We start from the raw sequence: 72,089 nt of genomic DNA, 5'->3' as shown, positions 1-72,089 counted from the left end.
CTCCGTTCTGTATTCTGTATTTTCTGTACCTCTTCGGACAAGCGATCTGTAATTGTAGAATAAGTATTTTGGTACTTTGGCTAAAACACTTACCTTCTGTACTTCCACTGACATGTGAAACAGGTATGCATGCTTTGTGTTTGAAAAATAATAAGCGTCTGGTACTCTGAATACTGTACTTATTTGTTAGTTCTATCTGTCTCAGTTACGGTTCTGTTTCTTTGTAATGCATGCCTTACATACCCAGTACATATTCCGTACTGACCCCCTGTCTTCGGGGGCTGCGTTCCATGCCGCGCAGGTACTCCCAGCTGAGTTGAAGCCAGTATAGAAGATATTCCAGTGCAGATGGCAAGCTCCTTTTGTTCCCGGAGTGCTGCCGAGTTAGAGTTTGTATGTTATGCTTTCTGGACTTATGTTAGAGACTTTGCAGACAGCGTCGTGGGTATTAGTTGTCAGTCTGTAAGCGGCTCCGTCAGCCGATATGTCGGTCTGTGTTATGTATTGAATTTTGTATGACTTTAGATTTGTTCGGCTTGGAAGTTACGAAAAAGAATATTTCTGGAAAAAAAAAAATTATTATGTGCTTTAACTTATTTGTTTTAAAACGTTTGACGTGATTTTATGTGCAGCAAGAGTCTGAGGGTTCGCTCGGCCCTAAGTAAGGGTCGGGTGCCCATCACACCCTAGCAAGATCGGGATGTGACAGGCTAGCACCGGGAGCTCGTCGCGGCCCTCTAGACGGGTCGTGACAAAAATGGTATCAGTGCAGTTCAGTCCTAGGGTGTGTCTACGAGCCGTGTCTAGTAGAGTCTTGATTATGGGTGTGTTGCGCGCCACACTTATAAACAAGAAGCTGCGGACATATAGGAATGAATGACCTTCTTTCTTTATAAGAATCGAGCAATAGAGCTATGACACAAGAAATTCTTATCCCTTAATCGTGTGTTGTGTATTTCAGAAATGCCTGTAAAGAGAAAGGCTACAGCAGCCCAAAATGGCAAGACGGTGGCAGAAAAGCGGGTTGAAAGAGCACCGCCACCGGTAGTAGAGGAGAGTGAGTCCCAGGGTGCGGCTCAATCTCAGTCCTCCCGTTCAGTACCTATATTAGAGGAGCACGAGGGAGCCTCAGCCCCGGCTCCAGCACCTCCAGCTCCTCCACTGGATGCTTCAAGCCAAGATGTAAAAGAGGCCATACATTTGCTTACACAGTTGGTTGCTGCTCAGACTCTGCGGCAAAGTACAGGGCAGGGTGACAGTGTCGTTAGTGCAAGAGCCCGTGACTTCATTACTTTGAACCCTTCGGAATTCTTTGGATCAAATCCGGAGGAGGACCCTCACGATTTCATTGATGGTATGTTGAGGACGCTTCGATTGATACATGCTTCGGACACCGAATCGGTGGAGTTAGCGTCATATCGATTGAGAGATGTCTCGATCCAATGGTATACTGTTTGGATGGCTTCACGGGGAGCCAATGCACCTCTCCCGGTATGGCAAGAGTTTGTTGATGCATTCCTCCGACATTATATGCCTCCAGAAGTTCGGCGAGCTAGAACCGATAAGTTCTTAAATTTGAGGCAAGGTAGCATGAGTGCTCTAGAGTATAGTCTCCGCTTCAATTCCTTGGCAAGGTATGCTTCGGCCATGGTAGCGGATATGGGTGATCGGGTACACCGATTTGTGAAAGGACTAGGGCCACATTTGATGGATAGATGCTTGACTGCGTCCATTCAGGACAATATGGATATTAAACGCATTCAGGCTCATGCTCAGAACTTAGAAGAAAACCTACAGCAGCAGAGAAGTGAACGCAAGCAGGATAGGGGTCATGGTAAGAGGGCCAGAGCTTCAGGTCCGATGAGTGAGTTTAGAGGTGGGCACAGATAGCAGATGTCCAGGCACTCAGGTTATTCTATGACTAGTGCACCTCCGCGGTTTTCAGGCCAGAGATTCGACAGATCTACTCGTTCCGGGCCGAGTCAGAGTTATTCGGGGTCTCAGTTCAGAGATGATTCGGGTCAGGCAAGGCCACCCGCACTACGATGTTCCCAGTGTGGAAAGTTACATTGGGATCGATGCCGATGGGGTTCAGATGTTTGCTATTTATGTGGTCGACCAGGCCATATCATGCGTGATTGCCCCTCAGTTCATGGTAGAGGTAGGACCCAGCCTTCAGGGTCGATAGCCGGATCTTCAGCATTTGTACGCCCTATGGGGCCAGGTTCACATGCGCCAGTCGTCCATGGTAGAGGCAGAGGGAGAGCTCCTAGTTCTAGCGGTCCTCAGCACCGTGTTTATGCTTTGGCTGGACGCCAAGATCTTGAGTCTTCTCCTGACGTGGTTACAGGTATATTATCGGTATTCTTTCATGATGTATATGCTTTGATTGATCCGGGCTCCACATTGTCATATGTCACTCCGTATGTTGCGGGTCGATTTAGAGTCGAACCGGAGTCGATCAAACCTTTTGAGGTGTCTACACCCGTGGGTGAATCGGTGATAGCTAGCCGAGTATATAGAAATTGTGTAATTGTGATTTGCGATCGTCGTACCATGATTGACTGGCATGAGTTAGAAATGGTGGATTTTGATGTTATTATGGGCATGGATTGGTTGGCTTCTTGCTACGCCAACGTTGATTGTAGAATGAAAATGGTTCGTTTCCAATTTCTGGGAGAACCCGTTTTAGAATGCAAAGGGAATACGGCGTCACCAAAAGGTAGGTTTATTTCCTATCTGAAGGCAAGGAAAATGATCACAAAAGGATGCATTTATCATCTAGTTCGGGTTCAAGATTTAGAAGCGGAATCGCCGACTCTTCAGTCAGTTCCCGTAGTAAATGAATTTCTGGATGTGTTCCCGGAAGAGCTTCCAGGCCTTCCTCCCGAGCGAGAGATTGATTTTACTATTGATGTATTGCCAGGCACTAAACCAATATCTATTCCTCCTTATAGAATGGCTCCCGCAGAATTGAAAGAGTTGAAGGAGCAATTGAAAGACTTGCTTGATAAAGGCTTTATTAGACCTAGTTCATCCACGTGGGGAGCAACCGTATTGTTCGTCCGCAAGAAAGATGGCTCTTTGAGAATGTGCATTGATTACCAGCAATTGAATAAGGTGACGATCAAGAATAAATATCCTCTTCCGAGGATTGATGATTTATTTGATCAATTGCAAGGTGCCAAATGGTTTTCAAAGATTGATTTGAGGTCCGGGTATCATCAAGTGAGAGTTAGGGAGAAAGATATCCCTAAGACAGCCTTTAGAACAAGATATGGTAATTTTGAATTCCGGGTAATGTCATTTGGGCAAACTAATGCGCCGACAGTGTTTATGGATTTGATGAATAATGTGTTCAGGCCTTTCCTAGATCTGTTCGTGATTGTATTCATCGATGATATCTTGGTGTATTCTAGATCCGAGGCAGAACATGCGATCATTTGCGTACTGTCCTTGGAGTTCTTCGAACTCAAGAGTTGTTCGCAAAGTTTTCCAAATGCGAGTTTTGGTTGAACTCAATGGCATTTCTGGGGCATATTGTTGCAGTCGATAGTATTCGAGTGGATAGTCAAAAGATTGAGGCCGTGAAAACTTGTCCAAGGCCCACAACTCCTACGGAGGTTCGTAGCTTTCTGGGCTTAGCAGGTTATTACAGGATATTTGTTGAAAGTTTTTTCTTCTATTTCTGCACAGCTCACAAAGTTGACCCAGAAATCGGCAAAGTTTCAATGGACTGATGCTTGTGAACGTAGCTTCCAAGAGTTGAAAAGTAGGTTGACTTCCGCCCCAGTCTTGACATTTCCAGATGGATTGGAAGGATATGTTGTCTATTGTGATGCTTCAGGTGTTGGGCTAGACTGTGTATTGATGCAACATGGTAAAGTAATTGCATATGCTTCAAGGCAATTGCGGAAACATGAGCAGAATTATCCAACCCATGATCTAGAATTGGCCGCAGTGGTTCATGCATTAAAGATATGGAGACACTATCCATATGGTGTCCATGTGGATATTTATACAGATCATAAGAGCCTTCAGTATATCTTAAAGTAGAAGGTGTTGAATTTGCGGCAACGACGCTGGTTAGAATTGCTAAACGACTATGATATTGATATCTTATATCACCTCAGAAAGGCGAATGTTGTGGCTGATGCTCTCAGTCGTAGATCTATGTGAAGTTTATGTGATGTACGACCAGAAAGAAGAGAAATGGCTCGTGAGCTCCAACAGTTAACTAGCCTAGGAGTTCGAGTAGTGGACTCAGGTAGCAAGGAAGCTACTATTCAGAATTCAGCAGTGTCGTCGCTAGTAGCAGAAGTGAAAGAGCGACAATACGAAGATTCCATGCTAATGCAGCACAGAGATACACTCCCTCAGAAGGAGGAGTCCTCATTTGATATTTCAGGAAACGGAGTTCTCCGATGCCGAGGCAGATTATGTGTTCCCGATGTGGCAGGTTTACACCACCAGATTTTGAGAGAAGCTCATTGTTCTTGTTATTCTGTTCACCCCAGTGCGACGAAAATACCATGACCTTAAGTCTATATATTGGTGGAATGGAATGAAGAAAGATATAGCGGAATTCGTAGCTCAATGTCCCAATTGTCAACAAGTGAAAATCGAGCACCAAAAGCCGGGTGGATTGTTGCAAGCCATAGAAATCCCAACTTGGAAGTGGGAAGTGATTAACATGGACTTCATTTCAGGCTTACCACGTTCTCGACGTAAGTATGATTCCATATGGGTGATTGTGGATAGAATCACAAAGTCAGCTCATTTCTTACCGGTCAGAACGACTTATGTGGCAGAAGATTATGTAAAGCTTTACCTTAAAGAGATAGTGAGACTCCATGGTGTTCCGGTATCTATTATCTCCGATAGAGGGACTCAGTTTACAGCAAATTTTTAGAAGTCTTTCCAAGAGGGTCTAGGGACCCAAGTGAGCCTTAGCACGGCGTTTCACCCGCAGACCGATGGGCAAGCTGAACGTACCAGTCAGACTCTTGAAGATATGTTGCGGGCATGCATGATAGATTTTGGAGGAAATTGGGATGACCACTTGCCACTCATTGAGTTTGCTTACAATAACAGTTATCATTCTAGCATACAAATGGCACCGTATGAAGCTTTATATGGGGGAAAGTGTAGATCCCCAATTGGGTGGTTTGAAACCGGAGAGACTAAATTGATAGGGCCAGACTTGGTCCAGCAAGCCATAGAGAAGGTTAAGCTTATACAAGATAGGTTGTTAGCAGCCCAAAGTCATCAAAAGTCCTATGCGGATAATCGCCAAAGAAACTTAGAGTTCCAAGTGAAAGATTGGGTATTCCTGAAAGTGTCTCCAATGAAGGGCGTCGTGATATTTGGTAAAAAGGGGAAGCTTGGTCCCCCATACATTGGGCCTTATGAGATTGTACGAAAAGTGGGCAAAGTAGCCTATGAATTAGATCTACCTCCGGATTTGGAGTCAGTCCATCCAGTTTTCCATGTCTCGATGCTTCGGAAATGTGTAGGAGATCCTACTAAGATTGTACCAATAAATGATGTACAAGTGACAGAGACATTGACTTACGAAGAGGTACCCATTGCCATACTAGATAGGCAAGTAAGGAGGCTTAGAAACAAAGAAGTGGCCTCGGTTAAGGTTCTATGGAGAAGCAGTAAACGAGAGGAAATGACATGGGAAGCGGAAGAGAGTATGCGATCCAGATATCCACATTTATTTCAACCCTTGGAAGAAATCCAAGATGAGACGTCAAGATTTTAAGGTATGTAAGTTTTCCTTTTATGCTTTTTGGTCGTGTGTGGCAAAATTTTTATGCTATTGTGTTATGGCCCTGTGAGGCATCGATATTATGGGTTGTTGTGACAGGATGGTAGTGCCATATTATCGGGGAAACTCTGGCGAAATTTTTGTAGAATTCCCGAAGCCTTCAACATTCGAGGATGAATATTCTTAAGGGGGGAGAATGTTACACCTCGGAAAATCTTCCGTTGGTACGCAAGTGAATGAACTAGTGAGGAGTACGGGTATACGATATTTCCACAAGTAAGAAACAACGTTTGATGACCCTAAGTGAGATTTCAAGGGCATCCGATGTCAGACGAGAAAGTTGGCTAAGATGAGGCAAGGCATACGATAGGTATCGGAAAGGAAATACGAGTAACGAGTTAGAAAGTCCTAAATGATGACTTGGAGAAGAGTGATAACATCCCTTAGATTGGTATTGAGGTGTTGAACAAGTGTTAAGAAGGTTCCATAAGGATTGGAGATCAAATGAATCGACGAAACGAACTTCGGAACCACTGGGGGTTATACGGCCAAGCATATTGGCCGTATAAATTATACATTCCGTATGTTTGGGACCGTAGAATCAGCCCAGAAAGGCAAAAATTTTCTGGACCAAATATACGGTCAGACATACGGTCCATATAAATTATACGGATCGTATGTTGGTCCGTATAAGTGGTCGAGGAAGATTTTTGGTGCATTAAATAAAGGGACCAAGGTTATTTCATTTCACTTCCACTTCACACCCCTTCTCTCTAAAACATCTCTCTACATATATTCCACAAGAATTCAAGGATATTTGGTATCAACAACATAAACTAAGTTAATCAAGTGTAAGAAAACCATCAAAGATCATTCAAAGTCAAGAAATCTCATGGAGGTAAACTAGGGTTTTTGCTCAAGTGGAGTATTATCAACCAAGGCTTGTTCCTACAACATCTAAGGTAAGATTCATTATATTTCTATGTTGTTTAAGGTATTTAAGAGTTGAAATACTTGGATTGTAGAAAGGTATGGCAAAATGCGTCATGAATATGGAATAGTGTCATTTTGAGAAATAGTTTGAATTGAGTTATGAATCTTGAAGTATTATGATGCAATGTGTTATAAATGATGTGGAGAACATGAGATGAGTAATGTACGTGAATGGACATAGTCGTGTGTTATAGCCATAGATGTAAGTGATCGAAAGCAAATTGAGAAATGTGGATAATGTGGATGAATAATGACTATTGTTATGGTATTGTGAATGTATCGTTGACGTTTGGGAGTTGATATACGTTATGGAGGAATGTCGTATAAATAGAGGAGATACTGTCCGATTTTCTCTAGCTTTAGTCATATATGCTAGCTATCGATTCTAATGATAGTATGACTTTAATGAAGGTAGAAACGCTAGCATTGGAGGAGAACGCGCAAGTGTAGAGTAGTTGAACGGAAAAGGTATGTAAGGCTAACCCTTCTTTCATAAGGCATGTTTCTTTGGCCAAACGTCTAAATCTTCTATGAGGCTATGATATCCTTCAAATGATTTGATCTTCCGAGCTTCTAAGCTCACGATTCTTGACTTGCTATGATTGTACTAATCTTTCGTATGGCGAGTAAGCCTATAGAGATAGATGTGGTGAATGACGATAATAGTGATAATGATATCGATGATAATGGTAATAATGATGACGATAACGATGACGATTATGATAATGATATTAATAGTAAAGAGGCTTATAATCCATGATGTATATGTATCTATGTACGACTATTATGGAACCCCGAGCTTATGAGGCCGGGTAAGATATGTAAATAAGTATGTATATGATTACGTAACGCGCGCACACCTCTGCAGATGGTACGGACAACCCTGACGCCTTGGTAGGGCCAGGTAGATGTGACCCTGAAGCCTTGGTAGGGCCAAGTATCAATGACCTTGAGCCTTGGTTGGCCAAGTATGTATGAAACAACAATCCTACGTGGTCGGGTATGCTATGTAAATGCTATGTATATGATATGATTATGTATATGATATGAATACGAATATGATATGACTATGTATATGAATGTCAAAAAGGGGCATGTATACGAATACGAGCACAAATATGGTACGGGTACTATTATGAATGCGGATAATGATGTATGTACACAAACACGTATTAGAAATGGAAAGTTCCTAAGAAAGGCAAGTAAGTGCATATGACGATGATATTGCCATCTCCCATTCTATGTTTTTTCTTATGTTGCTATTTATGCTTCAATATTGATATTGATCATGCTTTACATACTCAGTACATTCTTCGTACTGATGTCCTTTTGTTTGTGGACGCTGCGTCATGCCCGCAGGTGCACAGGGAGACAGGCTTGATCCATAGCTGCTTTCTCAGAGATTACATTTCATTCAGAGTCATAGCTTTTGGGTACTTATTCTTTTGTGTATATAATTATGGGCATAGCGGGGTCCTGTCCCGCCCATGTGTATGTTATACTCTTCTTAGAGGCTCGCAGTCACGTGTATATAGTTAGATATGTCCGGCCCTGTCGGCCTATATTTTGTGTGTCACTTTGATAGCCTTGTTGGCTCATGTACGTTGACGTGGCATAGGTGCCAATTATGATATAAAGGCATTGTCGTCCAATGGGACTAGCATGATGAATGAGTAGAATTATGTGTTTAATTATGTGGCTCACCTAGATGTAAGCTTAAGTGTAAGTTAAGGGGTGCCCGGGTGGGCTAGCACCGGGCGCTCGTCGCGGCCCTCTAGACGGGTCGTGACAGGGTATGGCCCCTCAGGAATAATAACATAACACTCGAAAGCTATGCAAATATATGACAAGCTCTTTGACAAATCTCTAGTCACAAGGTCCATTATGTTCTTACATATATGGAATCATGCCAAGAAAAGAAGGAACAGTCTTAACATAGCTTCTGTTAAGCGCTTGCTAACCACATCATACTCAACTCATAGCACTCCCACCTTAAAGAATGACAATCATGTGCATTACAATCAGAGGATACTTATGGACAACGTATATCGAGCAACTGACTCATTTTTATAATGATTCCGGCAGCATCACCTCTATTTTCCTTTCAACCCAAAGCTCAACAACAAGAACAATAACAAAAGCCACAATATATCTAAATTTATCTTTCATAATTTCAAGTCCAAGAACAAAAAAAACAGTCCACACCTTCAATAATATGATATACAAGCTTTACATGTTATCTTGTAACTTCTCCGTCCAAACAACTTAACCAACATAACCTTAAGCACAAGCAAGAACACAATAACATAAAATCAAGAACCACAACATCAATAACAACATACACATGCTATATTCCAATAATTCGATCCACAACCAGTCAAGATACTCCAAATCAGTCCACACAGCAACAACAACTTATACGATTTCCCACCACTAATTCCGTAGTCCTCGTCTCACAATTTAGCTATGACCTGGATGAATTTAAATATATCTGGGAGAGGGGAATTCTTACCTTATATGCCAAGAACTACTCTTCTTCCACCTTATTTCACTTTGACGAAATCCCAGATTCAATTACTCGATAAAACAGAACATCGAGATCGAAGTGGTGAGCAACACCCATATGTTAGAAGAATTATACTTGGAATTAAAATGTTGTTGTCCAGGAGATACAATTGGACGTTAATTGCTGCCAAGAAAACACAACAACATGTTATGCTACCAATAATATAGGCTACCCACTTAGTTCTTGAGAACTAGAACCGAACCAGACCTCATGAATGAAGTTGTACCTAAGCCAAGGGCTCCTTTTAAATTTTTTCAAAGATTCCTTTAAAAGAGATATAGATCCGTAAGACCCCTTTTGCTTCGCATTGTCACACCCCAACCTTGGTAGGGCATGATGGGCACCCGACTCTCTTCAGAGTTGAGCGAACCCTAAGACATTCGCTCTTATTAAAATCTGTCATTTCAAAAAAAAAATTAAAAACATGAAAAATTTTCAAAATAGAAATCACTGTTTTAATCAAATTATGAAAACTTTTCATCAATTATGTACTTCTTACCAACTGAAATTATATGAAAATGCATACTCTTTTAACACATATACATGATTTACACTCCTCGACACCCTATCCACGGGACGCTATCTGCAAAGTCTCTAACATATACAAGTACCATGACATAAATACTATGACTCGGCAACACTCCGAACTGAGATGGAGCTCGTCAATTCAGCTGGAACATCTTCTAGCAATGTCTTCTACTCATCTGGGTGTACCTGCGTGGCATGAAACGCAGCCCCCGAAGAAAGGGGGTCAGTACGGAGTATGTACTGAATATGTAAAGCGGTAACAAGTCATAATCCAGGAAAATGCGACAGTGAACAAGTTTAGAAACCAAACTGTAAGTAGCTTGAAACGAAAGAATGGAGTCACAACCATACCCAACACCTATAGCCTTCGCTGGAAGAACATAAATGTGTACACAAGTCTCAAAACAGTCTTTAAGTAAACAATGCAATCCAACCAGCCTTTCAAAATAAGTAATGTGCACTAGCACATTTCCTTTAAATAAATATTGCAAAACAACACACGTGCCGCTTCCGGCACAATATCAATAATAGCCCCTTCGGGCAGCCGCTTCCGGCATAGTAACATAATAGTCCCTTCGGACGGCCGCTTCCGGCATAATAATGAAAATGGCCCCTTCGGGCATGCCGCTTCCGGCATAATGATAATCATGGCCCCTTCGGGCATAATAATAATGATAATGGCCCCTTCGGGCATAACAATAATGATAAAGTAAACATAAGTAGTAAATGAAATGAAGTAGTAAAACCTCGCACCCCTTTCGGAGTGATTTTAAAAAAAATAGCTCACTCAGACATAAGCTGAGGCCATAGCACACTCAGGCGTAAGCTGAGGCCATAGCACACTCAGTGATCAGCTGAGGCCATAGCTCGCTCAGACATAAACGGAGGCCATAGCACACTCATGCATAGGCTGAGGCCATCGCACCCCCTTCGGAGTGGTTTTGGAAAGTCTATATATTAAAATCTCACACCCCCGTCGGAGTGGTTTTGTAAAGTTTAAATAATAAAATCTCACACCCCCGTCGGAGTGGTTTTGGAAATTGTCTTTATGTTTCCTTTAATACAAAACAAACTTTCTTGAAATCATTAATAAACCACAAACACGTTTCAAGTAAATCCGAGTTAGCATAAGAAAAAAAGGTTAACAACCGTATGCATATGCAAAGTAGTGAGAAACTAAATGCCTTTCAAGTATCATTACGGACATCATTCAATATAAAACCTCTACGACCATCTTCAGACAATTCGAGACCGTCCACAGAAGCTAGGGACGTTAACCAAAAGTTTCCCTTAACTATCGTACAGAAATAAGTCAAATGGAGCAACACAAAGGGTCTCGGGAATCGTGGGCCCACCTCGGGTCAAGTTGAGGTGGCGTACATAAGTTACGAACAGTAGGCCATGTGAAGTCACTTATGAAAGTTTCAAGGCAATCCGGTTCCGTTTGTGAAAGTTACGGATGTTTAAACTATTTTTCTATCAAAATATAAAGTACCTAATTCAATTACATTGAACGATTAGGGGTCAGAATTAGGCTCAGATTTCTAGGAATAGAGTTTCCCCCAAGGCTTGTATCATAACCTATTATGTCTAGGACATGCCAAAAGAAAGAAAGGTTAGGCTTTACATACCTTTTCCGCTTCTTACGCTTCTCCAATTTCAAGCCCCGAATGCCCCAAAATCTACAATTGGTCACAAATACCAAACATTGATTATAAGCCTTTAAGAATGAAATCTTAAATCGACACTTGTCTTATTCTTTCAAATGAATTCATTTATAATCTGCCGAAATTTCGGCAGCATCTCCCCTGTAAATACACCATCCCCGAGAATCTAACTCGGCCAAAAATACAACAACAATAATACCAACAATCATATCTCCAACTTCAACAATTACTCCAAAATACACTTCAACATTAGTAGCTCCTTTTATATAATTCAACAACAATTTTCTTTATTTCCAATTCATAATTGTTCACATATTCAAATACAATTCCGAAACCATTCAACAATATTCAAGAACACTTCAACAACCCGCACAACATTTCAAACGGCCTAACCAACACATACACTACCCGAATTCTTCCAAATTCAACAAGAACAATTACAACACATTTCCTTTCTTCCATATTCATGAGCTACACCAACATTTTTTTTCATATTAACGACACTATTCACATAAATATAAAAGCTAAGTTCAATCACATTGGCCTCCAAAAACAGTCCATAACAATTACGACTCCAACTTGAATCATTGGACTTTCATTAACATCATAGAATCCACGACGACGACAACCCAAAATACTAAATAGAATTAATTCATTCTTGCCATACAAGGTAGCCTATATTCGGCCACCACCCCCAACACACAACTTCCATAGTTTTCATCCATTTTACATCATGGAATCCATATCACAACAATCAAACTACTAAAACCATTTCATTCTTTCTACACAACACACCCTATTCGGCCACACCATACACATACATATTTCATGAATTCCATCCATTTCCACATACCACAACATGCATAAATCATTCCTAACACAAGTAAAAGAAGATTGGATACATACCTTTTTCACTCAATTTCTTCTCGGCTAGAATCCACAACTTGAACACGAATGTTTTTCTTGCTCCAACAATTTCTCCATGTTAGAGAGGACCTTCTAATTAGTAGGAAAGCTAGAAGAAAATATTTTTTTGATCAAGATTTCTCCAAGGCTTTATTTGGTATGCCATGGCCGAAATGGCCCTTGTGCTTTTTCTCCAACTTTCTTGAAAATTCCTAAGGGTGGAGAATGAAGAATGTGTTCTAATTGTCATCCTTTGGGATATTTATTAAATTTCCATGTGGGCTTTGGCCCATCCAACTTGGAAGGCCCACTTGGAAATTCAAGACTTTTCTTCCTTTTTTTTTTTTGTTTTTGAATTCATGAAAAATAATTTTTCCTAATTCCAAATTTGCCCTTAGCCTTCCTCCATATTTCTACGAATCATCTTGCGAATTTTCCTTTTTACCCTTAGCCTTTCTTAATATTTCCACTTCAAAACTTTCATGAACAACTTGTGTGCTAAACAAGGTCAAAAATATAGCCTTGCCCTTAACTTCCCGCAATTATCTCGAATTATCCGAATGTACAAAATACGGGATATAACACGCATATTAGTGGTATTACAATTCATTATAAAAGTGATTATAAGTATAACTCTTCATTGTTGGCCATGGGGTCCACTCCCCTTTTTCCATTACTTTGAAATCATAAATTGTTGTCCTATACATGTCACTATTAGATACATATGAGAATGATTAGTCACCAGGTATTATGCTACCATGGTCTTAATCTTAATAGACCTTATCCAATAATTCCTTTATATCCCATGAAATTCTTATATTTAACCAATTATACACATAATTAATTTCTTGGTCTCAATTCACTTAAACATAAACCACTTTTAACACACTTCATATACTCATTATCATAATCATGTGGTAGAACTCTAGTCCATAGCCTCTTTATACATACACCAAATATTATTCTCAATCATCATCGTCACACTTGTTAAGTCCTAAATTATTTCGGAACTTCATCCTTTTATAAACTGAGCTCTTGATCCGCATACATGAGTATGACGAACATTCCATACCTCCTTATAACTTGTTCAACATTCCGAACCTTGACAAAATTTATTTTCTCCGATTTGTTTAACCTCTAGTTCTTATGACACTTCCTTATCACTTGTTAAACAGAGCATAACTACTTATAACCTCAAAAATAATCTTGTCCTTGAACTTATGTCGATTAACTTATGACAAATCCAACATACAAAAGTACGGGATGTAAGAGTTTATTATCCAACTCTTGACTCAAACAACAAAATCAAGCAGATCTATTTCAAAAATATACAATCAAACCTGAGAAATGAGTGGCTCGGAAAAAAAGTTTGAAAATCAAATAAAAACTGAGTGGATGGAAAAATATTTTATGAAAAAAAGGAAAGAATAAGAAATGAAAAGGAATTAAAGAATTTTAAAAAATATATATATTTAATGAAAGAAATGTTGAAAAAATAATTTTTAAAATATTTTTATTTGCTTCTCACTCTATCAAATAGAGTGAACAATACTCTCTCTGCCACCTCACCATCCAAGGAGGTATATATTTCAGTTCAAAATAGTACGAGGGGGGGGGGGGGGAGCAAAGCTAGGTGCGTTACATTAAATTCGCTCATAGTTTAGGAGTCACTTTAGCCATTTTCCCTAAACTTAATAACATAAATTATTATTTGATAAATAAATGAAACATTTATTCTCGCTAGTGATGGTGGAGACGATTTGTAGTAGTGGTGATATTGGTGATGGTTGGTGTTAGTGGCTATAACGGTGGTGCTGATAGCTGTAATGGTGGATATGATTGGTGTTGTAGTGACTAACGCGATGGTGGTGGTGGTTGTGATAGTGGAGTTGGTTGATGTTAGTAGGTTACAGTGTTAGTGGTGGTGACTGAAGGATTTGTGGTGGTTTACAATGTGTTAGTGGTAGTTGGCGACGTTATGATGGTGAAGGTGGTAGTAGGGGTTGGCCACAATTATTGTAGTGGCTTATAGTGGTGGCGGAGGTGGCGGCAGCGGCAGTGGATATAACTATAATAATGGAGGTGGTAGGTGTGAAAGGGATTGACAATAGTGGCTGGCAGTGCTGATGGGTGTGATGACAGAGATGATTGTCGATGATGGTTGGTGGTTAGCGACGATAATGGTGGTTGAAAATGTTGGTTGTGGTTGTGATGACAGCGGTAGTTAATGGTGGGTTTTTATTGTGGATAGAGTGTTGGTGAAAATTATCCACACAAAAGTACTTTTTAATGACATTAAGACTTTGTTCAATATTTTAATAATTAAGACCTATCCAAACCAAATAAGTGCTTAAATCTTAATGTAAAACAAATGCACTTAAATGGTTCAGACCTTCATTAAGTGCAAACAAATGAGGAAGAAATAAATATCGATAAGAATTCTCCAAAGAAAAAAATTGAAGAGATTCGCTGGACAATGAAATTGAGATCGGGAATTTGTCGATGGAGAGAATTGGGTTTTTAGATGAAATGACGAAGAAGTGTCTAATTTTAATACTCTGACAGAAAGTATAAAATGTATTAAGTGAACCAAAAAATGGGTATATTGCTAACCTACTACCTTCATGTATATAAGAGAAATAATGGTAAAAAAACGCACCTGAACTATCACTTTTTCGTGAAAGATAATTCAACATCGACCGAATTCATGTAATGTAAGTGTATATGAATTGTCATTTCTTCATTAATGTATTTCAATGACGCCTTAAAAAAAAAAAAACGTGTAAAATTATTTAGATATTATAAGATCGCAGTACAAAATTTATTATACACTATATATATTCGATAGGAAGTATTCCTAGCATTTGTACATATATTTTGTTATCTTTATTTGAATTTAAAGAAAACCAAAAGCCTTACTGAAAGTTGGCTAATACGTATAGCATTCTTCCAATTAATTGTAATTATTTGTTGTTATTTTCATTATTAGAATGTAGCCAAAACCAAAGGTTTTAATAAAAGATGATTGATATTCGGCTAAAAGTTCATGTTTACATTATCGCCTCATAGCTTATGCATATTTATTGTGGTTTATATTGTTACTGGGGTATTTTTATGCTCATAACACACTTTACATTTGTAGGAGGTGTTTTGGATAAAAGCGGAAAATGAATAATTTGGTGCAAGTCGAGTCAAGGAAACAAAGAATTGAGGGTAGAGCTTGTCTTCCTGGCTCGCGTTGTGACCCATCCAGATGAGTTAGGAGAAGTGTAGCCTGCAAATCAATTCAGCTAGGGGCATCGTGAGCCCCACGAGCAAGCATAAAAATATAGCTGGGCGGTGATCCTCTGGGTTCCTCGCGTCGCAAGCGCCATGGACGAGTGTTCTAGTTTTCCTATCCGATTTAGAGTTTATGAGCGATCTTCTACACACCCTATGTTGTATATAAACTTTAAGAAACCTTTTTTGGAGGGATACATCTACTTTGGAGACAAGAACCACATGAGGAAGAAAGGCTAACTGAACCCTACGACGAGTTTCCCATTTTTTCCATTGTTTCTTGTTAGTTATGAATTCTAGTATTGTGTTTTTAAGTAAAATTATGAGTAGCTAAATTTCTCTTCCAAGATATTGATGGAACCAATTGTTGGATGAATTCTTAATTGTGTTTAGATATAATTGAGTTATTTTCATTGTTTACTTGTTCAACTACATTTTGCTTGTTATTAATTGAAGGGTCCTCGATTAGCGGTAACGCTGTATCTTACATTACTTGAGAAAGATTACACATTAGGTTGTCTTTTAACAAAGTTAATTCTAAGTAATTTAGAGATTAATTGCTTAGATTTAAAAATGGGATTAGAAAATGAAGTTTTGACGCGCTCTTGTGAGTAATTTGAATTGCTAGCTAGAGTTAGTTTGAGAGAATAACTCTAGAAAATTACTGCATTTTATTGAGAGATAATTGTGGTAAGTCTTTATTTTCTTTCTTCTAATTAAATTGATCAAAACTGTATACAAACGATTCTTATTTTAGTTTATAGATGATATTGTTGGGGCTACTGGTTCTATATTTTTTTTCCCTATTCTTCATTTGAGGGTGTGAATTTTGAATCCAATCTTTGCGTCTGGTTATGAAATATTAGCAAGCTTGAATGAGTGTATTGAGGAACATATATGAGATAAATGGAATTAAGCCTCCATTGATGAACTGCTAGTGAGCTTCAAGTTATATAGAAGAAGAAGAAGAAGAAGAAGAAGAAGAAGAAGAAGAAGAAGAGCAATTCTGTAACTGCAAGTGAGATGATGAAATTGGGGAAATGAAAAATTATTTCATTTCATCTGAGATACATGTATATATACAAGTATAAGAGAGAACAAAATATATAGCTGCCAACCAACCTCCTAATCGACTAAGTTCAATCATAGCACAATTACAAAACTACCCCTACTAACTAACTAACCAACTGAACTAAATATTTTCAGCTAATCTATTCCTACATAATTAATCTTAACAGCCCCCCTAAAGTTGGAAGTGAGATTATCACTGCCAACTTGGACAAGATAGAAGAATGTACAGCTCGTGAGAGAGCCTAAGTTAAAATGTCTGCCAGCTGCTCAGTAGTTGATATGTGATGGAGAACAATCAGGCCTTCTTGAAGCTTTTCTCTAACAAAATGACAATTCACTTCTATATGCTTTGTACATTCATGGAATACAAGATTCTTGTCAATATGGATTGCTTCTTGACTGTCACAAAACACTGAAATAGGCATGGCACACGTGATGGTTAATTCATTCAACAACCATTTCAACCATACCAATTCACTTACTACTTTTCTGATTGCCCTGTATTTTTCTTCTGCTGAGGAATTGAGATAGCAATTTTCTTCTTTGATTCCAGCTAATTGGACTATCACACACCATTACAATGTAAACACTAACTGATTTTCTAGAATCAGGGCAAGCAGCCCAGACTGAGTCACAAAAAGCAGTAATAGTGCAATCTGGATCCTTGGATAGAAAAATGCCCCAAGTGGGATCAACCTTGAGATACCTTAGTACATGGTAAGCTTCTTTGAGATGGGGTTCCCTTGGAGTCTGTAGGAACTGACTAAGATATTGCACACTATAAGCTATGTCCATCCTTGTGTTGGTGAGGAAATTAATTTTCCCACAAGTTTCCTGTAAAAGGTTGGATCAATCAATAACCTGCCCTTATTGGACCTCAACTTGATTGTAGAATCAATGGGTGATGTTGTAGGCTTGCAATTATGGCAATCAAACTCCTTGAGTAGGTCAGTGGTGAACTTCCTTTGAGATATCAGTACTCCATCAGTCTTGTAAAGTATTTCTAGGCCTAGGAAGTAATGGAGTTTGCCCAGATCCTTTATGTTGAATTGGTCATGTAAGAATGCTTTCAAAGACTGAATTTCAATGAGATTAGTGCCAGTTAAGATCACATCATCTACATATACTGCAACAAAAACTACAGACACACCATTTTCTTATAAAGTAGTGAGTAGTCAGTGTTTGAATGTGAATAAACTCTTGAACATAATGCATGAGCCAATTTAACATACCATTGTTTGCTTGCCTATTTTAACCCATACAAGGATTTTTTTCAGCTTGCAAACCAGTCCTTTGTTGTCCACTTTGAGTCCCTGAGGAATATCCATGTAAACCTCCTCATTCAAATCATCGTGGAGGAATGCATCCAGTTGATATAAATCCCTTCTTCACTGCTATACTGATCAATGTTCTGACAGTAGTCATCTTGACTACTGGTGAGAAAGTATCATTGTAGTCAATACCAACTTGTTAAGTGTATCCTTTCATTACAAGTCTGGCCTTGTACCTTGCTATGGTGTCATCTGCTTTATGTTTGATCTTATAGACCTATTTGCATCCTATAGCCTTTTTCTTGTAAGTAAATGCACTAGATCCCAAGTATTTTTAGCATACAAGGCCTCAAATTCTAGTGTCACGACCCAAAATGAGGGTCGAGCGGGCACCCACACACCCCCACCTAGTGGGCGAACCCTTCCCTTACCCAACATACAATCTATTAATGTGGAAGAATAATATAAATTCTAACAAGTCTCAAACATCATTTAAAAGTAATAATTGCGAAAATATATAAACTACCCAAGGAATCTGGTCTAAATAGTACAAGAGCTTCTAAGTATAAAACTTGAATAAGAGTTACAACCACAACCTGAAAACAACTTCTATTTAAAATGAGAAATTAACAGAAAAGTCTAGATGAACTACGTGAGATCCATGAAGGCTAACTGAATCTCGTATAAGTACCTGGAACAACTCTACACTCCGAAAAAGATGTAGCAAGAGTAGTATCAGTACAAACAACACGTACTGGTAGGCATCATAGGCCGACAACAATTAGCTAACATATATAAAAGAAAGAAACTGAAAAATATGTAGATAAGCAGTCCAAATGCAGACACTATGTACATCCACGTAAGTCTTGCAATAATGTGAACCACACTAGATCTCAGTAGTCTACAGTCATAGCCTAGGTGAAACTTCTACCCCTCGAATCCATCAAGTGTTTAGGTAAGTGATTAACAAGCACACAACATCTCAAATAATCCACCACTAAGGAATGAAGGCTAAAACGCACCATGCAGTACAACAGATACAACAACCAGAATCAGAGATGTGAATGGATGTAATCAAAATGTGTGTGCAATGCAATGCAATGCTAACTGTCTCATATCGTACACACATGCTACGGACGAAATACCTCCACGTCTCGATAGTCATGACCCATGGGGGACCCGCGAAGTCCATGTACCACTCGTCCCGGCAACAACCTCGGTGAAAAGCACTCTCTCGATCCCTACAAAAGACCTCGGGCATCGAGCACTCATTCTTTCCCAAAAAGAGACCTCGGGAAATGTACGCTCATTCTGCTCCGGTTAATGACCTCAGATCCCAGACTCTCATCTCTCTTTTACGCTCTCCAGCAAAGACTCGGAGGCTACACTCTCTCACTTATCATCATCAGTACCAAATCACACTTCATACCAAAGTGTCATGAGAAATGCAGGATGAAATGCATGTATGAATGCTAATTTCAACAATAATCATGAGGGTGAATAACCATAATAACATTCGTACATTAAATATCAATATGAACTTATACCCTAATCTGTACAATGCCACGTCCAGAACAATTTCCCTTACGACCATATATGTAACACCAAATATATATGCTAGAGAGGCCATACGAAATAAGAAGCCTTGGATGTTTCACTGTTCCTCTTATCATTATTAATATCAAATCACGGCTCGCGTCAATGAATCATGTAGAATGTGTATGAATGATATGCATGTATCAATCTCAAGTGTAAATCATAATCAAATCTTAATTGTGCCACACATGGACATATATCACAATATTAATATCACGTCAAGTCTTTTCCTCTATCCATGTTAATGTCAAAATAAGTGAGAGACAATCGTATCATAATCACAATATGGCAACTAAGTGCAAGTCCAATATCACACACATGGCAGCAAGCTAATAAACCACAAAGAGGCAACAAGCCCACAAATCAGTCAACAATACCAATCCTAAGAATATCCATCCCAACTTCACACCCGAACTCTTTACATGCTTTCTATGTCAATAACTAACTCCTATATATGCTTCGCTAACTGGAGTCTAACTAAAAGGTAAGTCGTAACCAACCGGGCTGCCGAGCTAGAGCCACGAACAATCAAACCTTAGCCTTGCCTTTCTGGAGAGCTTTCGAGTAATCAAAGTCTATCCATTATCGAAGTCTAAGTTAGAAATAAGGAACAACAATACCCATATTGCTATACTATCGTTCGAATTAAAAACAACTATGAAAAAGGGAAAAACGAGCCCGCAAGGGTAAAACGTATATTTCAAAGGTGAAATTGGTAACCCAACATTCTACATGTTCTATTCTACTCTTGTTCAATTGCTAAATTAACTCAAAAATAGATCAATTTCATCATTCAAGTCAAAACCCTCAATTTGGGTATAAACCCTAACTTTCAATCTTTCAATTCATCAACATAAATGGAAGATTCAAGCCTATTAGTCACTATTCATCAAATTACATGCTTAGCTTAGTCAAATCCATCAATAAATCTCATTTTGAAAGGCTAAAACTCAAATAATGAAGTAAAGACCAAAACCCATCTTCCTTCTTAAGTTCTATGGATTTTCTATCATGGATTCATGCTTAAGGAAGGTAAATGACTGAAATCTATGTTAGAGAACTTACACTCAAGAGAAACCTGCTTAGAACCTCTTCAATTCTCCTCAAAGACACTTAGGAAAAATAAATGTGGGAATGGGAAATGAAGGGTTTTAACTAGGCATTAAATAGGAATCTGGTCCACGTCATTCGCTGCAGCGGTCGAGTGTCTACTATAGCGGAGCCGCGCCAGCGGCTCTACTCCTGCTACTGTGAGTCTGTTACAGCGGATCTCTGTCCACTGGGGTGCCTCGCTACAAATCATACACACTTGCCATAGCGGACCAAGCCTTGCCTAGGAGGGTCCGCTACCGCGCAAAGGGTGTCGCTATGGCAGACACCAGAAAATATTGGTTTTCCACTATCTCAATCCCAAAACCCTGCAATCACCCGAGACCTCCCAGATACAAACCAGACATGTAACCATACATAAAAACGTGCTACAAACTCACTCGTGGTATTGAAATTCCCAACGAGGGTCTATTTGACTGGGTCAACACCCAATGGCCAATGACCAACTATCCTACCATTAACCCTAAACATTCCCGAGTGCCTCGGGAACTGAACTGAACATCCTAACAAGTCATAATCAACCATCCAGACCCCTCGGAATTAACAGATTCCCAAAAAAGGTCTGCTTATCCAAAAGTCAAATATAATGCAACCGTTTTTCACTTTAAGGTTCTAATTCTCATAAGTCACTATAAAACTCGCCCTATTACCTTAGGAACCATGCCACCTATCCTCGCGAGTCAAAATCTTACTAATAGGGCTCGGGGAAGGATCAACAGGGTAAATGGTTCAAAAGCACTCGTTACATCAGATACTAATTAAACAATTGTTCGTCCTCGAACGAAGAAAGAGAGTACGAAAGCTGACGGTAACCAAGGAATCTTCAATATAACAACACGGAAGCCTCCACGGCATGAAGTACGCCAAAATCACTACCCGTTCATCTTATTAGTCAAAACTTATCTAACTTGGCTAAAAAACACAATTTCCATATTTTCATACTCGAGTTTCTCTCAAAACTGATCCCCGAAATAAAGAACTTCTTTTGCTGGAATTCTCTTATTCGATAAAAACCCTACCTCTGAACGCAATCGATAGGCCCCAAAAACATTTGTCAAAACAACACAAACCTTTAAAAATAGATAAAATCATAGCCCACTTTGAACCGGGAAGATATTCTGATTCCACTAACCTTTCTTTCACCCTTCTAAAGTAATTCTTCGCACCACGATTTCCTAGAAACACATAACCACAAGGCCAAAACCAAAACTTACTCTTGCCAGAAAGAATTCTTGCCTTATCGGAGCAACTGTAAGTAATTCCATCAAGCTGATCTTACTCACAGCAGACTTCGCTAGTTCCAAGTCTTCTTAAAACCTCAAATCACAATACTGGAAGCATACCTACTGATTACCTCACCGAGCCAAGTCCGTAGGAAACCACCTGATCACTCTAAAGACCTTTCGCAACCATAGTACCTCCTCAAATCATTACCAAATACAGACGTAAACCATCACATCTGTCCGAGTAGCTGCTCTCGGTAAAACATCATCAAGTCCACTCGTAAACCCTGATAAAGCTCGATAAACCTGTCATGCCTCAAATCTGAACTAAAACTCATCGAATCCATGACGGTGTTTTGCTAGGAAACCCGTAAGTCCTTCTGGAAACATATACAGAGTCCATCAAGCTCTAATCAAACAATTTTGACTCGGAAAGAATGCACAGCCCCTGAATTCCACCAATAGTCACCTGAACTGACTCCCAACTATTCGAAACCAATCACAGTCCTATTACACATATGTGGCAGCCAATTCTAATCTTTTCCTCACGCATAATGAATCACGTCTGTCACCCTCGACTCCAAACGTTGAGTCTTATCCAAGGTGTCAACTTATTGCCGAAGAACTATACTTTATGATCGCAATCTTCATGCTTCTCCACCTTTGCCCGATATGCATCCTCTACAACCCCGAACTTTTTGACGCAAATCTTGTAGCCTGATATAATACCCTTTTTAACCATCGAATCTCCCATTATAACACCTTGATATGCCCATAACAATTTCGAAAGTATCAAATCTTACAACTACCGCTCTAAACCTCATGCAACTACTCCCAAGTCCTTAATATCCAAAAGTGCTCACCCAAGCTATCCGATCAGTAGTACCCACAACACACTACACTTCCACGAATACGGTCTCATCTCACAAATATATAACTCTAGCCTTCACATTATAGGGATTTCAATAATTTCTTTCTCTTAAACGTCACTAACTCATCCACTGAAGCGTGTTACGAAATTACCCAACTGCGTACCAAACACGCCACCTCCATAAGCCTTAACATGTCGGTTACCTGAAATTTGCTTCTAACTAGTCACTTATCACGAAACCTCACGGAACTCTGTCATATCATTTAACCCATTATATCACTTAGTCCTTTTCTTTAGACTCCCTTCTTTAAGCGTACTCACGATCACACCTCGTCTGAATTATGTAAGATAACATTTGCATAACCTATACCGATCCAAGTAATCCCGAAGATGTACCTTATTTTTACCGATTCTTGATCAAATATACTTTTCTTGACTCTTTAATTCCCAAATCCCAATCAAATCACAATCATCATCACCGTTTAACCATTTCTCGAACCCGCTCAATAGAATACCGCATAACCATAAGTCTTGCAAACTAGCCGAGTCAATCCTGGAGATAGTAGCAGGCCACACACTAGAGTTTCCTTAGCTCACTCGACTCTAAAACTGATTACTCTCTAAATCCAGCGTATCACATACATAGTCCTACTAATGTCCCCACGCACCTCCACCAAGGTGCCTTTGCTCAAATTCCCTTAACTCACATTCCAAAATGTTCTCCACAACTCGAATTAATTCAAACCTCATCTGATTTATCACTTCGAACATCCCGATTGTCATACCAGAACACTTGTAACCATTTGCGCGATTATCCCTTCATTCGATCAACTCAACTAAGTAGCAACACCAGAAGTAGTTAGAACTAGCTGAAACTTACACAACAGAAAAAGGCTCTCTACCCTAATCCAATATTAGGTGCAACACCTGATAGCTCCTTGAGTACTAAAACTTCGCACTTGTCCAACACTAGGGTCATTATTATTAGTCAACCACCGGCTCCCATTGCCCCATGGCATAACCAAACTTACCAACTCAAAACTGAACCCTTATGTCTATTCTACCATCTATGACCACAGCATAACTGTCAAATCAACTCGCTCTTGATTCTACAATATCCTTACCATTCCTCTAAACACGAAGACCCGACGAACATACCCCTTACTGAAGGACTAGGACCACAGCTGCCCAATATCTTAAGTATCCACTTATCACAAGTAACATTGCTTTCACGCCTAGAACGGATAACCACTGTCCTAAAAACCCCACAAACCACTACCATATAGTCACGTCGAAGCCCAACTTAACTTCTCCCGATTGAATACGAAATTCACTCTCGTACCAATTGCAACCTTATCCTAACAAGCACGTCAGATACCAATTTTTCCCTTCCTAATAGCAGAGATTAATCTATCCAAATCCTTTCACTTATGCCTCCGTCCCATAACAAAAAAATACTCTTACCAATAAGCCCTAAGAAATCTTACTTCGCTACATGTTTTCCACAAAAGTCGCCCTTCATGTCCTTATTCTCAACTTCCCTTCTTATTACACGCAGTCACTATCCTTTTGCTAAATCCGATGGTCCTTACCAAACTTACACTCATCCTAACATATCGACATCCAATACACTGCTACTGCTGAATTCTTGACCTGCCATTGGTGCACCGGTGCCACGCAAACCATCATAAAACCTTGACGATGTTGAAACGTTTTCCCAACCAATCATACCTCAAATAGAACTGTCACACCCCGACTTTACTAGGGTGTGATGGGCACCCGACCCCATATTTGGAGTCGAGCGAACCCGCTGACTCGTATTACATGCATAATATCTTTGGACTCTTAAATCGAATAAGAATGAAATACATAGTAAGCTTTCAGAATCTTTCTTTTCCCTCGTACTCAAATCAAATGGAATCTGTAATCACATGGACTTTATAACATAACATAAGATGACACATCGGCTGATGGAGCCGCTTACAGAACCGACATTTTATACCCACGACTCTGTCTGCAAAGTCTCTAACTTCGAACAAGACATCATAGCATAGTACTCTGACCCGGCAACACTCCAGAACAAATGGAGCTTGCTAGCTCTGCTGGAACATCTTCTACAATAGTTTCTACTCATCTGGGTGTACCTGCGCGACATGAAACGCAGCCCCCGAAGAAAAGGGGGTCAGTACGAGCAATATACTGAGTATGTAAGGCATAAATAGTAACATAGTAAGGGATATAAATATGAATAGTAACATAATGGAAATATAGAACATATCATGAGATAAGAGAGTAACTTGTACATCTGAGTGCCTCTTAGGGCAGATGTCATGCATGCTTATCTTTCCTTTGAAAACATTTCTTTTTCATATACATAGAAAATAGAACATGTCATAGCGCCGAACAACGTCAGCTCCCCCACATAGCGCCGAACAACGTCGTCTCCCCCACATATATCCCGCGTTCGGGCATCCCGCGTCCGGGATGATAAATTACGCCAGCTGACCAGGTGGCAACGCGTCTATAGCGCAACATATGTCCTTTTTCCCCATATTCCCCATATACATATACATATGTCCCTTGTCCCCATATTCCCCATATACATATACATATGTCATGTCCATGTGTCATATACAAATATCATATAACAACAAGCATGAGAACCCAAAGAAAGTCATGTATCTATCGGAGTGACGTAAGGTCGGTAACCTCCGATTACATTATGGAATAACCGTTGTCGCTTTGTCTCACCTTGAAGGAACAATTATTATAAGATGAGACTGGCAACGAATAACAGTGTACATAAACCGACACCTGAAGACTCAGAAACAAGTTTCGGGTCGATCCGATTTAGTATAAGAAAGTTATGAGCTTTTGAAGTACAGAACCTTCCACGAATGTTTCAGAAGCTATTTTTGGAAAATCATTCTTATCATAGTCATCATAGAAATGTGCTCATCCTTGATATCATCATTGTCATTGTGAAACATATCCATCGTTATTGTCATAAGAGCTTACAAAATCATAAACCTCTGTTTTGGTAGAATACGGACACTTTGGAAAAACATTTACGAGATATTGGGAAGAGAATCATGCCTTGGAATCATAAACATCTAACTTTTGAAAAACAAGTAAGATATGGAAACAATTATGAAATCATAACATCGGGATCATGCCTTTGAAAGAAAGGGACAAGCCTTAACATACCTGCTCCACGTCCTATTAGCTACGGTTAATTGTCCAAGCTCGCTATCGCTAGTCTACATTCAAGAAGATTGACGCAATCATTAGATTCATCACCATATACTTGTCTTAATCTTTCAAGTAAATTCACTTATGATTTGTCGAAATTTTGGCAGCATCTCCCCTGTACATACACCATCCCCGAAATCTAACTCGGCCAAATCATCAATCAACAATCCGAGAATTCAACTCGGCCAAACTATCAACAACAATGTCATCAATCATACCAACAACATCAACAATCAATTCAAGACGCATTCTAACATTAACAACCTTTGTCATACAATTTAACGACATTTAATTTATATTCAATTCAATTCACATAACATTCAAAACGACTCAATCAACACACTACTTCACCCGACACCTTCCAAATTCAACAAGAACAATAACAACCTATTTCCTTCTTTGAAATTCAATCACAACAACCCAACTTCCAATCTTCCAAACAAATGTCTCACTTCCAAATTCATAAACTACACCAACAATCTATACTTTAGCAATATCACTCATACAAATGTAAGAAACCATACTAGTGTCACTTTAACTCATTCAATAATCCCACAACAACTACAAATTCATTTCAAGTCATCAAACCTTTATTCTCTTCATGAAATCCACAACAACAACAATCAAACTACTAACTAAAATTCAATTCATCACATCCTACCATCATCACTCTCATTCGGCCATGGCACACACATACCTATTTCATGAATTTCATTTATTTCCCAATACTATAACATGCATAAATCATTCCTACAAATATAAGAAACCATACTAAGGTCACACTAACTTCTTCTATAATCCACAAACAATCACAACTTCATTTCAAGCCATTAAATCCTCATTTTACATCATAGAATCCTCAACGATAACAATCAAAATACTAAATAAAATCAATTCATTTGTTCTACACCACACAACTATATTCGGCCACAACATCAACAAACACATGTACCATGAATTCCATCCATTTCTTCATACAACAACATACATAATCATCTCTAACACATGTAAAAGAAGATTGAACCTTACCTTTCTTCACTTGTCTTCTCACTTGGCTAGGGTTTATAAATCACCCAAATGAATGCTTGGCTTGCTCCAACAACTCCTTCATATTAATGAGGACCTTCCATTTGATGGAAATACTAGAAGAAAACAATTTTTCTTGAACAATTTTTATGGACCATTTTTTGTTTTTTTTTGAACCATGGCCGAATGGCCTTATTTTTCTTTCTCCAATTTTTCTTCTTGGAGTTTTTCATGAATGATTGTCTTGCTTTAGGGGCAATTGTCCATATATATTTAGCCTCACCAAATAGCATGTGGACACATGCCCCTTCTTTATTTTTCTTGTAGTTTCTTAAAAATAGTCAAAGAAGACTAATTGTCTTCTTAAGCAAGCTTTGGTCCATATATCTTTATAATTTGCCCCATTAAATAAAATTGTGGACATATGCTTATATGTCACACGGCCAACATGGCCCCTTCAAGAACCCTCTTGAATATTTTGTGAAATTCCCATTTTGCCCCTAGCCTTCCGCAATATTACCATGAGCCATTTTGTGAATTTCCCTTTTTACCCTTAACCTTTCTCAATATTTCCATACTAATAGTATTCATAAATAATATCCATAACCAACTTGTACATTAAAATAATTTTGGACAATGGTCTTGCCCTTCACTTACCACGACTTCCTCGAAATATCCGGACGTACAAAATACGGGCTATAACAAGAACATTCTGGTTAAGCCATAAATGCAACTTCACGACTTTTGAGAAACCCAACACTGAAAACTTAGAGATCATGTGACTCTTTATACCATCTCTCCCATTCTCAAGAAACCCCAATAATAAAAGAGTCTAACCACGACCCCACACAACTGAATGCTCAAGACATAGCTAGAAACTGAACTTGGTCACGTGTCCGAATTAGGATAACACATCCCGTACCATACCACAACCCTCCAAAAACAAACAGATCGCATAAGAATTTAAGGATTAGTTCCCACTTTCCATAGGGGATTAAGATAAAGATATTAAAATACCAATTCGAATGAAGTTGTATGAAGGAATGAAAGAACTGGAAGTTTCCTAAATGTCCTATAGCCTCTCGCAGATAAGTATGGAGCTCATCGTACTGATCCGCAAGACTCTACTAGACATGCTCTTGTACTTATAAACTGGGTAACCAAGGACTTCGATACCAACTAGTCACGACCCAAAACGAGGGTTGAGCGGGCACCCACACAGTCCCACCTAGTGGGCGAACACTTCCCTTACCCAACGTACAATCTATCACTGCAGAAGAATAATATAAATGCTAATAAGTCTCAAACAGCATTTAAAAGTAATAGTTACGAAAATACATAAACTACCCAAGAAATCTGGTCAGAATAGTACAAGAGCTTCTAAGTATACAACTTGAATAAGAGTTACAACTACAACCTGAATACAACTTCTGTTTAGAATGAGAATTTAACAGAAAAGTCAAGATGAACTCCATGAGAACCTTGAAGGCCAAATGAATCCCGCTCAAGTACCTGGAACAACTCTACACCCCGAAAAGGATGTAGCAAGAGCAGTATCAATACAAACAACACGTACTGGTAGGCATCATAGGCCGACAACAATTAGCTAAAATATATAAAAGAAAAAAACTAAAAAATAGGCAGATAAGCAGTCCAAATGCAGTCAATAAGCACATCCACGTAAGTCACTAAGCACATCAACGTAAGTCACTAAGAACATCCACGCAAGTCTTGCAATAATGTGAACCACACTAGATCTCAGTAGTCTACAGTCATAGCCTAGGCGGAACCTCTAGCCCTCGAATCCATCAAGTGTGTAGGTAAGTGATTAACAAGCATGAAACATCTCAAATAATCCACAATAACGGAATCAAGGCTAAAACACACCATGCAGTACAACAGATACAACAACTAGAATCAAAGATGTGAATGGATGTAATATGAATGTGTGTGTGATGTAATTGCAATGAACTGGTCAACTGTCTCAAATTGTACACACATGCTATGGATGGAATACCTCCACGTCTTGAAGTCATATCCCATGGGGGACCCCCGAAGTCCATGTACCACTCGTCCCGGCAACGCCTTCTGCGAAGAGCACTCTCTCGATCCCGATAAGAGACCTCAAGCATCGAACACTTATTCATTCTCGACAAGAGACCTCGGGAAATGTACACTCATTTTGTTTTGGTAAATAACCTCGGATCACAGAATCTCATCTCTCTTTTATGCTCTCCAGCAAAGACCTCGGAGGCTACACTCTCTCACTTATCATCATCGGTACCAAATCACAGTTCATACCAAAGTGTCATGAGAAATGCAGGATGAAATGCATGTATGAATGCTAATTTCAACAATAATCATGAGGGTGAATAACCACAATAACATCCGTAAATTAAATATCAATATGAACTTATACCCTAATTTGTATAATGTCACACCGGAACAATTTCCCTTAGGACCACATAGGTAACACCAAATATATATACTAGAGAGGCCATACGAAATATGCACATAGCAAACACCATAACAAGAAGCCTCGGATGTTTCACTTTCCCTCTTATCATTATTAATATCAAACCACGGCTCGCGTCAATGAATCATGTAGAATGTGTATGAATGATATGCATGTATCAATCTCAAATGTAAATCATAATCAAATCTTAATTGTGCCACACATAGACACATATCACAATATCAATATCACGGCAAGTCCTTTCCTCTATCCATGTTATTGTCAAGATAAGTGAGAGACAATCGTATCATAACCACAATATGGCAACTAAGTGCAAGTCCAATATCACACTCATGGCAGCAAGCCAATAAACCACAAAGAGGCAACAAGCCCACAAATCAGTCAACAATACCAATCCTAAGAATATCCATCCCAACTTCACACCTGAATGCTTTACATGATTTCTATGTCAATAACTAACTCCTATATATGCTTCGCTAACTGGATTCTAACTAAAAGGTAAACCGTAACCTATCGGGCTGCCGAGCTGGAGCCACGAACAATCAAACCTTAGCCTTGAATTTCCGGAGAGCTTTCGAGTAATCAAAGTTTATCCATTTTTGAATTCTAAAATGATACCCATATTGCTATACTATCATTCGAATAAAAAACAACTATGAAAAAATGGAAAACGGACCCCTAAGGGTAAAATATGTATTTCAAAGGTGAAATTAATAACCCAACGTTCTAAAGGTTCAATTCTATTATTCAATTTCTAAACTGACTCAAAAATAGATCAATTTTATCATTCAAGTCAAAACCCCCAATTGGGTATAACCCTAACTTTTAATCGTTCAATTCATCAACATAAATGGAAGATTCAAGCCTTTTAGTCACTAATTCATCAAATTCCATGCTTAGGTTAGTCAAATCCATCAACAAATCTCATTTTGAATGACTAAAACTCAAATAATGAATTAAACATCAAAACCCATCTTCCTTCTTAAGTTCTATAGATTTTCTATCATGGATTCATGCTTAAGGAAGGTAAATGAATGAAATCTAGGTTAGAGAACTTACCCTCAAGAGAAAACTGCTTAGAACCTCTTCAATTTGCCTCAAAGACACTTAGGAACAATAAATGTGGGAATAGGAAATGATGGGTTTTAACTAGGCATTAAAGAGGAATCTGGTCCATGTCGTTCGCTGCAGCGGAATCGTGCCAATGGCTCTACTCCTGCTACCGTGAGTCCGTTACAGAGGATCCTTGTCCGCTATGGCGCCTCACTACGAAACATATAGCCTCGCCATAGCGGACCAGGCCTGGCCAAGGCGGATCGGTTACAGCGCAAAAGGTGCTGCTATGGCAAACACCAGAAAATACTGGTTCCACTATCTCAATCCTAGAAACCGACAATCACTTGAGACCTCCTAGATACAAACCAAACATACAACCAAACATAAAAACATGCTATAGACTCACTTGTTGTCTCGGAATTCCCAACGGGGGCCTATTTGACCAGGTCAACACCCAATGGCCAAAGACCAACTATCCAACCAATAACTCAAAATGCTCTCGAGTGCCTTGGGAACCAAACTTAACATCCTAAAAAGTTATAATCGACCATCCAGACCCCTCGAAATTGACGGATTCCCAAAAAAAAATTTGTTTCTCCAAAAGTCAAATATAGGTCAACCGTTTTTCACTTTAAAATTATAATTCTCATAAGTCACTATAAAACTCGCCCGATTATCTCTGGAACCGTGCCACCCATCCTCGGGGTAAAAATCGCACTAATAGGGATCGGGGCAGGGTCAATGGGGTAAATGGGTCAAAAGCACTATACCGACCAAATGGGTCATTAAATCTAGTGTCATAGCTTCTTGCCAAGCAGGATCCATGACTGCATTGCCATATGAAGATGGCACTATCATGATCAATGTGTCTTAGCAACTGCTGACTATTAGGATTGAAATTAATAATGAAAATGTGATGAGAGGTAGTGGGATCATGTGAGGGTTGACGTGACTGGTTCTGAGATAATTGTGAACCAGGACTAGAATAATGGTATTCCTTGAGGAGGATGGGAGTGAGTTTAGTTCTGTTGGATCTCCTAGGTGATGGTGGTTGAGATTCAATGGGCAAGGAGTTTGAAGTACTGGTAGTTTGTGTGTTACTACTAGGAGATGGAGATGAATTGTTTGAAGTAGTTCTGCTAAGAGATGTAGGGGAAGAATGTTGTGAGGTGTTAATAGGTTGTTTGGTTCTGCTAGGTTCTGGTAGTAAAGTGTTTGAGATGTTGGGTGCTTCATCATGGAAAATACCAGATGGAAGAGCAGGGGACTTGTTATTAGTGATATTATCCTTATTCAACATATAAACATTGTCAAAATTACCGAGTGTGAAGTGTAGCATATTAGAATTTGTAGTAAATTTAGTCAAAGTAGAACTGAAACTATTATCAGGAAAACAGACAACAAAAGGTAAAACATTCTCATAAAATGACACATCTCTTGAAATGTGGATCCTCTTGGTACTCAAGTCTAGCACTTTGTACCTTTTTGTGTTAAAGAGATATCTAATGAAAATGTGAGGTATAGATCTAGGTTTAAGTTTTTCCTTGTGAGTTTTGCGAGTACTGGGAAAGCAAATCCATCCAAAAGACCTTAGGTGAGAGTATGTAGGTTATTTTAGGTACAAAATTTCAAAAGGTTCTTTATTTTGGAGAGTAGTAGTGGGAAGTCTGTTTATCAAGTATGTGGCAGTTTTGATGCACTCTCCCCAGTATTTGTTGGGAAGTTTGGATTGGTATAAGAGTGCCCTGGTATTTTTAAGTAGGAATTTGTGTTTTCTTTCCACTACACCATTTTGTTGTGGTGTATAGGGACTTGTATTTTAGTGTGTGATTTCTTTTGCTTGCAGAAAAGTGATTGTTTCATTGTTTGTGAATTCTGACCCATTTTCAGTTCTGATGGATTTAATAGATGTTTTAAACTGATTTTCCACAAGTGATATAAAGGCTTTCAAGGTTTGTAAGTGTATTGCTCTTGCAAGCAAGTAGTTGTGTCAATGTTGATCTAATGAAATCATCCATAAATGGTTAAGAAATACATGTAATTATCATGAGTTTTCACATGGTATAGTACCCATAAATCCAAGTGAAATAAATTAAATGTTCTGGTGGATGAACTAGTAGTTTTTTATAGAAAGGGGAAATCTTATTTTTCTAGCCATGGGGCATATGGTGCATAAAAAGGGTTGCTTGGGTGAGAAATTTATAAGTATGGTATGGATACCCTTCATTTTTACAAAAGGGACATGTGCAAGCCTATTATGTCATAGCTGATCAACACTATTTCCATGTGATGTATAAGTCATGAGAGAATTTGCAGACAAACACTTATCAGAAAAACATGTAGGGCAAAAATTAGACCAAACTCTTTTATTAGCTGAATTAATGGAATTTACAAATGTAGGATAACCTGAACGCAGAGTTTACTTATCATCGTGAACAGACTTTACAACTGGAAAACTAGAATAAACAGACTTAACAATAGGTGGTTTATCACAGGTGAATAAAGGTACACAAGTAGACAATGAATAACAAGAGATATCAGGAAGGTTAGGACTGGTGGGGCATCATGAGCAAAGGAAATAGAGACCTGTATCGACCGTTTAGGCGTTACCGTAATTTCGAAAGATTCGTAACTTTGACATCATGTACTTGTTCAATTTGTTACATATTCTCAGTGAACATCTAGCCTAACTGGACATGTCGTGTGAGTAGGAATTAAAATATCGAATTTCAGCCCTTGGACCCAGTAAGATCGCCCCAGCACTAGGTTGACCGCCATAGCGGTCACGCCTCAGCAACCCATGCCCCGCTGAAGCGAAGGCGGGAAAGATTTCATCAGACCGTTTCTGCAGTCTTGATGTCGCTGAAGCGGTGCTGCTAAAGCGGTAGTCCGACCGCTGAAGCGTTAGATGACCAGTGTTTAACCTATTTAAAGCCTCATTTATGAATAACAAGTAGACAATGAATAACAAGAGTTATCAGGAAGGTTAGGACTGGTGGGGCATCATGAGCAAAGGAAATAGAGACCTGTATCGACCGTTTAGGCGTTACCGTAATTTCGAAAGATTCGTAACTTTGACATCCTGTACTTGTTCAATTTGTTACATATTCTCAGTGAACATCTAGCCTAACTGGACATGTCGTGTGAGTAGGAATTAAAATATCGAATTTCAGCCCTTGGACCCAGTAAGATCGCCCCAGCACTAGGTTGACCGCCATAGCGGTCACGCCTCAGCAACCCATGCCCCGCTGAAGCGAAGGCGGGAAAGATTTCGTCAGACCGTTTCTGCAGTCTTGATGTCGCTGAAACGGTGCTGCTAAAGCGGTAGTCCAACCGCTGAAGCGTTAGATGACCAGTGTTTAACCTATTTAAAGCCTCATTTATAGACTTGACCTAATATTTCATTTCCCCAAAGCTGCAGCCGCCACCTGAGGACATTCCAGCCCTAGATATTTGAACATTGGGAAGGTAACCTCCTTAAATCCCTCATTTCATCTTTCTTTAATTCTCTCCTTCTTCTTACACCATTTATTATGGCAAAGCATTAAATGAGGGTTCTTTCTCAAAATTCTTAAGGGACTATTGGGTCAAAGTGGTATTGTTGACCTAGAGTAATTAATAACTCAAAGAGGGCTTATTTATTGCAAAACCTAGATTAATAACAAGTTCGAAGCCTAAATCCTTTCTATTTCTCAAATGGGTTAACTTTTTAGGTGTTAATAATGAGGAATGTGAATTAGTGAGGTAAGTTTGACTTAGGTAAACCTTGATTTCTATAAAAATAGGTGAAATAGCAATAAATCGAGAATCTAGAATGACTATTTGAGAAATGACGATTTTACCCCTATGACCCCAAATTCCTAATTTGTTGCTTACTTGAATTTATCCATCATTCCTAGACCTCTCGAATCTACAATTTCCCTACAAATATGGAAGATGGAGTCCAAGTTGATGTTCGCGCACGTGTTCGACCTTGAGGTAGGTTACAGCTTCCCTCTCTTGGTAGACTCCAGTTAGACTTTCATAGACGCGTGTTAGATGAAACGGAGAATGCATGTATAGGATTCGGAGATTAGGATGGATACTTTAGATTGATAATGTATAAGAAATAGCAATTATTATGTATCACTAATATAGTTGTAGATTTATGATGACCTTATGGTGAGACTTCGTAGCGAGGCGTACGTTTAGATGATATTGTTGGAGAATGCATGAAAACCATTAGGATATGAAGTTTGGGATGGATATTTCCATAGGTTGGGCCTTGTGTATGATTTGGGGCTAGCTACCCCGTTGCGTTATTGACATATCTTGTTCTATTTATTATTGGTTCGTTGCCACGTTGAGACATTGGTTATTTAGTTATTAGTGATATATCATGATTATGATATTGCGGTACTTTACTTTGATTTGATATTGAGATGAGAACTGTGATTCCGTTGTGGCTTATTGTGTAGCCTGATTATTGACACTACTTGTGTGCCATGTGTGGTACTATTTGGGATTGAATTGGCTGTTGATATTACATTGCATTGTATTCATACTCATTTCCATAATACATTGATAATGCATTGTTATGGTACTGAGGATGGAAAGTGAGAAGGAAATACAGATTCATTGAAAAGCATTATATATCGAGTCATCTTTGGGCTGTGTGCGGAATGACTGATACGAGGAGTATATGTATGAAGGAGTCATATCTGGGCTTTGTGCGGAGTGACTGATACATGGACTTCACGGGTCCCCCATGGGTTGTGCTGCCGAGATGTGATGTTCTATCGGTCGGAGTGAATGTGTACGGTGCATATGCATTGTATTCATCTTTCATGCATTATAGCATTGCAATGTACCTCTTGGTTGTCTGTGATATTGTTGTGATATGATTGTGATACACTGGTTCGGCATGGTTATACTGAGACTTGGTAAAGTTGGGTTTAGATGCTATAACTTAGGTGATGACTTGTCGTGCTATGATTGTGATATATTGGTTCAGGTTGGCTATACTGAGACTTGGCACAATTAGGGCTTAGTTTCTATAATCATAGGCTGGGATCTTGGATTGGGAAAGTGTGGCGCTAGATGGCCTTAATACGGGTATGTATGATTTACTAGGTTGGGTGAGTAATGAATATTAGAATGACGAGAGAGTTTTTTCTTAAACCAGTTGCAGATACGATAAATGATAGGTTGATTGTGGTATTGGTGTAGGATTGGCCCTGTTAGTAGTCGTAATGTTAGAGTATTTGAGCGTGGCTAGCTAATTAGTATGCTAGATGCACTGGAACTTGAGGAATGATAAAAGTTAAGGAAATGGACTTCTAGAAGAGTGTTATTGGAATGAAGCTTTATAGTGGTTTAGGACGAGGGGAAGGATATATCTATGAATTGACTTAAGACCGCCTACCATGTTTATTTGTGGCCTCTATTAACGTTATGTTATTCTAACCATTGTCGGCCTATGATGCTTACCAGTACTAGTGTTGTACCGATACTACTCTTACTACATCCCTCTTGGGGTGTAGAGTTGTGCAGGTTATAGGTTGGTTTGGAGTTTCCGGGAGATGTGCGGTGCCTAACTTGAAGACCTCCATCATCTTATTCCTAGATGGAGGTTAAGTCTTTTATTTTCATTATACTTGTCTCCAATTAGTCGCCATTGTACTAGTCTAGATCAGGTCATGGGAAAGGTCGGGTTTATTAAAATTTGTTGTAAAGACTTCCCTTTATTTATATATATTGGTTTACTTCCGCATTTTGTTATTGTTATAACTTGAAGCTTAATGAGTCTTGTTCCATTATTGCAAATGAGTTTGTTTTGGGTTAAGGGTTCGCCTACCGAGGTGGGAATGGTAGGTGCCGCCGCGATCCTAAAATGGGTCGTAACAAGACCATTCCTTGCTCTACCAGTCTTTGGTGGGCTCTTCAGTGAAGGGCCCTGCACAAGACATGAACAATCATTGAAGTTGATAGAATCTTTGAGTTGTAAAGCCAAGCAATAAACTGAAATTAAGTTGAATTTAAAACTAGGTACAAACAGTACTTTATACAAAGTTATTGTTGAACTTAAAGTTATTGTTGACGTATGTGTGCATCGCCAATTTCTGTCACTCTGACTTTGTATCCATTAGGTAAGGTAACTAAAAAAAGAATAAGGCAGAATTCTAAGGTTGGTAAGTAGGGCCTTATTATATGTCATGTGGTTTGTTGCTCTAGAATCTATGACCCATGAGTCAACAGAGAGCTTAATACATTTACATGAAAGGTTACCAATATCAGTAATTGAGGAATAGCAAGAAAGGATACCTGCAAAGTTCACAGCTCCACCAATGAGATACAACAACTTCTTTAGTTGAACTTCAAGAGGTGTTTCCACCTTGAATGTGGATGTGATCCAGCAGGTTGAGAAGTTGATCATATTGTTCCTTTGTCAAGTTGAGAGCCCTTTGGTTATGAGCATAAGGAGGAATGGTGACATTGTATTTCCCTTCTGCCAGTTCTATAGGTGATCCATGCATATTAGCTGCTGATCCTGAATTTATTCCCTTTGTAAACTTGAAGTTTTAAGGAAAATCATGTATCCTGTAGCATCCGTCCCTTGTATGCCCAGGCCTCTTGCAAAAGTCACAAAACAAATTTGGTATGTTTGGAGGTCTACCCCCTCTAGAACTAGAACTGCTTCCTCCAGAGTTCCTGTGTTAAGATTAACCTAATCCCCATAGTTTGTTCTGAAATTATTAGTACTTGCAGTAGCATTGAAATTGACATTTCTAGTACTTGCAGCACTTGCACTTAGTGAAGTAGATTCTAGTGATGTGTGATTGTGAGGCTTAACTTCTCTTTGTTTCTCCTCCTGAGCTAATATAGATAATGCTCGAGCCATGGTAGGTAATGGATTCATAATTAGAATACTACCTCGAATTACTGTGTATACTTCATTTAATCCCATAAGAAATTGTATGTCTCCTGTCGTGCTCAGCTTTATGCATTTTTGTCTTTCCACTGCATGTTCACAAACATGTGCATTGAGAATTTGTGTCCAAGGTACTTATTTCTTCCCAGAGTTTCTTATTTTGATACAACTTGGCTCCATTAGTTTGATCATATCTATCTCCTAATTCATTCCAAAGTTCTCTCGCATTATTAACGTATTGTAGAGTATCACTCAGTTCCTTCGACGGTGAATTCAAAATCCACGAAGTAACCATATCATTGCATCTTTCCCACAATCCAAATGTATCAGAATCTTCATTTGGTTTTGCAATCTTTCCATTAATGAAACCTAACTTGTTTTTGACGGGGAGTTCCCTAATAATAGCTCTCCGTCATGATCTATAACATGTTCTATCGAAGGTTACCGGTATTATCGCAGATCCAGTACTTTTGGATGGATGCATGTAAAGAGGATTAGTAGAATCTACAGTTTCCTGAGTTCAATTTTGAGTTTGAATCTGTGCATCCTGATTAGTATTAGGTGCCATAACTCTAAAAATAAATCTAGGGTTTGAAGTTTTGACACACAATTGATAGGATCTGTGAACTAGATATGAACGTAGTGATGAAAACTGAAATGATGCTACTAAAATTGTTGAAATTGAGAAGAGAAAAAAAAAAAAGCCAAACCTCGAGTTCGATCGAACTTTGATGAAGACGAAAAAGAAAAAAATATGTGCGCAAATGTGAATCTTACAGCTCTGATACCATATTGAGGAACAATGAGATATAAATGTAGTTAAGACTCCATTGATGAACTGCTAGTGAGCTTGAAATTATATCGAAGAAGAAGAAGAAGAAGAAGAAGAAGAAGAAGAAGAAGAAGAAGAAGAAGAAGAAGAAGAAGAAAAAGCAAATCTGTAATTGCAAGTGAGAAGATGAAATTGGGAAAATAAAAAACGGTTTCATTTCATCTGAGATATGTGTATATATACAAGTATAAGAGAGAACAAAATATCCAGCTATCAACTAACCTCCTAAACGACTAAGTTCAATCATATCACAATTATAAAACTACCCCTTCTAACTAACTAACCAACTGAACTAAATATCTTTAGCTAATCTATTCCTGCAATAATTAATCTTAACAGAGGGCCACCTTGCAGCTATTGTTCCTAGCCTTTACAAAGAGGGTATTGTTTGTGGTGCTTGTTATCATGTTATTTCTCGATCATTAATACCATGAACATGGAGTAACTTGTAGTAATCTGGCACATATCCCATCAACATGCACAATTTTATTACTTTTTATTTTTGTAACTCAATCACATCTTTAATACTCACTCTGTTTCAATTTGTTTGTCTGATTTTGACTTGACAAAGAGTTTAAGAAAGTAAAGAAGACTTTTGAATCTTATGGTTGTTAACTAAAGATATATAAAATGTACCAAAACGCTAAAAAGGGAAAGAGGCATTCTTTTTATAACTAACTAAAAAGAAAAGTAAGATAACCAAATTGAAACGGAGGGAGTGGTCATTTTTACATGCTTTTTTAGTTTATATTCCTTGATATGGGTTTACACATAAAGTGCATACCAAGAAACTAGTATATTGTAATTATTGCATAACTGCTTTATGAACCAAACGACCACTAAGAAAATCACGAGTTGTAATTCTATATGGGAGAAGTAAAATGAGCAGCATGACGAATTTTATCCTTCATTCCTCATATTTTAGTAGTAGTTCTTTTCCTAATCATTTAGTAGGTGAACAATGTTCTTTAACAGGAATCAAATGTCTCGTTTAGTTGAAGGTGAATAGCTTTTGGCTTTTGGGTATACATATCTGCATCCCTTCATCCTTACCAAAGGATTTTGGGTTCGAACTCTGAGAACGGAGTTGTTTTTGTTTGAGAACACTTTAATCACATGTGACGAATATTTATATGGAATCATTTAAGCTCATGAAACAAAATTAGCATAAACAATTCTCGTGAGATAATTATGGTTAAAAATGTGACATATGTATCACGAATTATTGTAGATTTTAATAATAAACTTTTGTTTATTAATAAGTATTTATAGTAAGATAATAAAATTGCTGTATCCACCTTGTTTGCTTAGTGCTTAAGATAATTTACATAGCCATTTAATAGTTGCCCAAATATAATTTTAAAAAAAAATTGAGCCCACCCATGGGGGATGGCCATTTTATTTGTGTCGACATAACCTTGATGGTTTTCAAATCCTCGAATTTAATTGCTAACGCACCCATAGTGGGTGTGTTTATTACCTTATCTTCTTTAATCAAGATCAAAGCTAACACACCCATGTTGGATGTTCCTTCATGATACGACACTTTGCGATGCCAATCGAGCGTGGTGTGTTTGATTTTAAATACTGCAATTAATTTACAATAAACGGTGTGGGATATCTTAAGCAGTAGGAGTAAATTTGGGAAAGGTAAAATGAAATTGTGGTTTACATTAATCATTTTGGTAGGGGTGTATATTTTGTCACTTATTCAATTAAATTCTCCATCTCCTCAAATATTAAAAGGCATTTCATTGTCGGATGCATTGCACCATTTCTTCCATCTACACCTCATATATATATATATATATATATATATATATATATATATATATATATACTACAACAACAACAACATACCCAGTGAATCCCACAGCATGGGGTCTGGGGAGGGTAGAGTGTACACAAACCTTACCCCCACCTTAGGTAGGGAGGCTGTTTCCGGAAGACCTATATATATATATATATATATATATTGGGTTTACATAATTTATCTCTAAGAGTAGCACTTGTCATGAGGATTATATTTTCGGATTTAAGTTAATACACTTGAAAATGAAAATGATCATTCTTATATTATCAAGTCAATTTAACCGGTCGTAGTATGTTACTCTTCTATTTTTCAGATTACTATATCAGGCTTGCAATGAAAATTTGTGTATTGTTCTAACTGAACTTAACCTGATGCTTAAAAGAATCTATACTCTTAACAGTGGATAAACAGTCCCCTAATGCTTGCATTGTCTTAAGTTTGCGCTGTATCTTTCCAATATCATGGAACAATTCATTTCCTCATGAACCAAGTGAAAATCATACTTCTATATTTATAGGCAATGTATTACCAATTCACTACAACAACTATAAATGCTCTAACAATATATGTTTCTACCTTTTGTTCTCTCCAAAAGCTGATTCAGAATTTCAATATTTATGTATTATGGATTTGAGGACATGTATATGATTGGGTTCAAGATGCATAATTATACTCTTGTGAAGTAGATTTCTCAATACAAATACAGAGTATGGATCAAAATTATTAGGATCTGTCGAATCCATAATTTCTGCTATAAATCCACCCTAATTCTCTCTGGCATTATATCTAGCTCTTTCTTACTTAAAGAACACATGCCAATAGTAAAGGTTAGAGGTAAGTGGTGAAGGATATAAAGGCTTTATGCTTGATATAGATTAGGACTTTTATTCTAATTTCATTAGTCCATCTCTGGTTGATTGGTTGGGGTTACCATGTGTAACAAGTGAAACAAAATTTGAAGTTAATGAAATAAAACTTAGCCAGAAAGTATAAGATGTTTATTTTATAGGCAATATGTTCGACAACATGCCAAATGTGTTTGAAGTTTCCTTCGCTTTATTTCAAGGACTTCTCATATAGGGAAAGACATGCTAAGTATGCAAATGATGGAAGTATAGGATGTTGAAGTGTCCGAACACCCTTGACTTTGGAAGAATACAAGAACATAATTTTATCAATGAGAAGGATTTTGAAGGAACATGGACCAAGGTCAAGTGCTACGAATGAGAAGTCGAAGGACATCCTAAAATTGAGTTCTTTGCTAACTGTGCCAACTAAAGTGGAGAAGGTAGTTGAAGAATCTCCAAGTGACAAATTCAAGGTTGATGTGAAAAGCCATCCTATTCCTCAAACGAAGTTCTTGGAGCATGTCCTCCTTACTTTGCACATGACAGAGAAAAGATTGAGAGAAGTAAAGGAGTGACAGGTGGAAACTCAAGAATGGATAAATGAGAGCTTGAGTTGAGAGTAGCAAGTAAGTTGCCATAAGAAAAGAAAGTAGTGCTTGAAAATGAGAAAAATGAAAAAGGAGGAGCTCAAGAGAGCTTGAGTGAGGTTTCTAGATTTTACCTAAACTCATAAATCTTTCTCCTCCTCCTAGTTGTGATATCTCTTTGTATCTACTTGTGGAAATAAAGGTTTGAAAGATACAAAAATAGTAGAAAGGCTTCAAGAGGAAACTGAGGTTGTTCTAATTCTTCAAGTAGTCAAGTGAGCTTCAATGACAAAAATAAAGGTAAAGAAGAACTATTAGGAGTTTTACAAGGTACAATGGCTAATCCTAAAGAAGAACTATAAGGAGTTTTAGAAGGTACAATGGCTAATCCTAAAGAAGAACTATAAGGAGTTTTAGAAGGTACAATGGCTAATCCTAATACTTCATTTCCTTTAGGAAACATACTTATCACACAAATTTCATAAATAAAAAAACAAGTGTTAAAGATGGAGATACTTGGGAATGGGGATATATCAAACAGCCACACCCCCGTGAATAGAGAATAGGGTTTCTTTCTCAATAGAGGAGAATGCTATAAAAGATACTATATAGATATAGATTTGTGAAATTTTAAGTATCCATTTGCATTACAAATGCAACTATGTCAAGTAATCTCCTTCCAGTTCCTCCCTCCTAGCACCAAAAGACGGTCAACCTTAGCAAACAGAGATATGTTACAACAATATGTTGCAAGGATCATTTAAATACCTCACATTTAGCTGTCTGCATATGTAATGGAAAGAGAGGAAAATACAGTATATAATCAATCCACTGATCTAAGGATGCACGCCCGGAGTTGGAATCAATGGGTTATACAGTTAAAACACTTTTAGATCTGTACAATCAGGTATCAACTGTGGTCATTAGCTACTGTTTCTTTCATCAAGAAATTTAATGCAAGTAAAGCAGCTCCAACTGCAGGCTCCACCTGAAGAATTGTGTGACAGAAGCATTATACATAGTAGAAAACTAATCATGAAAAATTAGAGGATAACACTTCCCTGGAAGAAAAACAAAGGCCATTCAAGAAAAATTGGGTAAAGGAGAGAAAAAAGAAACTTGTATCCTGGTTTCTTTGTTATCCTTCTGTGTAAGAAACAGTTGATAGACAATGTAGCTATCACAGAGATCAAAGGAGAAAAAATGTCAAAAGGATTCACAAGATGGGACCAATTTTTAGCTTTTACCCATTGGGTTACAAGAATCCATGGAATCTCACACCTTGGGAAATCTCATATCTGGGTAGTCATATAACTGCTCTTCATGGGAGGCCAAAATCAGCTGATACAGGCCTGGGTATTGATGGAGAATGGTTTCACCCTTCTTGTTTAGGTTATATTACTAGAGGCACTGTAATATACAAAATTATCGGACAATAGACAAGAACCAAATGATAATTCGTTAGAGAGTGTTATCAACTAGAATTGGATTGATCAGAGTCAAACAGGATATGTCTAATGTACAGACAAAGAGCAAATACACACTAATAGTGCATCTCAACAGCTCATGGAAAGTTAAAACATCAAACTCGAAGCAATGTCATAACAGTTTGCCCAATATGAGAAGCATGCTCCAATGGAACCAAAGTGAATATTTTTTAGTTATAAAGAATAATCAAACAGAAATGCTTTTAAGGCTTCCCAAAAATTAAAGGATTTCACTTAAAAAAGCAAGGACTTGGAGAAAGAAAAGAACATTTTTACATTGTTGAAAACCAAAGGAGGGGGCCGCCAGAAGTTGAAATCTTGAGGTTGCTTTGATAGAAAATAAATCCAGTATTCTTAGTATGTTATGTGATGAAAGGGGTTTTAATGCACAGTATATATTCACGAAATCCTATTCAACAAATTGAATCCCTACAGCATAGGAACTATTCATAACTTATACCTATTTTCTTTAAAAGGGAAACGATCTTTATCCAATTGGTACATAAATCACTGCATGAAGCAAACAAAATAATTAAGAAATTGACAGAATTAATGGACACGAGTTTAACACTTTTGAACCTCACATTTTTCCTTATGAAAAATGCAGTATCTCATTTCTTTTAACTTCTCGCTTCCACCTTATCTCTATAATTATTCAAACCTAGGTTTCAATTGCCTCTTGTATGGCAAATGGTGATGACCCTACTCAAGGCAACAATGTAAACAAGGTTTTGTTGCACTTGCAAAAAAATTACATGTGCCACACTGTTTACTGTCGACATCTGCAGCTTGCTTGAACTAGTTGTTCTAGTTCGAAAAGGAGAAAGAACACTCAACATACATAAAAGGGAACTTTACATAAATACATATATATGGAGATGCCTCACTAGTTTTTACATGTGCGTTTGTTCTGCGTGCGTGCACATATGCCATGTTTGTGTACTACTTATTTTTTTTAAATGCCAAGGAAAAAAAGAAGAGAATTTCTCCTTAATCCACTTACCCCCAAACCCCCCCTCACAAAAGAAGAATAAAGAAAGGTGGGCTGCAGACAGGCAAGGAGAGAAACTACGAGAAGAATAAAAGAATTCGAGACAGGAAAAAAAAACATGGAAAGGAAGCACGCTCAAGTTAGCATTGGCAATGCAGCTTATATGCAACTGGAAGCAGAATTAACAAATAGAATGGCAATATCGCTACACCGACAAAATATTAGCTAACATAACAAGCCAAAAAATCGGTCCAACTTCAGTATAGCATGTCCTATCTGACTCAAAAACAACCAGCAACAATCATAAATATTATCTTGTAACCATTCACATAAGCATTGATCTTGCAGAATCCTGGCACTCATATTTCAAGGTGTAAAATTTTAATGATACATAATTTCTACAGTGCAGAGACATGCTACCCTCAAACACTTGGGTATCGAAGTAATTGCATGAATCTTATCTGAAACTTTAAGCAAACATCTCTATTCTCTAGAATGTATATCTAACATATAAAGGGTCACCTTAACCTTATATTGGCATTATTGACAACTAATGTTGTTATAAGAAAATGGACCTTGAGCCTAACTCAACCCTCAAAAGCTAGCACATGAGGTAAGGATTGCCCAAGACCATATAAGGAGTCCAAGTGTCCATCCCACAAATGATGTGAGACTCAACACCTCCCGCACACCAGGACTGGACATATAGAGAGTGGACAATATAATATGGCGGCCCAACATCGGATTAAACTTGTGATGGGTCTGACTCTGATATCATGATAAGAAAAATGGACCTTGGGCCTAACAACCCCAAAAGTTAGCTCATGATGTGAGGATTTCCCAAGATCATATAAGTAGTCCAAGGATGTGGGACTTAACATAGTGAAACAGTTGGTTTAAGAGAATTTATTTAAGTTCCCTCTATGTAAACCTTGATCACTGTGTCGAAGGAGCAACTTGGGGAGTCAAGACAACAATTTTTAGCGCCAGAGAAAGCAACCCAATATTGAGAAAGGACACTATTTCCACTATGTAAAGTTTTCTCCATAAAATATTATTCATGCAGCTCCATACTAGGAAGTAGGAAGGTTAACCTAACATCTAAGTTGCGCGGACTATTCGTTTTTTATGCCGCACCCGTCTTGACAAGGGACGAGCATGGGTACGGGTGCAGGATATGTCTCAGATACGGTCAACCAACTTTTGGATACTTTGACCGGAGGCCATGGACAAATTTGGAAAGATAAAACAGATTTAAGACATAGGAAATGGCATACCTTCAATATTATAGTCCTTTTGTGTCATATTCGTTGCTTCATGTTTTAGGCCAAACAGAGAGAAACCAAGAATTCAAGGGGTCGTGTTCTTTATAGCTCTATTGTATATTTTGAATTTTCTTAGCCGAATCCCCGCACCCGTATCCATACCTGGATCCGCACCCTCGAATCTTAAATTTTTAGATTTTGCCAAATCCAACACTCGGATCCGTACCCGTATCGGATATCCGCACCCGAGTCCGAGCAACTTAGCCTAACATTATGAAAGGATCACATGATATCATCTATCAAGAAGCCAAATAAAGGACGGCCTGAGTAAGAGGTAGAACCTTAGCTTATTTTGAAAGAATGAAGAAGCAAAGAATTAGAAGAGACTGTGATATGCTTCTTATGAACCGCTTTTTATATGTAAACCAATCTTTTTATACGACGCCATGGTAAGAAAACATCTTTTTCTTTACCAAAAAGTTTTTGGAAGTTTTCTAAATAGCTTTGTTTATAAAAGTTAAGGTTGAAAGTACTTTATGTAGTTCCTATACACGTAACCAATAACTGTTGCACTCTAAATCCTGTCATCTCTTGTTAAACAAATGAAACGAAAAAGAATAAGAATAGTACTTTTTGGTTTACAGTAATTTTATGTAGTTTTTATATATGTAGACTTTTATTTTTACAAAGTTACAGCGAAAATTTAAATTCTTTATCCTTGAATTCCAAACCCCGCCTATTTTCTTTTTCTTTTTCTTTCTTTTTCAGGATCTTGCATTTCTGAGGGCACCCCAATGTATTAGAGGAGTCTAAGATAGCTTTGAGTTAGCTGTGAACTGTAATTAACTTAAAGCTTCTCAATTGCTTTTCCTGGGGATCTAAAATGCTATTTCCAAATCTATCATATAAGCTATGTATTATTCACATGAAAGGATTTCAACACAAACTTCCCCTTGATGCATGTAGAACAAAACTTTGGACGCATAACAAAGTAACATCTTTCACTAAGCTAGAACAATCTTATATCACTAGTTCTGTGCTCCCTCATTTCGCTCGCAGCTCCAACTATAATGGAAGATAAGGAGCACAAAAAAGTGAGGACCTGATTGAGACTGCACAAACAACAGAAAGCAGGAATGTATGGCATATCAACAGAAATAATGAATTACAAGTAAGATTGCATTTTCCCTCCACCAACTTCAAGGAAAACAGTTACTGAAAGAATCTCTCTTCCTTCCCAATGATGTCTTAAAAACTGGACAAAGTCAATCATATCGAAAGAACAGTACTAACCTTTGGTCTAATTACACAAGCTCCGGAATATGTCTTTAAAATAGAAGTAGTAACTTCATTCCCTATATTCCACTTCTTGTTAGCTCCGAGTACACCTCCAACCACAACAACAGGGAAGGAGCCTTTTCCATCTGCAGTTGTCAACATGAACTAATTTGATACCAAAAGGGAGATAAGAGAAAGGCAAGGGAAGGAAATGGAACAGGGGAAAAGAGATAAAATTAAGAAAGTGAGACAGTTCGAGAGAGAGAGATTGTAAAACCCTATCAATTCATAAGCTTTTCATCCAGTGTTAATACAAAGTAGGAGTATACAAGAGTCCTATTTATCGATAGAGAGCCTTGAACAAGCTAGAATTCATAACAGAGCGGAGACTTTATATCTAACGAAAACATAAGCATACAGAAAATCAAGGAAATAGTGATAATGAGAACTCATAGATTAACACCTGTTCTAAACCATAAAAGACAAGTATGCAAGTAACTAAAATTACATAGAAAAATAATCAACAAATCTAACAAAATACTTTTTTTTGCTTCACGAGTTACATCTTTCTCCCTAGAAGGGCAAAATAAAGAACGGCTCAGATGAACGAGTGTATTAGCATAATTCCAAGGATTTCCATATTAATAGAAGAATCTCATCTTAATTGATGCAAGGCATCAAGAAAAGAATATCTTGAATGTCGAGGGTTGAGTAATTTCATGAAGGGTCAGATGATGAGTATTTAATTGTCCATCAAGCTAGGGTACAGCAATGGTTGAAGAACCAAAACTTGTGCTCTAAAATTGATGTCCTACCGGAAGGAAGACGGGAAAGAGGGGAGAGAAAAGATTAAAACAAGGGGAGAGGGCAGAGGGGGGTGGGAGAAACCGAAAGAAAGAGATAAAAAATAGATTATAGTACCCAACACTAATTCATAGTCCATCAGTTTTGAAACAAAGTAAACAGGGGTCTTTTGATATATATATATATATATATATATATATATATATATATATATATATAGAGAGAGAGAGAGAGAGAGAGAGAGAGAGAGAGAGAGAGAGAAAGAGAGAGGATAGAGATCTAGCAAATAAAAGTAAACTAATCAAAGTGGAGACGGTAGGAAAAGGTGACAACGGCAGGAGATATTAGCTGAACCTAAAAGATCTAAACATAATCTATGATTTAACATATATATATATATATATATATAAAGACTCCAATAATAATATGAAAATTATCTGCGAAGGCCCATCTTCTTCACCTGTTCTCTCTCTCTTGACTTACCTCAGTCACTAAATTAGAACCAGGTATGTATAGGAGAGTATTAACAAGATTTTCTTTGTTTTCAATAAGGTAAATAATTTATTAATGTTTTGACAACCCGTATACAAGTAGTAGTATACCAAAAAGCAGAGAACCTACACCCCAATACTGTGTAAAGGAGAGGATTAAAAAGGGAAAAGGAGCTGAGTAGACATGTATCTCTTATATTGTCATTGATCATCGAGGATTTAAGTGCATGCAACAAAGAGAATGATAAAACATATAAAAGTAGAATTTGTATAACAATTTATCAAGGTCAAACCTTCCCCGGCCAAATGTAGTCTCTGGACAACAGCTTTGACACTTAGAGCCAATTCTTGAACTGCATTATGTAAGATCTCATCTGCAATTTGATCACCATCCTCTGCACAGGATACAACTACTGGAACAAGTGCTGCAATGCGAGCCCAAGATGGATCCGCATATGTCCACCTAGATCCCAATAAGAATGAAATGAACAGCCAAAAATATTGTTCTCAAGTAATATTCTTTAATTTACATCAGTTTATATGGTGTAAATGTTGCCCAGTGTGGGCTTCATTCATCTACACTCTTGTCCATAATGGAATGGAAGAAGCTGGAGAAGGCACTTCAAATGCCCATCAACTTTGACACATCAGTTTAGAGAAGATACCCTATGAGTTCGTCTGGAGAAGAAAGACCTAGTGACTGTAGAATACAACTTGAGAGCATTGTTTGTGGACCTCGGCCATCATGAGCCCTCATCACTGCAATCAATGCCTGAGCTGCAATCCCATAGCCACTGCACTAGCAGGAACTGATAGTTATCAAGAGATTAGCAAGTTCACTTGTCGCATAACTTTTATCAAATACAGTATTTTCTGTGTTCTTTCTTCATTTATTCATTTGTTTACTTATTGTTTTTTCTTTTGCAACAAACCTGAATAAGTGTATATCCTGAACAGTGATCACTATGACAACAACAACAACAACAACAACAACATTCCCAGTGAAATCCGACAATGTGGGGTCTAGGGAGGGGAAAGTGTGCGCAGACCTTACCCCCACCTTGAGAGGTAAGGAGGCTGTTTCCGAAAGACCCTCGGCTCAAGAGAAAACAAGACAAAAGCGTCAGATACGGACAAGCATATCAGAGTAATGCGAAAATAAGAAATAACAAGAGCGAAGAAGTCATGATAAAACAATCTGGGAAGACAAGACCCAACAAATATAAGCAGAAATGAAAGGGCAATAAACGATAGAGCAAAACTACGACCACTAGTGCGAAAGAATAAGTGAGACTACCTACTAGCCTTACTATCCTTCTATCCTAATCTGAGTCCTCCACAACCTCTTATCTAAGGTCATGTCCTCGGTAAGCTGAAACTGCGCCATGTCCTGTCTAATCACCTCTCCCCAATACTTCTTTGGCCTACCTCTACCTCTCCTGAAACCGTCCATAGCCAACCTCTCACACCTCCGCACTGGGGCATCTGTGTCTCTCCTCCTCACATGCCCAAACCATCTCAGCCTCACTTCCCGCATCCTGTCCTCTACCGATGCCACTCCCACTTTGTCCCGGATGTCTCCATTCCTAATCTTATCTCTCCTAGTGTGCCCACACATCCACCGCAACATTCTCATTTCTACGACTTTCATCTTCTGCACATGAGAGTTCTTGACTAGCCAACATTCTGCCCCATACAACAAGTCGGTCTAACCACCACTTTGTAGAACTTGCCCTTAAGTTTTGGTGGCACTTTCTTGTCACACAGCACACCAGAAGCGAGCCTCCATTTCATCCACCCTGCACCAATACGATGAGTGACATCATCGTCAATATCCCCATTTCCTTGTCTAATAGACCCAAGGTACTTGAAACTTTCTTTCTTTTGGACGACCTGAGTACCAAGCCTCACTTCCACGTCAGTCTCATTTGGTACGCCACTGATCCTGCACTTCATGTACTCTGTCTTGGTCCTACTCAACTTGAATCCTTTAGACTCCAACGTCTACCGCCAACCCTCTAGCTTAGCATTAACTCCGCTACGAGTCTCGTCAATCAAGACTATGTCATCCGCGAACAACATACACCATGGCACCTCACCTTGAATTTGTCGCGTCAATCCATCGATTACCAAGGCAAATAAAAACGAGTTAAGAGCTGATCCCTGATGCAAACCCATCAGAACTGGGAAGTGCTCCGAGTCTCCTCCTACTGTCCTTACCCTGGTCTTGGCTCCATCATACATATCCTTGATCGCTCTAATGTACGCCACAGGTACACCTTAGCCTCCAAGCATCTCCATAAAACCTCTCTTGGCACTCTGTCGTAAGCCTTCTCTAGGTTGATGAATACCATCCATGTGCAAGTCCCTCTTCCGCTCCCTATACTTCTCCACTAATATCCTAACAATATGAATGGCTTCTGTAGTAGAGCACCTTGGCATGAATCCAAACTGGTTCTCTGAAATAGACACGCCTCGCCTCACCCTTATCTCTACCACCCTTTCCCACACTTTCATAGTGTGGCTTAGCAGCTTGATACCTCTATAGTTGTTGCAGCTTTGAATGTCGCCTTTGTTCTTGTACAAAGGAATCATTGTACTACACCCCCATTCTTCGGGCATCTTCGCCGTCTTGAAAATGACATTAAACAACCCAGTCAGCCACTCCAAGCCTGTCCTGCCTGCACACCTCCAAAATTCCACAAGAATCTCGTCAGGTCTGGTTGCTCTTCCCCTGCGCATCCTACGAACAGCACCCTTAACCTCATCAACCCTTATATTCCTACAATACCCAAAATCGTGACGCCTCTCAGAGTACTCCAAATCTCCTAACACAATGTCGTTGTTGCCTTCTTCGTTCAAGAGTTTACGGAAGTACGATTGCCATCTCTATCTAGAGAGCTTCCTCCACCAACACTTTGCCATCCTCATCCTTGATGCACTTCACTTGATCCAGATCGCGTGCCTTCCTTTCTCTCACCTTAGACAGCCTGAACAACTTCTTATCCCCGCCTCTATCCTCTAGTTCTGCATAAAGGCGTTTAAAAGTTATCGTTTTTGCTGCCGAAACTACCAACTTCGCTTCCTTTCTCGCTGTCTTATACTTTTCCCTATTCGTCCGCTTTTCTTCATCATCCTTGCTGTCTGCCAACTTCGCATATGCCTGCTTCTTTGCTTCCACCTTCCCTTGGACTTCTCCATTCCACCACCAATCCCCTCGATGCCCACCACGGCGACCTCTCTTGACCCCCAACACCTCTCTAGCTACTTCTCTAATGCAACTGGTCGTCCTATCCCACATACTGGTCGCATCTCCCCTACTCTCCCACGCCCCCAAAGCCGTCAACTTCTCTCCTATCTCTTGGGCTCTAGACGGAGTCAAACTCCCCCACCTAATCCTCGACCGGTCATCCACGACCCTCTTCTTCTTCTTCCTCTTATCTCCAAATCCATCACTAATAGCTTATGTTGGATCTTAAGATTCTCACTCGGAATGACCTTGCAGTCTTTACAGAGACCTTTATCATCTTTTCTAAGGTGCAAATACTCTATCTGTGTCGCAGCCAGCGAGCTACAGAAGGTTACCAAGTGCTCCTCCTTCTTTGGGAACCTCGAGTTGGCTACCACCAAACCAAAAGCCTTTGCGAAATCCAAAAGTGCGACTCCTCCTCCGTTTCTGTCTCCGAAGCCAAAACCCCCATGCACATCGTCATAACCCCTCGAAACGGACCCAATGTGTCCATTGAAATCTCCTCCTATGAATAACTTCTCAGTAGGCGGTAAACCTCTTACCACTTCGTCCAAATCCTGCCGAAAGTGCCTTTTTTCCTCCTCGTCTAAGGCCGTTTGCGGCGCGTAAGCACTAATAATGTTCAAGGTGAACCCTCCAATGACCAACTTAATCGCCATCATCCTATCATTGACACTCCTAACCTCTACCACCTGACCCCTCAACTTACTATCAACTAAGATCCCTAACCCATTCCTATACCCCAACCTACCCGAGAACCAAAGCTTATACCCGTCCATATCCTTAGCTTTAGGCCCTACCCATTTAGTCTCTTGAACGCAAGCAATATTAATCCTCCTCTTCTTAAGAATCTTAACTAGCTCTATGGACTTTCCAGTTAAAGTCCCAATGTTCCAAGACCCTACTCTCAACCTAGAAGCTCCCTTAACCCACTTAGCCCCCGTCCCCGACCGACAACATGACCCTAGTCTACCATCCCTCACTAAAGCTACTAAAGCAAATATACACTAGTCGGGTTTATCTAAGACAAATAAGGATCAACACTAAAGCGACAAAGAGCTAAAGGCAAGAAATCGAAATAAATATTCAATTAAGTAGGGCAGGCAAAAATTATAAGGCTAAAAGACGGAATGGGTACGGGCTACCGGAGGTACCAACTCCAGGTAAATGGAACTTGTTAACCGCCGGAAAATACTGTTCACCTACCGGAAGATACTGTTCACCGCTGTACTCTGCTGGGGACTTGGGTACCTGTTCAGGCCTGACCGGAAACCTACTGGAGAAGGGTTTCCGGTTGCAGGGTAGAGGAGGAAAGAAAGGAAAGGAAAAGAAAAGAGAGGAAGAGAGAGAAAATATCTGCCGCCCGGCCAGTCGGCGGCGGTCGGAGTGGCTAGCCCGGGGGGGGGGGGGTGAAGGGAGTCACTGATCTTACCGTTGGGGGGTGAGGAGTGAGAGAAGAGAGAGGAGAGAGGAGAGAGAAACCAATTAATGAAAACAATCATTACAGTGATCACTATGACATGAACAAAAAAACGAACGAACATAAATGGCAGTTTGAAAAAATTAGTGTATTAGTGAGCAATTATTAAAGTTGTATTCTGCCCCATCCTTGATCTAGGGCTGTTTCGCCTCAAAAACACAAAAATGATGTACAAATAAGGTACAGAAAATAAACAAATTAAAGATCCCAGTTGCTTTGTCCAAGGAGTATCCTAACCCAAATATAACTGATGGCCAAGTGCGAATTTGGACGTATCACTACATCCAAGAAATAAACAAAAAACACGTGACAATATAGTCCATATATGTGTTCTGAAACTTATCAACAACAACAACATACCCAGTGTAATCTCACAAGTGGGGTCTGGGGAGAGTAGAGTGTACGCAGACCTTACCCCTACCTTGGCAGGTTGAGAGGCTGTTTCCGATAGACCCTCGGCTTATCAAAATCCTAAAATCAGTATTAGATACATCTCATGTTTTCAAAGTCAGTTGGACGTTTTCTCCCTGTAACTTTTGCTTGAGATGTACCTCAAGCATGGATGACCTTTGGATTAGAATAGTGAATTTTTTTACTCCTAAAGGGCTCCAGACAAGTAATATTATTCTCTTTGAATAACCACATGAACTAGAAACAGGCAAATATTATTCTCTTTGAATAACCACATGAACTAGATGCAGGCATCAAAGCAGAACATTGCAGGTACTTACAAAAAACTTACCCCTGATATATTTAGATGAAATATGGTAACCTGAATCAATTCTACCTGTTGCAGCCCAATTAAGTGTCAAAGCAAAGCATCAAAGGATAGTTCCTAGCATTGATGACTTACCTTGACCCTGAAGCTCAATTCAACATTTAAAGTTTTATATTGCATCCAATGACACCGTATCAGGACAAGGGAGAAATGAATATTGCTCATAATCCACTTCAACGTGATATAACCAATCATGTTAAGGAAGATAGACACTATATCAATGAAAAGTTGGATGCAAAATCATAATACTAGCCCTGAAAATTGGGATCAAGTCGTCATGGGCTTAACCAAGGGTGTAGTAGGAGCTATTCCATAAAACCTCATTGAAAGCTAGGCACATGAAATATAACATTTATGACAAGCTTGGGGGAGAATCCAGAGTTACTGCCAATTTGAGATGCACGTGGAAACTGAAAGTTGCTAGGGCACAGAATAACAGCTCTCTGGGATCTCTTCCTATTCCTTTGATCATTTTTATCTCTTTTTTATGAAGTTATTTGCTCATTTTTATCAATTTCAATTGTCAAATCAAAGTATCTATAACCGAATTCATCGGTCAATCAGAATTAGGAGAACAGAATCAGAATTAGGAGAACAGAGTATCATTTCAATGTCTTCAACTAAGATAAACAACTAGTAAAAGAGTTAGTTCAAGTGCTCCAACAGGTAAGGACTAAGTTCTCTGATTCAGAACATAATCTGAATGAGTTTGGATTTAAAACGCTACCTCTGAGCAGCAATAAACTCACTAGAGAGTCCTAAATATTGAAGTAAAATAATCTATGAGGACACAAATCAGTTCTAGTATCAAGTTTAGCTCTTATGAAAACCGGATCTCTCATCTATCCAAATGTCGCTTGCTATATTCACAAAACTCTCTACTCGTGCAATGAGTTCAAGGTTTCTAGTTTAGCCATCATTTGGCAAACATGTGTAGCATGCAACATGAACATCTGCCACTGTGCAACAAATGTGAAAATTCAACTGTTAATCAGAACTTGATAACATCCTCACACAATTTACAAAGTTAGCAGTACAGAAAGCTACACCACTAAACTTTACCATGCAGATATGTCTATGGAGACCTTTTCAAGGCCAACTGATATGCTGAAATTCTAAATTAGCAGAAGTGTACTTTCTTATGACAAAAAACACAAAAAGTGAAAAACACAAAAACAATTAATTTCCTATATATATGAGCAGAATATATTTCTCCACATATTCGTCTTTTTCAGGTTATAGGGAAGAGGAAAATGTAGCAGAATACGAATCTTTATGAAAAACAATGAATACGCACCAACTTTACCTCCCCCAATCACCCAAAACAGGCCCTGCTCCCGCGGCCCGAGCTTCTCTTCCATCTTCAGTAAATCCATAAGAAATGCTTCCTGTACCAGCTATCAGAACACAGCCATGAAGTTTTCCCATCGTACCACTTGCTAGAGCAGCCACGGCATCATTCTGAATATACAACTTAACATGACTTGGGAATGTGCTCCTGTAAAATTATCATAGTTTTGACAATTATTTAGTGAAAAGTATAGACATTTGGAATTGATATTCTAGATACAACATTATCACAAGTATAAAGTATTTCGCATATCAAGGTCCGAATGTCCCATAATTTTGGAACAATTAGCTCAAGGTCCAAATGTCCCATAGTTTTGAAACAATTAGCATTCAAGGCACAATTATGTGAAATTGCTTGCTAAAATTAGCACTACTGAAGCTCCCAGGGCTTTGATTCATCCGCCGAGATAGTACAATACTGGATGTAAGGTAAGAGCACATCACGAGTTCAAGTCCTGGCTGGTGGGCCAAGTCTAATATTTGAGGAGAAGGTTATAGGGGCGGACCCGTTATTCCACCGAGTTTCGAAGCTGGAACAGCAGATTTCTCGGTTATTAAAAGCAAATGTCGGCAGCCAAATATTGAGACTAGAAGCTGGAACAGCAGATTTCTCAGTTATTGAGAGCAAATGTCGGCAGCCTAATATTGAGACTAGAAGCTGGAACAGCAGAATTCTCGGTTATTAAGAGCAAATATCGGCAGCCTAATATTGAGACTAAGTTCAAAAGTTACACCTGAAGTACAAGATTAACTCCACAAACAAACAACAAACAACAACATACCCAGTGTGATCCCACAAGTGGGGTCTGGGGAGGGTAGGATGTATGCAGACCTTACCTCTACCTTTGTGGGGCAGAAAGGTTGTTTCCAAAAGACCCTCGGCTCAAAGAAAGGAACTCCACAAACAAAAAGAACAGTAAACAAATGAGTGCAAGGAGCAAACCTCAGCCAGCCTAATATTTTCTCCTGATCCTTTGGATGGTTCACACCAGATAGACCCAAACAAACTGCTTGAACAGCTGATCGTTTGACACCAGCATCAAACAAAGCTTCTTCTATAACCTTTTCCAGTGTTTCTCTAGCTACATCTTCTGTAAACATAGACCCAAAATGAAATGGCTAAAGAAACTCATATCTATTAGGAATCAAGAACATTTAACTTTATTAAAAAAAAAAAAAAAGGAATCAGGAACATCTATGCCTTATGACATTACTTCAACTGTAAGGAAAACATTTCTAGCAGTTGATTTAACAAACTTCAACAATTGAACAACTGTTGAAATCCACAGAAATACACAACATTATTCCGCTCATAGCATTCAATGTGGATTGACTTGCAATGATGACCATTCATGCTCAACATAATTTCCAAAAAGCATGTATAACAAAATGAGATAACAATTCAGAACCTTAGCCATATGGTCAAGTACAAATATCCTACTGAACTGCATATATTAATTTTGCTTCTGATTAGTTGACCTACTTAATCTGCTATGTGAGCTTTGCATAGCACAGTCGGTCCAAAGTGCAGATAAAGAAGGATGGTTGCGGCAGGTTGACAACCAGGACCAGCAAAATATAGCCTAACTATGACGAGACACCCGAATACTTAATTTATTTGGATTTGGAACATCCACCCACGTGCAGACGACCGTAGATAGGGCAATGGAGACAAAGGAGGATTCATACAGTTGACCTCAACTAGTATGGAATTAAGAGATAGTTGATTGATTAGTATGAGCTACTTGTTTTCTTTCTACCTTGTTCCTTTCCCCCCATGAAAAGCAAAAGGAATACTTAAACTCTAGATTTTAGATACCAAAGACCAGAAAGGTCTTCCTGATTATTCTTTTCCAATAACTAACAAACACCCAAGAAAATACAACATGAGAAACCCTTATTAATGTTAAAAAGGAAGCAAATGAAGCAACCAACATAAATCAAAAAACTTTCCCCTTTTTCCTTTGAATTATACAAGACACATTCATATATTCAAAACCTTAATCAGAAATTGCAAAACAGCAATTATGTCTCAATTCAAACCACTTAGTGTTTACTATATGAATCATCAATATCCATTTTGCTGGAATTGAGCAGCTTTATTCTACTACTCACTAATTTATACTCCCTCCGTCCCAATTTAAATGTCTTAGTTTGACTGGGCACAAAGTTTAAGGAATAAATAGAGACTTTTGAATCTTCAGGTCCTAAATTAAAGATGTTTATAATATACTAAAGTGCCTGTTGAATTTTGTAGTTATAAATTGACACGTATGATGTTTGAATTGTGAACTTGAAAGACCAAAAAAGAAAGCAAGACAGTTAAATTGGGAGGGAGGGAGTAGGAACTGAAAACGATAATTCTAATTGAAATCCAATCTACAAGTAAAAGATTGTATACCTCCAACGCTATTAAAATTGGAACAGCCGGCAACAGCGCGACCCATAATTGGAAGAGGATCAGGGATGTTGTCATGCATAAGTGTCATACAAACACACACAGTTGAGGTGGTTCCTCCATCTACCCCTAATATCACCTCTGTTTCTGAACCCATTTACCAACACACACAAATACTCCTACTATTTCTTGATTTCAATATATGAATTTAAGTCAATATGGGGGAGGTACAAGAATTCAGATTTTTATTTTTTTGGATAAATATAGGATACGATGGAATTGATCTAATTCTTTAATTTATTTATACACGAGAAAAGTGGGATTGGGCTTTGTTTAACATCAGTTGACTTCGTTGCTGTCAAAGTTGATTCTTTAGGTTTGTTACCCGTACGTTTGGTTCTTGGGGTACACCAACTGTATTGTTTGATTCACTTGTGTTGAGATAACATTCATAAATTGCTTATGCCATTGCAAAGATTAGTAATGCAAGCATCAGGTATGGTGAGATTATTTCTATCCGGTGTTTGGTGTGATTTATTAAAAATAATAACATGCATTCTATAATTTTTTAAAAAATTATTTATTTACCAAAATGTCCTTCACATCAGCCACAATTTTGTCTTTAACAATGCTAATGCATGTATTAATACTTTTGTATTGCTAATACCATGACTTGCTAAGTACTCCCTCCGTCTCAAAATATTTATCGCATTTTTATTTACACGTCCATTAAGAAAGCATTTATAAGGGTGACATTTTAACTATTTTACCCTCTTAACATATTTCATCATGTTCTCTCTGCTCAATAAATATTTACTCCAGTAATAATGAAATCTCTTAAGTGTTGGTATGTAAACTCACAAAATCAACTCATTAATGTAATTAATACAAGGGTAAAATGAAAAAAGAACTACTTAATTTTGTCTTGGATAAATAAAATGACAAATATTTTGAGACAAGTATTTTTAATAAGGACGACAAATATTTTGAGATACAGGGAGTATTAGTTATACACAAGATAATACCAAATATAATGTATAACTAATAGTTATACATAAGTTAAAAAAGTGTAACAAACAAGAAATTAGTAATACATAAAGTTAATTCATGCCTTATTTTATCTAATATCTCTTACCAAACGACCTCGAAATGATTGGGTTGAAAAAAAAAATGTTACACCTCGTGGTTTTGTACACTGAGATTTTTCGTGTGTTAATGGTTCTAGTCTTGGACACCGGGTTATCAAGGTTAAATTAGATTAGACATGCTTATCTTATAGTTATAAGGGGTTAAGTTTATGTTTAGCAGGTATTGGAAGGATTAGAGGCTCAATGAATCGACGAGAATACATTTCAGCAAAAGTTGAGATTTACGGTTGAATCTACGGACCGTATATTTTGTACGGACCGTAAATTCAATGGACTCCACCGTAAAATTGAACCAGTGAGTGATGGTGTTCTGTTGGGGATTTATGGTCCAAATGTACGAACCGTAAATTTTATACGGTCCGTATATCTGAGGCAGTGGCAGATTTTTTTTTAAAAGGCTAAGCATGCATGACTTCTACCTTAAAAGGCATTTAGATGTACAGGTTATTTCTCTTATCTCATGCAACTTTCCATATCTTTTATTATGTTGTTATTCATGCCTTACATACTTAGTACATTATTCGTACTGACATCCTTTGTTTGTGGACACTGCGTTCATGCCCGCAGGTAGGCAAGGAGACGAATCGGATCCCTAGGTGCTTCATCCGCGATTGCACAGCAACACTCCATTTGCTTCGGAGCTACAGTCTATGGTATTGTTCTTTTGAGTACATATTTGGGCATGGCGAAATCCTGTCCCGTCCTTATGATGTTTTATACTCCTTGTAGAGGCTCGTAGGCAGTTGTATGTAGTTAGATATCCTGTAACCTTATCAGTTCATATTGTTGTATATCATTTTTGGTAGCCTTGTCGGCTTGTTCATATGGGCGTAGTTGGAGATGTTATACAGACGTGTTTTATCTCTGAACACATGCTCTTATAGATTATGATAGTTATGAGTTAGTCATGTGGTCCACCTAGATAGGGATATGAAAAGTAGGTAAAGAAGTGCTCGGTAGATTAGCTCCGGGTACCAGTCATGGCCCTCCGGTTGAGTCGTGACAAAAAAATACTGGCATGCAATGAGCAATAATGTAATAAGTACTTGTTAAGCAAAGAACAATAATTAAATATATGGTAAACCAAATACTAGTGCTATGTAGGTATTACTTACTTCAAAGTTATTTTTATCTTTAAAAACACTTACATATATCCTCTTAACTAATATAGCTAATGTAATTCCATAGTTTACCTCCCATAAAACAATACATACATTCTCGTATAATTAAATATACGTTAAACTAAATACTACATTAAGAAAAGAAAATATTACTTTTAAACGTTCAAATCAAACTTTAGGTTAAAAAAAATTGAAATTTACATCGAGATTATCACGTGTCTTTTAAAAATAACTCTCACTCATTAATTTTTACCCCTCCAGACCAACCCAATTAAAAAAAAAATCATTTCCTCATTTTATTCAACCCCCGTGACTGAACCTCAAGTGTTTATTATTCAGCTAGTTCTCTATTTCGATCTGTATAGTCTTCGCTAGTGAATTTGGTGATGATTTACTAACTACACAAAAGCTATGAGCAACAGTATTGCCTATTGATGAAAATATTCCTGCAAGCACATTTGTAAGCAGAAAGCTGAGCATTTAGTCAACGGTTCTATGTGGAGGAAAACAACATCAATTAAGCTCCCATTTCATCTTAAATACAGATAACATAGAATCCCATAAATAAAAGTGCATTTATGCTAGCCAAAGTACCTTCTAAAAGAACAGAAGAAAACAACATAAATAAAAGTAAAATACGAGTCGTATTATCTTTTTCTTAAGTAATAGAGTTGGTTCTTTTCGCTCTCCTTTAGGAAAAGGATCAGGAACAGATAAGTAAGCATAAAACGACAATTATCTCTCTCCAAATCCTATTGATGAATCCAACTTTAGACAAATTCAATTCAAGAAGTACCAAAAAAAAAACATTTATAAATTCAACAATATGCAGTTTCTGTCTCGTTTCAACATGATTCAATACTCCAAATTTGCGAACATCACAAAAATCTAAAAACGAAGTATAACCAAGTGGATCGATAAAAACTCATTTGTACATGAATAAAACCAAATGTATGTGTTACACCTAGTAGTTTCGTCCATTGAGATTTGTTAGACGTTAGTTGTCCTAATCGCGGAAACGGGAGTTACCTTAGGATATATGAGATTACATGTTTCCATATTATGGTTATAGGGGTTTAAGCCCATGAAATGAGCTATGGAAGGATTTAAGAACAAACAAATAAAGGAATTGAGTTTGTGGGAACTTTGGTAAAACTTGGCAAAATTTTCGGACAGAATTTTGGTCCAAAGTGGTGGGGGCATATCTTCTAGAATATGAGGAGTTTTGGTGTGTTTCTTTTTTCCAAATTGAAGTTCATCGAGTCTAGTTTCCAACTCAACAAACCGCTCATCAATGTGACGTCTGAGTAAAAATTTATGGCTATTCTACGACAGACTGTCTGAGTAGAAAATTTCTGCGGACCATTTGACGGCCCGCAGGAATTTTGACGCCCCGCAGAAAATTCTGCGGTCCGTCAAATTGACACAGCCCAGCATCAAATGGTCACAGTGACCCATATTTGACTGAGCAGTTCTACGAACCATTTTGACGGTCCGTAGGAATTTATACGGCCCGTCAAAATGGGCGCAGAATTGCCCGACGGGAGTTTAAGTTCTGCTTTATATATTTCGTTCCACTTCATTTGGACATATTATTTTACCAAACCAGATCCAAAGGCTCTCTAAAAAAACCCTCTCTTCCACTCCATAAATCAATCCAAGCCAAAATCCAAGAGAGATTAAATATCAATAAGCAAGAATCAAGATACCCATGTGCTAGAGGTGTTGCTAGGATTAATAAGCTCCAAGAATTCTTTGGATATTGAAGCTAGGTTTTCATATAAGTTGATAGCTTGCTCCAAAGCTCATTCTTATGAGATAAAAGGTTAGTTTTCATACTTTTTACATATTATCAAGAATGTTTATTTGTTGAATAACTTGGGTAGAAGGAAAAAGTGGAAGATGAGTTCTAAATGTAGTTTTTATGAGGTTTTTGAGTAGTAAGCTAACTTGAGTTATGATTCTTAGTATAATATGGGTATAATATTGCTATGGAAAGTAATAATGGTGATGAAGACGCATTATATGAAAATGTGCAAAAATGGGTATGAAGTTGCTAGCATAAGTTGAACACGAGGATGAATTTTGAAGGCTAAATCGAATGTGAATACTTGATTGTGATATTGTGGCTATTATGGTGGTTGTTTGGGAGTTGTTTTGTGATATAGTGGAAGTTGACGAAATAAGGGAAATGCTGTCCAATTTTCTCTAGCTTTAGTCATGTATGCTAAGCTATCGATTTTCTAATGATAGTATAACTCTAATGAAGGTAGAAACGTGAGCAATGAAGGAGAACGTGCAAGTGATAGAATAGTTGAACGGAAAGGTATGTAAGGCTAACCCTTCTTTCATAAGGCATGCTTCTTTGGCCAAATATCTTCTATGAGCCTATGATGTCCTCCAAATGATGCTATCTTCAAAAGCTACTAAGCTCGTGATTCTCGATATGTTACGATTGTACTAAATTCCTCATATCACGAGTAATCCTCTAAGGATAGATGTAATGAACGACGATAGTAATGATGCTAAATATGCTTATGAGTTTTTATGTATATGTGTCTATGTATGACTATTATGAAACCCCGAGATTATATGGCCGGGTAGAATATATATGTATTGCGCGCGCACCACTGTAGTTGGGTACTGATAACCCTGAGCCTTGGTAGGGCCAGGTATGTATAATCACTGAGCCTAGTCATGGTCGGGTACGCGAAACACCGACCCTTCGTGGTCGGGTATGCTATGTAAATGATATGTATATGAATATGAATATGAATATGTATATGAATATGATTACAGATACGAAATGTAAATGAGTACGGATACGGATATGGATGTATGTACACAATCACACATTAGAAATGGAAAGTCCCTATGAAAAACAAGTAAGTATCTATGATGTTGGATCTACTACCTCCCATCTTATGTTATTTCTTATGTTGCTTATTATGCTTCTATAATGATGTTGATCATGCTCTACATACTCAGTACATTCTTCGTACTGACGCCCTTTTGTTTGTGGACGTTACGTCATGCCCGTAGGTGGCCAGGGAGACAGACTTGATCCATATCTTTATTACTCAGGGACTACATAGTGGAGCTCCATTTCATTCAGAGTTATAGATTTTGATATTTATTCTTTTGTGTACATATTTATGGGCATAGCGGGGTCCTGTCCCGCCTATATGATATGTTCTAGAATTGAAGAAGCCAACCCTTGAAAGTAAAGTAATGCCTCATATTTATAGTTTTGCCTTATGGGCCTCATACAACATAAAGCCCTTTTGAATAAAGAGAAATCCTAAAAAGGATAAGGTTGGGTCGTACGGTCTGACACCCGTACGATTGGCAGTACAATATGGCAGAACGGCATTGACGCGTGGCAATTGTGTAATGGATCACCCAGACCAACGGCCACGATCAACCGGACCAACGGCCACGATCAACTCGGCTATGGAGAAACCGGACCAAACGATGTCCTTCGCTTTCTTCGGATCAAGCACTCCTCTAGTCCCGAAAGAAAGTCTTCATACTCGTGCTTGTTTCTTTCTTCCCTCGGTCTCCGGTCTCACCGGTCTAGCATATATCCGATTTTTACCTTATACAGATAGTCCCCACACTTTCCGGACCGTAGTCTAATCAGAGTAATGGGAAGTGGATGAATCAAGAAACCGGTGGTTCCATATGCTCGTTATTATCTTTTCATTTTGGCGGGAACAGTTGCGTCACGTCCCTCTGTCATCGGCCACGTGTCTCATCCCGGATGGTCAGCACTGACAACCGCCGTAACACACGTCGTTTCAAGTCACTTCTTATTAACTATGGGACACGTGGCATTGTCCGGTTGGCTGGGATCTGTAACCGCCTCGATCCTATATCTATATAATGCCTTCCACCACTTCATTTTTCCATTTCACGCCTTCATTTCATTTTTCCTCCATTTTATTTCTTCACTTCACTTTATTCTCTCTTCATTTCGTCACCTCTAATCATCCTCCATCTCAAGTTTGTTGCTGATTCAACCGTTTATCCCCTTTGATTCATCGCTTATATTACGTGAAAGGAAACAACTTTGCCAACTTCTTCACTAGCTGTTTTTGTTTAGTGTGTGTTGCTGCTGCTTCTTCTTACTCTTTACCATTTTGAATTCTTTCTTGACTGTTCCCTCACTCCTATTTTTTAACTTCCCCTTCGAATTTGCCAAATCTCTTTTTTCATAACCTCCAAATGTCTGCTAACACCGAAACCACCTCCCATGATGTTCCCTCAGTTTCTTCTCAAGGAACCGAGCCAACATCTCAACCCAAGGGGAAGATCGCCTTCGAACCCACTGCTTTGGACATTGTACCATCCAAACCTAACTATAACAAATATTTTGAGGTTGAGAAACCTTCTCTGGTTTCCGATAGAGAGTTTGATGTAAGGCGGTATCCCTCGTCCATTACTGAGGACAAACTCGATTTAGTCCGGGCTATTTGCGGATGGGATAACCGCCCGGTTCAAGTTTTTGCCCCAGGACCAGATGAATCAGTCACCGACCATCGGGAGGGCTTCTTGTATGTTTACACTTATCCTTTCACCCTCAAGATCGACCCCCCGATTGATCCGGTCATTTTAGATATGTGCCGGACTTACAATGTAACCTTGGCCTAGATTGGTCCGATTGTCTAGAGGACCGTGGCTTGTTTTCGGCTATTGGCCAATAATACGAAAAAGGAGTTCACGCTGGCTCACTTCATACGGTTATACTCCCCGAGGTTGTCTGGGGTGGTGTAATAAAACTCGCTAAGCGAAGCCGGAAACCAATTTTTTCAAAAATGGTCGAAGATAGAGACCGGGGCTGGTTGGAGAGTTACGTCCGAGTGAGGACCACGAACATTATTCCGGCCAACTACATGCCCTTTCCGGAGAGGTGGAATGATAATCGTAAGTCTCAGCTCTTTTAATAATTGCTTTTGAATGCTTTGTCAAACACTAGTTCTTTCACATTTCACTACTTGTCCTCTTCTTTATACCAGCTGTGGGTTGGATACCTCTGGCTGTCCGGAACATCAACGAATGGGTTAGTGCTCTCCTCAGCCAACATACCCACGAAGCTCGGACATGGGGACTCCTGTCGCGTGGCCGATGGATCACTCAAAACCACGGTAATACTTTTCTTCTATCGGTATTCAGTGCATTTTCTATGTCTCCTTTTTGTAACATCTTCAGCTTTTAGGTTTACCCAAGGACTCAGTGGACCCGAGACCGATCAGTAGCTGAACCCGCTACGTTGGCACCCGAGTTCGATTCAGCGGGTACATCTCGTATCATTGTTGCCACCAACAAGAGAAAAAAGCCCTCGGACAAAGAGCAGAAACCGAAGAAGAGGGCGAGGAGCGTCGTTCGGACTTTAAGAGACGAAATAGAGCCCGAGCTCCTCGTTCGGAGGATCGGTGTGGCCCCTTCCGTTGCTTCTATTCCGGAGGAGGGTACTACTATTTCATCACTTCCTTCAGCCGAGGAAGGACCTTCAGCTCCGGCATTACACACAGGTGGGGAAGAAATTCATTACCCGACTCCTCTAAGGTCGATTGAATTCATTGATATTTCAGGTGATGCTTCATCTGAAGAAACCCCCCTATAAAGGACAAGAAGATCCGGCAAGTCACCTGCTGCCGAATTCGGTCAAAGGACTTAGCCGGTCCTCGAGACCGAAGTTCCAACGGATGTTGGTACACTGCCCGGCTATGAGACTGCTGCAACTTCGGAGATCCCTACCTTTGCCGAAGCTGCTGAGGTCGCTCCGAGTTCTCCAACTCCAACTTCAAGGTCGGATGATTTTGATGACATGTTCTCGGATACTCCTCCTGCTACCGGGGAAGCTGCCGATTTTGGACATCTCCCTATTCCTCGGGTCACGAGGGCGGCTAGCCGGTCCACCGACACCGGTTCTAGGGATAGCTTGGTGTGCATCTTTCCGGCCCCGAGTGTGGAACCTAGAAGGAAAAGATCGGCTGTGATCACTGTTCCCGAGGAGTGCAACATTTTGTCTTGTCCGGTGGGTGTGGCAAGCTACCTGAGGCCACTTATCTCGGACTCGGACAAACGGAAGATGAACGGAGTCCCCTGGCAGTGTCTCATTAACGAGGGCATGCATACGGGCAATCGAGTAAGTTTATCAGCCATCCTTGCATAATTCACTGAGAATTTTAGTTTCTTGTTTATCGGAGTTTTAAGTTGCTTCTTTTACAGAGTGTGGTGCTTGTTAACGAAGCCTTCGTCCATGCTCAGCAAGAGGTTGACGATCTCAAGGGCCAGCAGGATGCCCAAGGTCAAGAAACGGAGAAGTTCCAGCAGCTTTTGTGGGTGAAGGAGGATGAATTGAACCGAGCAGTTACTCTTTCCAACCTTCAACCCGAGCTCGATGCGATGAAGGCCGGAAACCTTCGATTAACGGATGAGTTGGCCGAGATGGTGGAAAAGAACCGGCTTCTAGAAGCGGATAAAGTCGACCTTAACCAGGACAACGCTCGTTTTTCCTCAAGGCTTGGTGAGCTCGAAACCACTATCTCTCGACTCCGGAGGGAGCTGGACTCGGTCAAGTCCGATGCCATGAGCATGGCCGAAAGGCATCAGCTGCTCGAATCTGAGAGTGCTAAGTACAACGAGCGGATGAGGGTGTTTGAGCAGAAAGCAGAGGACAGGGCCTGAATATGTGATGAGCTGAAAACCGAACTCGAGGAGACGGCCGATGCTAATGACCTTGTCAAGGCCGAGCATGAGTCAGCCACTCAAGTCCAAAGGGTCTTCGAGGAAGAGCGGGATGAGCTGGTGGAAAAACTAGCCCAGGCTGAGGCCGATTTGGCAGAAGCCCTTAGGAGTGTGGAGGTTGCCGAGGCTCATACTACGATTGATGTCGAGTATGAACGGTGGAAGTCTCAGAGGATCACCCTTGAGCAAGCCGAGCATGGCTTTGCGGATCTTCCAGCCCTGATACTCGAAGCTAAAAGGGTCGAGGAAGAAGCTAAGAGAGCCCTCAATACTGACTCCGATGACTCCGAGCGGACAGTGTCCGAACACTCCGGATCCAGCCATACCGGATAGACCAGGGCCTGTACTTAGCCTTTTTTTGCCTTTGTAGGGGTTTTCGGTGTAAAAACCTTTGTATAAATGGAACATGCATTTTTCTTGATTTTTTTTATTCTTTTGTTTGAATGTTTGTTATGACTTTTGCCCGAATTGTCGGTCCGTTTTAAGGACAAGCAGACTCGGAGTCATTATTCCGGATTGTGCCTGAATATCGGCTTTTCTCTTCGTCCGGTACGTTTTTTCCGGGGATTTGATCGAGTTTTTTGCCTGTGGGACTTATCTAATGATTTGTGAATTCAGACGTCTTCGAATCACAATAGGCATTTTTTAGGGCCGGTATTTTTCGGGTATTTTTTAGGGCTGGTATTTTTTGGACACCTGAATCCCAGTCTTAGCAAAATTTGATGTAGCAGTCCCCATTCGAGGGATTTTAAAGATTTTGGCTCGGTTCACTGTGACCTTGTTGCCTTTGTTGAATTTCAACCGTAGTGCCCGGAATAGGGTATGTGAATGAAGCAGTGCCGAAATACGACAATAATCACTGGGGTAGGGTGTTTTAACAAGAATACATCCGAAATATCGTAATCCGAACTTTCGATAATTTTTGTATTGCAGGTATTTGTACATACATGATATATAAACAGGAGGCTGCAAGACATTTAGGATGGTTACCTTCTTTTCTATTCTAGATCGTGCGATAGAGCCAAGTTGTAGGATATGAGATTTCCAGTCCTAATCTTGATTGTTTTTGTAGTTGTAAGATGTCTTGCAGAGGAAAGAGGATTAATGGTTCAGGGGCCCCAATAGTGAGATATTCTTATGATACAGACCCATTGGAGGATGTGTCCTCTATGGAGACAGATCGATCGGAAGCTATGTCCTCCATAGAGACAGACCCGTCTGAGATTCAGGAGGCCTCGACTGGGCAGGTAAGGGATAGGCAAGTATTGGGAGATGATCACTCGAATAATCCCAGATTGACAGTATCAGCAGAGCAGAGGTCAAATAAGAATGAAGGTAAGTATGGGAGAATCAGTATAATTGGTACTTTTGTAGAAGGTATGGGTTTCATGGGACAACCTGTAGAAGGGAAACCAGAAGAAGAATTTCCCAAACTACCGTTGGATCGATTTGTACCAGATCAGAGTTCTAGAATAGGACCAAGGTAAGATTTCGATCATTGAAATTTCAGGATTTAAGTAATAAAATAAGAAAATGAAGCTTTTTGCTTAATTGAATGTCAAGAGTACTACAAGTAAGTATAAAATGTTTGTGTTGGCATCAGCGATGAAATGCAGAATCCATTGTTAATAATTTTAGAGGAAGTAAGGGCATATGTACATAAGAGACGGTTTGCGAGCATATATACCTATGTGTATGAGGATTGGTTGTAGCTTTGTGAACTGATGTTCAGATGCGATATATGAAATAAGAAATATTACTTCACATTCTTTCTATATTGATCAGTCCTGGGTGGTTGAGTTGCATATTATATGTGCTTCTATAGTTGGCATTGTGAGGCACGAGATACATTTTCTGGGTTGTGTGCAGGTTTAGGATTTTTAATAATTATAGAGGAAACTCTGCCAAAATTTCTCGAGGACTTAAAGGAAATTGTGAAAATCTTCAAGTAGAATTGTTATGAGAGGTAAAAAAAAAAGGTCTGGTATAGAGTAATTATAGGTGAAGTTAGCAGTCAATTGTGGAATCGATTTAGAAGGTATGTATTAAGTTGGAAAGAGTAAATAGCAGGATAATGTGACAAGTATATGAGAACAGGATATGAGAACATGAAGAGGAATCTATGTGTTTCCTTAAGCAGGAGGTCGAGAGAGCCTTGGATAATAGAAAAGCCAAAAGGATAAGCTGCTTTAGAAGAAGTTCACTTATCAAGAAAAAGCTAGGGGCCGCGATGGGTACCCGGGGCTAACCACCGAGCACCACTCGTTCTACCGCTTATCATACTCATTAGACATTCCTTTATCAAATTCATGCTCAATTTATAAGAAAATCATCCCTCATTTGAAACATAATTACCTTTATAGACATAAGCTTTTAGGCTATCAAAATAATATATGTATATATATATATATATATATATATATATATATATATATATATATATATACATAATGGCAACCTCATGAGACCACATAACCCTCACTGCGTATCTACGAGCCTCTACTGGAGTGCTAGACATAAGGACGGGACAAGATCCCGTCATGCCCAAATTACATATACATGAATATACCCAAAAGAATAATCATAAGCACCTCCGGAATGATGGAGTGCTCTCTAATCAGCTACTGGCTCCTACGAGTCCGGGTCAAGCTCACCTCCCTGTCTACCTGTGGGCATGAACACAGCGTCCAAAGAAAACAGACATCAGTACGAACATTGTACTGAGTATGAGAGACATAAACAACAATGAAACATCAATGAAATGAGGAGGCATCAAATGAGGAGCAATCTGTAACTGACTATGAATCATAAAAGAACTAAATCATGTTGTGTTACTCATACTCGTCATCATATCATATATGCATAAATGTATAAGTATAAGCTGCCCGTCCATGTAGGCACGGTGTAACAATAAGTAACCTGCGTCCAGGCCTCCCGCGTCCGGGGTATAAGCCGCCCACTATAGTGGTGTGTATATCTGCCCGACCATGTAGGTACGGTGTAATATCATCATCATATGCTCATCATAATATGCTCATCACAATGCATGCATGAAGACTCAAGGACAACTATACTTTGTCGGGGTGACGTAAGGTCGTGATCCCCCGATTTCATTATGGAGCATTCACAAGCATTCTGCCTCACCTTGAAGGAAGTAGTATATAAGGTGAGTGTGTACAATGCATAACATCCTTGACTTTATGGTACTCTGCCTCACCTTGAAGGGACCATACATAAGGTGAGTGTATACAATACATGACTTACTTAACTTAATGGCATTCTGCCTCACCTCGAAGGGAATAATGTATGAGGTGAGTGTTTACAACATACGACATTATCAGCGTTATAGGAACGTCATATCATGAACTCTAGGATCATTAGACACAAGCTTATCATCATCATTGGACTCATAGCATATCTCTTATCTCATATAACTATTCACGATCATAGACTCTTGACTTTCCGCGATATATATACATATACAGAATTCATGGAAAGAAAGGAGAATCATACCATCGGATTCATGCCATAGAAAGAAAGGACTAGACTCACATACCTTTTACGTTTAGATAATCTATCGCTTGATTTTCCTCCTTCGATATCCACGTTTCTACCTTCAAGAGGATTCGCATTAACTTTAGTTAATCGACTATAAGAACGTGTCACTACTTCTAGGGAAAATGTTACACCTTGGAAATTTTCCCCGTTAGCGTACAGTGAATAAGATAGCGAAGGGCTTGACATAAATGATGATTCGATAAGTAAGAGATAGCATTTTGATGATCGTAATAGAGACTTGAAGACGATAGACGCAAAGAAAGTAGTTTGACGAAGGAAGTAAGGGATATGTTATGTATCGGGTAAGAATTATGGACGACCAGCCCATGAGGGCATAAGGATGTCTTGGAGACAAGTAATAACGTCCCTTAGATTGGTATTGAAGTGATGAACAAGTGTTAAGAAGGTTCCATAAGGATCGGAGATCAAACGAGTCGATGAAAACAAATTCCGGACAACTGGACATTATACGGCCAGACATACTGGCCGTATAAAATTCACGGACCGTATGTCCAGGCCGTAGATCCAGTCCAGAACAACATGTCTCACTGGACCAAATATACGGTCCCAACATACGATCAGTTAAAATTATACAGACCGTATGTTGGTCCGTATAAAGTGGTTCGACCAGCTTTGGTGAATTAATATAAGGGACCCTTTTCATTTCATTTTCATTTCATTCCCACTCTCCACAAGTCAAGAGACCTTTAGAGCATTCTTTAATACTCATCCACAAGAAAATAAAAGGAAATCCATGATCAATAACACCAAATCCATGAGACAAAGTGTATGAAACCTAGTTAAAGTTCATCTCTCTCAAGAAAACCCAAAGGAAGTGAAGTAGGGTTTTGGTGCTAGAGGAGTGATTCCATTCAAGGATTGTTCAACCATCATCTAAGGTAAGTTTCATGACTAAACCATGTTGTTTAAGGTATTGGAAGGTTAAGATACTTGAATTGTAGCAAGACATAGGAAATGGGTCATTATTGAGTGAATAGTGTCATGGTTGAATGGTAGTTGGATTGAATCATAAATGTTGGTGTGTTGTGATTATGAATACGTTATAAATGAAATTTAGGTCATGAAATAAGTATTATATATGAGGAAACGCGATAGTAAGCTATAACCATAAATGTGGAGAAATTGAAGAGGAATGGTGGATTGTGGTCAATGCATATAAATGATGATTGTTGATTGTAATATTGTGAATGTTGTTGTGAGCGTTTGGAAGTTGATATAGAATATGGGAAAAGTAGTATAAACAAAGGAAGTGCTGTCCAATTTTCCCTAGAAATAGTAGCGCGTTTTTATAGTCGAATTAACTAACGTTAGTGCGAATTCTCTCTTGAAGGTAGAAACATGATATCGAAGGAGAACAAGCAAGCGATAGCTTAGTTAAACGTCAAAGGTATGTGAGGCTAGTCCTTCCTTTCTAATGGCATGAATCCCCTAGCATGATTTTCTTTCCTCTTCGTGAGTTCCTATGTTCCGAAAAGCTAAAAGTCTATACCTATGAATGACAATATAAGATAAGAGATATGATATGATGATGCTATAATGTTAATGATGTTATCTATTGCTTACACTCACCTTATATGCTATTTCCTTCAAGGTGAGGCAGGATGTCAATAATGGCTCCATAATGAAATCGGGGGATCACGACCTTACGTCACTCCGATAAAGTAAAGTCGTTCCTAAGCCTTATGCATGTATTATGATAAGTATGTTACGATAAGCATATTATGATGAGCATGTATGATGATGATATAACACCGCGCAGAGGCGCCCCCGGGCAGTCACCGCTAAGGCGGGTAGCTATACGATACACCATGGCGAAATGGCATGGGCAGACACCACTAGTGGGCGGCATGAGATGATACCCCAGACGCGGGAGGCCTGGACGCCGGTTAATGTTATGATTATCACACCGATCCGATATGGATGGGCAGCTTATACAGTATCACACCGAACCTATATAGATGGGCAGTTTATATTTATACATTATGCATATATGATATGATGGTGAGTATGAGTAAGACAGTAAGACAGTATGCATTATTCCTTTTATATTTGACAGTCAGATACAGATGTTTCATATTGACATTCCCTTTATATCATTGTCTTATTTCATTGTTCATGCCTTTCGTACTCAGTACAATGTTCGTACTGACGTCCGTTTTCTTTGGACGTTGTGTTCATGCCTACAGGTAGACAGGGAGGAGAGCTTGACCCAGATTCGTAGTAGCTGTCAGCCGATTGAAAGCACTCCCTTGTTCCGGA

General features: G+C 38.9%; 1 protein-coding gene across 2 annotated transcripts; it reads right to left on the bottom strand.

Moving 5' to 3' along the window:
- Positions 1-42,247: 42,247 nt before the first annotated feature.
- LOC132631664 (uncharacterized) lies at positions 42,248-57,751 on the bottom strand. 2 transcript variants are annotated; one of them, XM_060347322.1, is made up of 7 exons: positions 57,233-57,751; positions 55,775-55,922; positions 54,788-54,979; positions 48,639-48,767; positions 48,267-48,436; positions 46,694-46,824; positions 42,248-42,645 (listed from the first exon to the last, which is right to left on the bottom strand). In XM_060347322.1, exons 1-7 carry the CDS (start codon positions 57,384-57,386, stop codon positions 42,568-42,570), a joined length of 1,002 nt encoding a protein of 333 aa, XP_060203305.1. In that variant the 5' UTR covers positions 57,387-57,751; the 3' UTR covers positions 42,248-42,567. The 2 variants fall into 2 exon arrangements, with proteins under 2 accessions (XP_060203305.1, XP_060203306.1); XM_060347323.1 differs by lacking the exon at positions 42,248-42,645 and adding an exon at positions 42,694-43,067.
- Positions 57,752-72,089: the final 14,338 nt, after the last annotated feature.

This window comes from Lycium barbarum, chromosome 3 (genome assembly GCF_019175385.1).
Source record: "Lycium barbarum isolate Lr01 chromosome 3, ASM1917538v2, whole genome shotgun sequence".
NCBI lineage: Eukaryota > Viridiplantae > Streptophyta > Magnoliopsida > Solanales > Solanaceae > Lycium > Lycium barbarum.
The sequence above is the reverse complement of the archived record's forward strand: the minus strand, read 5'-3'. Positions and strand labels throughout refer to the sequence as shown.

What these genes read in the sequence shown, in the direction of transcription:
- LOC132631664 (XM_060347322.1), bottom strand. Translation starts at nt 57,386, where the DNA reads ATGGGTTCAGAAACAGAGGTGATATTAGGGGTAGATGGAGGAACCACC. An exon ending in CAATTTTAATAGCGTTGGAG is followed by an intron (nt 55,923 to 57,232) that starts GTATACAATCTT and finishes CTATGTTTACAG; the next exon opens with AAGATGTAGCTAGAGAAACA. An exon ending in AAAATATTAGGCTGGCTGAG is followed by an intron (nt 54,980 to 55,774) that starts GTTTGCTCCTTG and finishes ATAATTTTACAG; the next exon opens with GAGCACATTCCCAAGTCATG.